Genomic DNA, 72,089 nt, shown 5'->3' with positions numbered 1-72,089 from the left:
TGGGCAGCCCACCTGCAGCAGCCACTAAGGACAGGTAGCTGGGCCTGCTCCCAGGCTTTCCCCAGGAATCACTGCGTGGTTTCTTAGAGGACACTTCCGGATCCCTAACAACCTGACCTGCCTCTCGGGGAGTGAAGGGCAGGCAAGGCCCTGGCGTGGGAAAGAACTTCTCCCTGACAGGGCTTCTCCAGAGACTGCCTGTGTCATTGAGGCTTTTGGGTTTGGCCCAGCCTCCTCCTGTCTGACAAGTGCTCACCCTCCTCAGCTGCCTCTCACTCAACTCATCTGATGATTCGGACTCAGACCAAGGTAAGCTGCCCAGGCCTTCCTCAAAGGCACGCTGGCGATCCACGCTGGCTTTAGACCTATACCTCACCCCTTGCTTAGGGCTTCCCCAGGTACAGCCTCCTTCGGGCCCCCTGAAGAAGAACGAGATGCCGGGGGATATCTGCGATCCCAGGCAGCCATCGGCCCCTGCGCCTCCACCCCTGGGACCCAGCTCTGGGTCCAAGCACACAGGGCACACTTGTCTGTTGCTGCTCTCCGGGGAGGGGCTTCTGCGGAAACCCCTGGCACTTCGCTTGGTCAGCCGCTGCGGCATGGCCATTGCAACCCTACTGCCAAAGGGGGCCGGAGTGGCCCCCTGAAAGGCGGCCACACAGACACTTCCACCTTCACCTCCCTGGGGCACCTGCCCTGCCACTTCCACCACATGCTGGTTGCCCACAAAGCCCTCGGGCTCTGGGAACTGGCCCTGGCCCTCACCCTCGCCTTCTCTCTTCTGCCCTGACCCCAAAGCAGAGCCTATTGTGCCGGCCTTCTGCCCGCTCTCTGGGTCCAACCCCACCCTTGAAACAGAGCCCTCGTCCTCCTCTAGGGAGCTCATGTTGCTAAGTCCCAAAAGTCCAGCTTCTGCCGAGACAGTAACCCTGGGCAAGGTGGCCTTGGCGGGAGAGTCTGCTGGCGGGTGGCAGGAGCACCGAACCTCCTGCACGAGAACTGAGTCTGGCAAGGCAGGCAATTCACTCAGAATGCAAAAGCGCGAGACTTCCAAGTGCCTTGTTACGCCAGGACGCTGCCCGCTCATTGGCCCACACCCCAGCCCCAATCAGCACATCCCTTGTATTCACGCCTGTGGAAGCCCTGGCCAATAATCTGGAGGGTCTCTGGTTGGTGCCAAATCCCACCGACGCGCCGACGCCGCGACCGAGAACGTCTATGTAGTGGACGCTGAAGGCCCGTCTGGCGGATGAGTTCCTTGGTGGTGCGGTTCTCACGCATCAGTTCCGATTCCGCATTGCTTGGCCAGGTGCCTGCTTTCCAGGCAGAGTCATAATGCTGAGACTCAGTTTCCCGTGCGCTGATTGGAGAGATGTGGGGAACTGTCTGGTGATGGGCGGAGGGCGTGTGAGGGTGGAACGTCAGGGTGGAGGAAAAGCACATAGCACACAAAGGGTCTGCCAGCCATGATTCCACAACAAGATTCTCACCCAATGGGGAAAGGGGCCCCAGAAACCTTTTGGACTGTGGTCCATGGTGGGGGTGGGCCTACTTTGTCTTAAAGGGCCAGAGAGGAAAAGTTGTCATAATGACTGGCTGAAGGGTGTCTGCTACAACTCAGTCACCATCATGACGTGTGACCTAATCGGCTCGTGGCTTGGCACTCAGGAAGCGTTACTGGCGGGCGGGTTGAGTGGATGGGCTGGGGTTTGCCCCACTCTCTCAGCATGTCCCCATTCTGAGCCCATTCAGAGAAGAAGGAATCCCGAAGGCCCGTACACTCCCCAAAGGTGGCTCGCCGTCATTGATCTTGGTGATGTGAACTGAAACTATATTTCAATTTTCACATACCAGGTTTGCAACCATTCCAAACAAGGGAGAGATTATGAGCAAATCAGTGGTTCCCCCACTGCTGAGGTGGTGTGGCAGGGTGGCCCCCATAGCGGGGTGACATTTCGGGGCCTGTGCTGCGACACCGAAGACCCATTTGGGAGGGTAACTAGCAGGGTTGAGGAAAAGCCACTTAGGTAACATGTACTGTGTGCCTGGCGCTGTTCTAGATAAGCACTACCACATGCTCACCACAGTCCTTGGAGTGGAGCGCCCTCTGTTGGTGCCCTCTGAAGGGTGAGGAAAGATGCAGTGAGAGGTTAAGGCACTGGCCCAAGGTCATTGATTGGGCTTGTGAGATCAGCAGTAGGATTGAAACCAGACAGTTCTACTCCAGGGCCCTTGCTTTGAATGGGAAACTTTAACACTGAAAAAAGGCCCATTTCCTCTGTGACCCGGCAACTCCTCTGAAGGGGTCATGTTCTGGGACATGCTGGTACAGGTAGTGTAGCAGGACACGTGCACAAGGGTGCTGGTGGTGGGAGACACTGGAAACACTCTAGTAAGTCCCATCAGCAAGGAAATGGGTGAATGCAACGTGGTGTATGCATCCAGTAGATTAAAAGACTTCAGTCAAAACAGAAGCAGTTTTTAAACTTACAAAGGTGTATCCAATTCCATACTTGTGCAACTTGCTGTATGCCTTGAAATCTGGGAACATGGCCTCCTACATTGTTTTGACCGAAGTGTTTTAATCTACTGGATGCATACACCACGTTGCATTCACCCATTTCCTTGCTGATGGGACTTACTAGAGTGTTTCCAGTGTCTCCCACCACCAGCACCCTTGTGTACGTGTCCTGCTACACTACCTGTACCAGCATGTCCCAGAATATAATATCTGAGAATACATATCGGCGTATGTACAGACTTGTTTTAAAGGCATGAAAGGATGCAGAGCCACGGTTTCCAGTGGGCAGGCTGAACAGGTCACTCGCTGTCTGTCAACTTTTCCTGAACCGCCTGGCTCTGAGCTTCCTTGAGCTGATCAGTCCTGGTACTCTCTTGGTTTCTAGAAGGCCTCAAGTGTTAGAACTTCCCCCTCGCCTCTGCCACCCAACACCTACTGCCACAGCATTCCCCCATTCCTTCCATGCTTTCTCCCTCTCTTTCCCATTCATACTCCTCTGTCTTTCCAGTCACCTCTCCCTCCTGCATCCTACTCCACAAGATTTCCGAGAGAGGCCTGGGGTGTGTGAACATCTGTTGCTAGAGGGCAGGCAAAGGCCCCGTTTTTCTGGGTCTGATGGAGAAGGCTATGGAGCAGGGAGACTGGGTGCACTCTGAAGTTTTCATCATACTCCTGATGTGTGACCCCTCTGCCCCCCACCAATCCCTGCCTGGGTGCAGATAAGGTCCTCCCTCACTTGTCCCAGTGAGTTTTAAAGATGTGGTGTGCTGCTTCAGACGTGCGAAAATGGATTGCGAAGGACAGAGGAAAGTCTGTACCCACCACCATCTCAGGAAATGTTAGCCATCCATGCTGGGGAGGCCTCTGACATCCCTCTCACCATTTCCATTTTCTCCCTCCTTCCCTCCCTCTCTCCCCCATGGAGAGAATCATAGAACTTCTTCACTCCTCCTCCACTTTCTTCATCCCTGGGGCTCTACTGCCTCTTCTTCCCCTGCATTTTATATGTCTTCAATAGGGTTGCTAATCTCTCCTAACCACACCCCCCACCTGGGGCTCAGAAGGATGGTAGCATTGGTTTTGACTTTGTATCTTGGCCTGGGGTGAGACCAGTATCAGAGGATTCAGTTGGCCTTCCCCACCTCCATGGCTCTTACCCCACAGACCAATGGCCCTGTGGGTGTTATTGCTCTGACCTCCAAGTGTGTAACTTACAATGATCAGAGTTGGGGCTGGAAAAATGACCACTCTGTTGATCCAGAGCACTGATCAGCTTACTCTGAAGCAGACTGTGTCTCCATCACTTTCATTACCAGTGCTTCATAAACCCCTTTCTAAGAGGCCCTCCATCACCACACTCTGGGCCTCTAGGATCGATGTCAGCTTAGACCCTGTGTTCAGCAGTTCTGTAACTGTCTGGATCTTTTTCTTTCTCAAGTGTAGAGTAACTTGAGAATTGGCAGTCATTCTTTTTAGGAAAGCATAGTGGCATCCTAACGGTATGTAAGTTTTCTAGCATGTTTCCTTTTCTAAAAACATTTATCTATGTATATTTTTAGAGAATGTAAGGGAGTAAGAGGGAGAGGAACATTAATGTGTAGTTTCCTCTCACATGTGTCCTCCTGGGGATCTGGCCCACAACCCAAGCATGTTCCCAGACTCGGAATCCAACTGGTGTCCGTGTGGTTTGCAGGCCAGTGCTTAATCCACGGAGCCACACCAGCCAGGGCTTTTTACACACTCTTGATTGCCCCACTGATCTTGTCATTAGTAACTGAAATGCAGTCTTCTGGCATCTTTGTTAAAAGCTGCTCTCTGTCCTTGGTTATGTTGGCATTTCATTATTCCCATGGAGGTATATGAGGTCAGGTTGGGATCACTTTCCTTCCATCATCTGTATTGGCCTTCAGAGTAGAACAAACACAGAACTTAGTGATGCTGGGAACCCTCTCACTGGAACCTTCCTGATGGTTTTGATGACTGGTGTGTCCTCTTGTCCCACCTGTGGAATATTTCCATCGAGCGATGTGGTGGCTTCACATTTTCTCTCTATTCCAGCATGCCTCATAACTGAATGTTATTGTTCTTTTCTCTACCACCTGCCAGTCCAAGGTAAGCATTTTCTCATTTCTCCATGTGGGCCATCCCTTTCTTAAAGTTTCTAATGGCTACTCTGGGAGTGAGTTTCCTCTATCTCCTGGCATCCTTGCCAGTGTGTTAAATCTCATGACATGAGAAATTGCCTCCATTCAGTAAAGCTTGCTTATACACTCTTATACTCTAATCTCCTTGATCCAGCACCCTCAAACTTCTAGTGCTGTTTTGTAGCACCTTCTAGTTCTAGTGCTATTTTCCAGCTCCTGCCTGAACAGGCTGGCTATTTGTTGCAGTTTCTTTGGTTTATAATTTTTTCCTCCCTTAGACTTGCCATATCCCCAGTCAGCTTATGGAGAAGAGATGGGGGCTTCTCCTGGAAAGGGAACCCGTGGCTTTGTAGGGGAGTAGACTGTATGGCATCTTTCAGCACACGGCACGTGCCAGCTCTTGTTTGGGAAGGAAGGGTCACCTTGCAAACTCTCAGGCCTCAGGGGTTGAGGCCCTAGGACAAAGGAATCAAATGGTATACTAACATACTTATTTAGACTTCCGGCCCAAATGGTGGCATAGGTGGAAACACTGTGCCTCTTCGCACAACTAAGTTTCAAGAGAACAAAATTTTAGTAACAAAAATGCAACCAAAACACAGAAAATTGAACTGTACGGAAGTCCGCCAACAAGGAACAATTCAGCCAGACCAGTAAGAGGGGCGGAGTCAGTGACTGGTGAGCAGGAGCGGGTCTTGCAGGAAAAAGTGGCCAGCCCAACCCAGGCACGCAGGCTGCAGTTGGCAGATCCCAGGCATGGGTTGACAACAGGCAGACCCAGTGAGGGCACAGGGCGGCTGGCTGACCACGGTCAGACATTCATGCGCAGATAAACCAGGTGAAGGAGCAAGCAGTGAGACAGACTGCGCAGGCTAGGGCCCCAGTGATGGGAATTAAAGCCTAGAATCACCAATTGGAAAAATTTGGGGGTCAAGGTGCTGGGAGAAGCTCCCAGACTCAGGGAGAGTTTGTTGGAGATACCCACAGGGTCCTGGAGGGTGCACAGGCTCACACACCTGGGAGTCGGCACCAGGGGGGCCCTGTTTGCTTGTGGGAAGCAGCAGAGGGGACCAAAATCTGAGAGAGAGTGGAGCAAACACCATTACCCTCTCTGACCCCTCCCCCAAATGCAGCATCACAACAGAGCAACTGGGTCTCCCCACCCTGGTGAACACCTAAGGCTACTCCCCTCATACTTAACAGGCATGAATAGACCAAAACATTATGGCCCAAGAAGTACAGCTGAAAGCCCCAGAGCCAATTAATTCTAAGCGAGCAAGAGATAGCCAACCTATCAGATGCACCGTTCAAAATACTGGTGATCAGGATGCTCACAGAATTGGTTAATTTTAGTTACAAATTAGAGAAGCAAATGAAGGCTAAACTAATTGAAATGAATAGAAATGCACAGAAAACCAATAGTGGTGGAAAGGAAACTGAGACTCAAATCAAGGGAGTGGACCAGAAGGAAGAAAAAAATGATCAAACAGAAAAGAATGAAGAAACAAGAATTCAAAAAACTGAGGAGAGCCTTAGGAACCTCCAGGACATCTTTTAACGTTCCAACATCCGAATTTAGGGTGCCAGAAGGGAAAGAGGAAGAGCAACAAGTGGAAAACTTATTTGAACAAATAATAAAGGAGAACTTCCCCAGTCTGGCAAAGGCAATAGACTTCCAGGAAATCCTGGACGCTCAGAGAGTCCCAAAGAATTTGGACCCAAGAAGGAATACACCAAGGCACATCATAATTACATTAACCAAGATTAAAATGAAGGAGAGAATCCTAGAAGCAGCAAGAGATCAGGGGACAGTCACCTACAAAGGAGTTCCCATCAGACTGTCAGCTGATTTCTCAAAAGTTACCTTCTGGGCAAGAAGGAGCTGTAAAGTATTCCAAGTCATGAAAGGGAAGGACCTACATTCAAGATTGCTCTATCTGTGAAAGCTTTCATTTAGAATGCAAGGGCAGATAAAGCACTTCTCAGAGAAGGTCAAGTTCAAGGAGTTCATCATCACCACGCCCTTATTACAGAAAATGTGAAAGGGACTTATCTAAGAAAAAGAAGATAAAAAATAGGAACAGTGAAAGGACAGCAAAGTCACAGTTATTAACAACCACACCTAAAACAGTAGCAAACTAAGAGGACGGCTAGAGCATGAGCGGAACCATAGAAATGGAGATCACATGGAGGGTTAGCAACAGGGGAGTGGGAGGAGGAGAAGGGGGGAGAAGGTACAGAGAAAAAGTAGCATAGACAGCAGGTAGAAAATAGACAGGGGGGAGGGCAGGAATACTATGGGAAATACAGAATCTAAAGAACTTGTGACACATGGACATGAACGAAAGGGGGGAATGATGGGGGACGGGGTGTGCAGGTTGGAGGGGAACGAAAGGGGGGAATGGGACAACTGTAATGGCATAATCAATAAAATATATTTTTTAAAAGAAAATGTTAAAAGAACATACTTTTTTAATACAAAAAAGTCAGGAACAAAATAATGTGAGAAATGTATAAAACCTATAGCAAAATAATAGATATGCATTAGCCATTGGAATTTCCTTTTCTTTGAATTAGAATACAAAACATAGTAAAGATATCACTTCTCCTCAAACTAATCAATGCAGCACCCTTAGCAACCAATAAGTTTGGAGCACAATCTGAGGAACTGATCTCTAAGAGGAAAGGAATGAACATATTTGAACATGTGGAAAGTACTTCTGATAAGACCGAAATGTAAATTTCTTTAGGGCAGGAACTTCATTTGTCTTGTTCAATGATATAATCACTAGAACAATACCTCGGACATGGTAAGCATTCAATAAAGATTTGTTAAATGAAAAGAAAAGAGGAAGAGTGAATGGGAGAAGAGGAATTTGATATAGTGAGTATACACAACTCTTTTAAAGGTGTTTTTCTGTAAAGCTAAGCGGAGGAATGTGGGTAACTTGAAGAGAAAGTGAGATCAGAAGAGGGGTTTTAAGTTAGGAGAAATGACAGGACTGTATGCTGATATAAATGACCCCAAATAAAGGAAAACATTTATGAAGCAGGAGCCAAATTTTCTTCTGTTGCCCTTTATATTCTCAGGGAAATGTGAAGCAAGGTCGTCAGGTGAGAGTGAAGATGGTTCATGAACAGCAAGTACCCCAATATCCTCAACATCTTTAAATATTTTATTTATTTATTTTTAGAGAGAGGGGAAGAGAAGGAGAAAGAGTGGGAGAGAAACATCAATGTGTGGTTGCCTCTCATGTGTCCCCTATTGGAGACCTGGCCTGCAACCCAGGCATGTGCCCTAACTTGGAATCAAACTGCTTCACAGGCTTGTGCTCAATCCACTGAACTACACCAGCTAAGGCCTCAACATCTTTAGATGTTCCCCTCATCTTCTCACTGAAAGTTGGCTGTTCCATCATTACTTTCTTTGAAAACTTGTTAAGTGATACTGTCATCTCTTACACACAGTGTCACCACAGTGCTTAATCTTTTGTATAATTGAAATTCTTTTAAAGATATTGAAATTAGTTCATGGTGTTCAACATATTCTATCATGGAAAATATGCAGCAGGAAGGAAGAGGAAGTTCCTACCCTTCACGACAGCACGGATGGAAGTGGAGAGCATTATTCTAAGTGAAATAAGCCAGGTAGGGGAAGACAAATAACATATGATCTCAACTATAAGTGGAATGTAATTAACAAAACAAATAAGCAAGTAAAATATAACCAGAGACAGTGAAATTAAGAACAAACTGACAGTAAGCAGATGGGAGGGGGGAGGGAAATAATGTGGGAAAGAAGGGAAAGGGTCATAAATGAACACGTATAAAAGACCCACGGACAAAGCCAAAGAGGAGTAGGATTGAGGGTGGGAGGTAATGGTGGGTAGGGTGAGGGAAACTGGTGGTGGGAAATTGGAGACAATTGTATTTGAACATTAGTAATGCAAAAAACTGAAAAACTTAAGTAAAATAAATTAACTATGACCCAGAGAAATGGAAACAGATTCCATATTCATGGATTAAAAGACTTAATTTTAATGGGAGGGAGGTGGGGAGCACTGGGAGGGTAGGGGTGGGAATATAAGACAGAAAACTGTACTCGAACAAGAATTAAATAAAAATAAAAAGTTTAAAAAAGACTTAATTTTGCCAAGATGCCAATACTATTCAAAGCAATCTATAGATTGAATACAATGTTATCAAAATTCCAATGACCTTTTTTGGGGAAGAAATGGAAAAGTCAACCTTCAAATTCATATGCAATTACAAGGAACTCAAATAGTCAAAACAGTCTTTAAAAAAAGAAGGAGGAATAAAGTTGTAGGATTCATAGTTATGGATTGTTTTTTTTAAATTTCTGTTTCTGATAGCTCATTATTGGTGTATAAAGATACAACCAATTTCTGAGTATTAATTAATCTCATACTTTACTGAATTCATCTATTAGTTCTAATAGTTTTGTGGTGAACTGTTTACAGTTCCCTCCATGTAGTAGTTTACCTTCAGATAATGGCAGTTTTCCTTCTTACTCTCTGATTTGGATGCCTTTTATTTCTTTTTCTTGTCTTATTGTTATGACTAGGTCTTCCAATACTATTTTGAATAGAAGTGGTGAAAGTAGACATTCTTTTCTTGTTCCAGATCTTAAAGGAAACACTATTAGCATTTCCCCATGGTGTATGATGCTAGCTGTGGGTTTGTCACATACAGCCTTTATTATATTGAGGAATGTTCCCTCTATTCCCACTTTGAGGAATTTTGTCAAATGCTTTTTTTGCATCCATTGATACGATCAAACAATTTTTTCATTTTGTTAATGTGCTGTATTGCATTAATTGACTTGCAGATATTGACTCAAACTTGCATTGCAGGAATAAATCCCACTTGATCATGGTGTATGATCTTTTAAATAGATTGCTGAATTTAGTTCACTAATATTTTGTTGAGGATTTTTGCATATATGTTTATAAGGGTTATTGGTCTATGATTTTATTTGGAATCAGGGTGATTCTAGCCTCATAAAATGAACTTGGGATCAATCCTTTCCTCCTATTCAATTTTTGGAGTATTTTGAGCAGGATAGGTGTTAATTCTTTGAATGTTTGGTAAAATTCACCTGTGAAGCCATCTGGTCCCGAACTTTTGTTTGTTTGTTTTATTACTGATGTGATTTTATTAGTACTTATTGGTATGTTTAGATTTTCTGCTTTTTCTTTTTTTTAAATTTTATTTATTTTTAGAGAGAGGGGAAGGGAGGAAGAAAGAGAGAGAAAACATCAATGTGTGGTTGCCTCTTGTACGCTACCTACTGGGGACTTGGTCCGCAACTCAGGCATGTGCCCTGACTGGGAATTGAACCAGCAACACTTTGGTTTACAGGCTAGCACTCAATTCACTGGGCCACAGCAGTCGGGTGATTTTCTGCTTTTTCTTGATTCAATCTTGGAAAATTTTATGTTTCTAGGGATTTATCTATTTATTTCAGGTTGTTCAATTTGTTGGCATATAATTGTTAGTAGTACTTTCCTATAATCATTTGTATTTCTGTGGTGTCATTTGTCACATCTCTTTCATTTCTGATTTTATTTATTTAGGTCCTCTTTCTTGTTTTCTTAATGAGTTTGTTTAAAGTTTTATCAGTCTTGTCTATCTTTTCAAAGAGTAAACTCTTGGTTTAATTGATTTTTTGTATTGATTTTTAGAGTTTATTTTATTTATTTTTGCTTTGATCTTTATTATTTCCTTCATTCTACTTACTTTGGGCTTTGTTTGTTATTCTTTTTCTAGGTCGTTTAGGCATAAGGTTAGATTGTTTATTTGAGATTTTTCTTGGTTTTGGAGGTTATCCTGCAGTGCAATGAATTTCCCTCTTGAAAATGCTTTGGTTTTGTTTCATAATTTTGGGTTGTGATGTATTCATTATCATTTGTCTCCAGGTATATTTTTATTTTTTCTCTTGATCTCATTGTTAACCCATTTATTGTTTAGTTGCATGTAATTTAGCCTCCATGTAGTTGTGTGTTTTTCAGTTTTCTTCTTGTAATTGATTTTTAGTTTTATACTACTGTAGTCTGACAAGATGCTTAATATAATTACAATTTTCTTAGATTTATAGAGGCTTGTCTTGTGGCCTAGCACATGGTCTGTCCTGGAAAATATTTCAAGTGTGCTTGAAAAGAATGTATTTCTGCAGCTTTGGGATGAAATGCTGTAGAAATATCAATTAAATTCATCTGGTCTAACGTGTCATTTAAGGCCACTGTTTCCTTGTTTATTTTCTGCCTGGATGATCTGTTCCAGGAGTGTCAAACTGATTTTCACCAGGGGCCACATCAACCTCACGGTTGTCTTCAAAGGGCCGAAATAATTTTAGGACTGTATAAATGTAACTACTCCTTAACTGTTAAGGAGTTGAAATTACATTTGGCCCTTTCAAGGCAACTGCAAGGCTATGTGGCCCCTGGTGAAAATGAGTTTGACCCCTCTGATTTATTCATTGTTGTCAGTAGCATATTAAATTGCCCTGTTATGACTATATTACTGTTGATCTTTCTCTTTGTGTCTGCCAATATTTATATATTTATATTGGCTTTATATATTTATGTTCTACAATGATGAGTGTGTAAATGTTTTACGAGGGTTGTATCCTCTCGTTGGATTGATCATTTTATCATTATGAAATGTCCTTCTTTCTCTCTTGTTACAGCTTTTGTTTTAAAGTCTGTTTTGTAAGATGTAAGTATTGCTACCCCAGATTTTTTGTTGTTTCCATTTGCATGAAGTAATTTTTTCTATTCCTTCACTTTCAGTCTGAGCACGTCTTTCAACCTGAAGTGGGTGCTTTGTAGGCACTATATGTATGGGTCTTGTTCTATTTTATTTTTTTTAAGATTTTATTTTTTTATTTTTAGAGTCAGGGGAAGGGAGGGAGAAGAAGAGGGAGAGATACATTTCTGTAAGAGAGAAACATCAATTGGTCACCTCTTGAACACACCCCAACTGGGGACTGAACTCACAACTCAGGCCTGTGCCCTGAATGGGAATCAAACCAGCAACCTTTTGTTTTGTGGGATGCCATCCAACTAACTGAACCACAGGGGTGAGGGAAGGTCTTGCTTTTTTATCTGTTCATCCACCTATGTCTTTTTATTGGAGCATTTATTTCATTTCCACTTAAATTAATTATTGATAGGTATATAGTCATTGTCACTTTATTATTCATATTTTCTAGTTCTTCTCCTTTTCCTCTTTCTCATTCTTCTTCTTTTTCTTTTTCAAGTCCCTTTGACATTTCTTGTAATACTGGTTTTGTGGTCATGAACTCCTTTAACTTTTTCTTCTCTGGGAAGCTCTTTACCTCTTTCTCAATTCTATTGATAAATGATAGCCTTGTTGGGTAATCTTGGTTGTAGGTCCTTGCTTTCTATCACTTTGAATATCTTATGTCAACCTCCTCTAGCCTGCACAGTTTCTGTTGAGAAATAGATTGACATGGGAGCTCCCTTGTAGGCAACTAACCACTTTTCCCTTGCTGCTTTGAAGACTTTCTCTTTATCTTTAAACTTCAGCATTTTAATTATGATGTATCTTGATGTGTGTCTCTTTGGGTTCATCTTGTTTGGGACACTCTGTACTTCCTATACTTTATTGTGTATTTTCTTTCTCAAAGTAGGGAATTTTTCAGACTTCATGTTCTCAAATAGGATTTCAATCCCTAGCTCTTTCTTTTTCTTTTTTTTTTTAAGATTTTACTTATTTATCTTTAGAGGGGAAGGAAAGGAGAGAGGGAGAGAAATATCAATGTATGGTTGCCTCTCGTGAGTCCCCTGCTGGGAACCGGGAACTGGAAACTGGCCTGCAACCCAGGCATATGCCCTGACTGGGAATCAAACCGCAATCATGTGGTTCGCAGGCCTGCACTCAACCCACTGAGCTACACCAGCCAGGGCCTTTTCTTTTTCTTATATGATGAAAATGTTGTTATGCTTGATGCTGTCCCAGATGTCCCTTAAACTATCCTTATTATTTAAATTATTCTGTTCTGCTGTTCCAGTTGGGTGTCTCCCACTACTTTGTGTTCCAAATCACTGACTTGATCCTCTGCTTCATTTATTCTGCTTGTGATTCCATCTAATCTATTCTTCATTTCAGTTATTGTATTCTTTATTTCTGACTGGTTCTTTTTATGGTTTGTATCTCTTTGTTGAAGCTGTAAGTTTATTTATTTTTCCTCTAAGTTCATTGGGCATCCTTATAACTAGTGTTTTGAACTCTGTATTTGGTAGAATGTTTGCCTCCATTTCAAAGAACTAAAGAACTCCATTAGTTCTTTTTCTGGAGTTTTATCCTGTTCTTTCATTTGGGAAGTTTTTCTTTGTCCCCTCATTTTGGCTGCCTCCCTGTGTTTTTTTCTATGGATTAGGTAGATCTGCTACATTTTCCAGTCTTGGAAGTATGGATGGCTTTCCCTTTGATTGTGTTATTTGTGGATCTAATTGGGTGGTACTCTGGTGTGCTCTGAAGCCAGATACTGAGTGTGTTGGTCTTGGGAGGGACTCTGGTGCAAGTCTTGTTAGCTGTTGCCTGTGTCTGTCCTGGGGCTACCTGGTAAGAGCTACAAAGTTATCTTGGGTTGGAGCTGCCTCTGCTGGGTTTGGAGGCACCTGGGAGAGGCTATGCTGCAAACTGAAACTGTCTGTCACTGGTGCCAGACTTGGGACTGCTTAGCAAGTTGTACATGGCATGCCAATGTCAACTGTTGCCTGTTTGGAGTCTGCGGATCTTTCAGAGATTTTTATTTGTAGTTTTTTTTTAAGATTTTTTATTTATTTATCTTTAGAGAGGAAGGGAAGGACAGAAGGAGAGAAACATCAATGTATGGTTGCCTCTTGTGAATCGCCTGCTGGGAACTGGCCTGCAACCCAGGCATGTGGCCTGACTGGGAATCGAACTGCAATCATGTGGTTCACAGGCCCGTGCTCAATCTACTGAGCTACACCAGCCAGGGCTCAGAGATTTTAATGAAGTTCACAAATGGTGTAGGTCCACTTGTGGGGAACATCCATTGAAAGAGGCTTGGACCTATGCACAACAAGTTGGTTATCAGGAAATCACCAGTGTGGGGTGTGTGGTGTTAGCTCATTTGATAGAGACTCAGATTTGATGTCCACCTTCACCTACAGGCTGGGTAAGGCAGAACGGCTCAACAAAGGGACAATGGCACTGCCTGCACTTCTGTCTTGGCCAGAACTGCCCCTCCAGGTTTCACTCTGAAGCCAGACAACTGTTCCTCTCATTATGTCACTGGAACTTTTCAAGTTGCTGCCCCAGCACTGGAGTTCACAGGGAGTGAGTCCATTAGTAAGTCAGTCTGTGTGCATACCCTTTAAGAGGAATGCCTGGGACTCTAGTAACCCTCTGTCTCACCAGGACAGAATCCCCACTAATTTTAATCCCCACTAATTTTCAATCCAGACAGATGTTGTGGTAACTCCTCTTTACAGCATGGTAGTTCTTGTGAGGCCTGGACCCCTTGCTACCCAAGGGGGACTCTGCAACCAAGCTATATGCCTCCTAATTCTTAATTGCCACATGTGGGTGTGGGAGCAGCTTATTTTGCATCTCTGCCCTTCCTATCAGTTTTGACATAGATTCTTTATATCCTTAGTTATAGGATTTCTGTTTAGTCTTCAGGTGGTTGTCAAGAGTGGTAGTGCTATAATTTAGTCATAATTTTGATGTGGTTTTGGGAAGAGGTGAGCCCAGCGTTTACCTACTCCATCATCTTGACTGGGTGAGCCTGTAAATACGTTTTTGAAAAAATCCTCAACCAAGGATATGTTTATTGATGAGAGAGAGAGAGAGAGAGGGAAAGAAAGAAACATTGATCAGTTGCCTCCCATATGCACCCTGACCAGGATTGAAGCTGAAGTTTAGGTATGTGCCCTGGCTGGGGATCAAACCTACAACCTTTTGGTGTATGGGACAACACTCCAGCCAACTGAGCCACCTGGCCAGAGTGTAAGTACATTTTTATTCTACCTACTTCATATCACCTTTGCTCTCAGCAAGCACCTCATCTGGTTGTGGTTCTTTTCCTGGTAGGGTAACTCAAATCTTCATTCCTGAAAAGTCTAGGCCATTACCAGTCCTGGCAGAATTGGGTTTTGTACTTTTTCAATGACTTTAAACAAAGGACATGGTAGTATTAAGTATTTAAAATTGAGAAAAGAAAAGGAATAGCAGTTTTTAGCAATGGTATGGCCATGTAGGTTAGTGATAAAGTAGGGTGGAGAGCCTAATAAAACTCCTGTGTTCCAGAAAAATCTGTCTTATCTCTGCTGTGCAGTGACAACCCATTATCCATTTGATAATTATGATCAATAACCCAAGTCAGTACAGTAACCTCCCTCTTTTTTCACTGATTTAGAGGTAGAAGGAGCCCAAAGTGTTCTTGTTAACTTTTAGTTCAATTAAATCATTGTGATGTCTACTGGTGGAAACATTCCTCCTTTTGGAACTGAGACCTCTGTATTAGCAGAGTCTAAGGTTGTTGGGATGGGAAGTAAAAATCTTGCTTGTGGTTCAATAGAGATAATAGTGAGTAGAGCCACTACTATTTCCACACCTTATTCTGGACCCATGAATCCTGGTCATGGTAGAAATGGCACCATATATTGGAAGCTGATTCAGAGCATACACAGCATTCTAGAGAACTTTTCTCCAGTCCTGCAAAGTATTGCTGCCTAGCTAGCACTGTAACTGAGTTGTCAAATTGCTATTCCACCATTCTATCAAGTCACCTGTTTTAAAATTATGGGGAACTGATAAGGCCAATGAATTCTATGAGCATGGGCCCACTGCCATACTTCAGTTCTGTGAAGTGAGTTCCTTGATTAGAAGCAATGTTGTGTGGAATACCATGATTGTGGATGGGTAAAGCATTCTGTAAGTCTATCTATGGTAACTTTGGCAGAAGCACTGCATGAAAAAAAGGCAAATCCATATCCAAATTATGTGTCTATATCATTAAGAACAAAAAACTGCCCCTTCCATGACAGAGGCAACATATTATAATCAACCTGTCACCTGGTAGCTGGCTTATCACCCTAAGGGGTGGTGCCATGAGGGACTTGATGTTCATCTCTGTTGCTGGCAGTTGGACACCCAGAAGTCCATGTTGTTGAACCCATGCATTATCTTCATCCCTGCCATCATGGCCACTTTGTTCATGAGCCCATTGAATAATGCCAAGAGTAGATGGAGAAAGAGTCTAACTTGTATCCATAGAATAGGTCATCATAGCCACTTGATTATTAAATCCTCTTCTGCTAAGGTCACCCTTTAATGAGCATTCACATGGGACATAGATATTTTAGCATTGTTTGTTCATTCAGTGAGTCCACATATCCCTTCCTCAGACCTCCTTGTCAACAACTTCTAATCATGTTCCTTCATCCAGACAAACCAGTGGCCACAACCTGTGAATCTCTATAGACTCTTCCGGCCTTTTCTACTTTCCAGGTAAAATGGAAATCCAGCTTCACTGCTGTTCAAGTTCTGTATACTGTGAGAATGTCTTCTCATCACTGTCCTCAGCGATCTCCCATAAAGCAGTTGTTGTGCTGTACCACTTTCTGGTGGTGCCTGCATAGTGTACAGAACCATCTGAAAATGAGGCACGAGTTTTTTCTTCCTCAGTCAGCTGACTGTAGGTAACTCCCAATGAGACCATAGATGTGGGCTGAGTGGGAATGTAATGTAGAAGAAGTAGGGGTCATGGACATTTGAGCCTGTTCCTCATATGACATACTTAAACCTTCAGGTAGTCATATATATACATACATACATACATACATACAGGTAGTCATATATATATATATGTATGTATATGTATATATATATGTATATATATCACTTCTGATCTCTTGCCCAATCCTATACATATCATTCCTATTTGTTAATGTAGTAATAGCTGTATAAACTTTATGGCTTTGTGAATCAGGCAACATCCAGTCCATGATGCATGGCTCAAGCTACATGATAACATGGTGTCCTGTGTTAAACATAAGGGCCCAGCAGCAAGCCAAAACTCAATATGAGGGAAGTTATCTTCAGAGGATGGTCAGACTTTGCTCCCAAGTCCTAAGGATATGCACTGTGATTCACGTATAGGGGCCTACCAAAAGTTTCAAGGAGCATCTCTTTCTGCCACTGACAGTTGATGCACCATTATAATCTGCAGGAACATATGGCCTGAGTGGCAGAACAGCTTGTATGGCAGCCAGGACCTATTGTAGAGCCTTCTCTTGTTCTAGGTGTCATTAAAAACTGGCATTTTGGGAGGCTACTTGATAAATTAACTGGAGCAGCTCACTCAAAGGAGGTCTGTTGCCTCAAAATCCACTAGGATTTTGTACCTCTTTTAGTAGTAGTAGGAGGCAGATAGAATAACTTATCCTTTGACTTAGAAGGGAAGCCTTGGTGTCCCCCAACCACTAGACCCCTCAAAATTTCACTGAAGTGGAAGGCTTCTGATTGTTATGGGATTTATTTCCCATCCTCTGCTACACATATGTCTTACCAACTTGTTTAGACCTCACCAGGTCTAGTCAACATAATTTCATCAGTGATAGAGACTAACATGATAACTTCCAGAAGGGAAAGGTAAAAAAGTCTCTTGTGGAGGTAGGGCTGGAGAGTTGATTTACCCTTGAGGTAGGACAGTGAAGGTTTATTGCTGGCTTTGTCAGCTAAAAGCAAACTGTTTCAGGTGGTCTTTACCAACAGGCATAGAAGAAAAAAAAGTCACCAGATCAATAGCTGCATACTAGGTACTAGGGGAGGTGTTAATTTGCTTATGCAACAAAACCACATTTGGAAAAGCAACTGCAATTGCAGCCACCACCTGATTTCACTGTCATTCTCTAAGATGTAATTGACCTTTTCACAAGCCTTTTGTAGGTGGAGAAGCTACACTGGATTCCACTTGGTCTGTTCTACCACAATAGCCCTCATTCCAAAGGTTAGGGCACTAATGTAGAGATTCTGCCAGCTGTGGAATATGTCTATCCTAAGTATACACTCTGATAATGGAGTGGGTTTGGGTCCCATTGTGTGATAGACCTGACCTCCACCAGTCCCTAGTCTGATCCCTAGTCCATGATCACAGGTGAACCATTGTGATGCTTTGAGTCACTAGGAATTAGTGTCAGCTCAGGGCTAGTGTCCAGTAATTCCTGAGGAGTCTGGTTATTTTCCTTTCTTTAATGCACAGTCATAGGTTTCTTACTAGGAACTTGAAGAATTCTGGAATCTATTCTTCACTCCTGGTGATAATAATATGACAGCTGGAAGAGGAACCATTTTACTTTCCATCTTTGCCAATAATGATTTGATTAAGTAGAATGCAGTGTCAGATGAGAAAAGAATATATGTCAAGAACTGTGAATGGTCTGAGATTTTACCCTACTGGCATGCTAACAAGTTAGCCTGCCATAGGTTCATAGATACTGGCAGAAGATACAAAATTCCTGGGTCAGAGACAAGGAACTTTACTAAAGTAATAGTAGCCAGAGTATTAGTATTTTCTTATACTGGTTCTCTGAGCTCCAACTCCTGTATAGCAACACAAGGAAGTCTAGGTGTTACCTGCACACACAGTGCATAACATTACAGGAACCTTAAGCTTAAGGAATCTTAGTTTTTTATACTAGATAGTAAGCATGGTTGCTCTTTATTTCAGAGACATTATCTTTATTATACTGAACTATAAACACATTTAATCTGGATACTTTCTGTATTCTCCAAGGCTGTTCACTATACAAATATCCTTAAAAAGGTAGTTAAGTGTCATGGAAAAAAATACAATGAAATAAATAATTAAAAAGACAGTGTCTCTGTTTGTAACATATGCAGAAACACAAGAACCACAGGGAATTTTCTTCCAATAAGAAGGCTAAAACAGAAACTTGAATTGGGAGGTGAAGCTGTTAGAGAGCCAAGGAAGAATCAGAATATTGTAAAACTGAAGTCAGAACAGAGTTTCAAGAAGGTGGGTGTGATCATCATTGTCAAATGCTATTGAGAGTAGATGTTGATAAAAATGGAGAAGAGGTTATTGAACTGTTTGGTGACTGTTCAAGCCTAAGTCCTCTGAGGATCAGATATGTACTGAGACAGGGTTCCACGTGTGAGAAATGTATTAGGGAAAATGCTTGTGAGAGAAAATCTGGAGGGAACCGGAGGCAGCTGGGAGAGCCATCAGTCCATGACTCAAGTCAATTCTCAGGAATTCTCTAGCTGTTGGGGAATCCTCAAACCAAAGTTGGCCATGATAGTAGCCTCATGTCTACCAAGAATAGTATCATTGCTGCACTAAGTCATTGGCCCTTCCTCCTTTCTAACAGAAACTTACTTTTGTATCGGTATCCATCCCATACCTAGCTCCAGGTATGTGCCAATTAGAACATGTTGGTTTGTTCATTCCCCTGATAATGGTTATTGGTTGGGCACCGTCCAATGGAAATGAAGAGAAAGACAAAGTTGAAGTGCTAGCCTGGGGATAAAACCAACATTTTGAGGATAGCAGACACTTGGAGAAAACCTGGCTCTTGGATGATGTCATCAAGCATCTAAATTAACCAAACTTGGTGCCTGCTCTTTATTTGGATTTTTTATAAGATAATAAATGTCTTTATTATTTATGTGATTTTCAGTTAGGTCTTTTATCGCTTGCAGCCAATATAACCTAGAATATAGAAGGCCAAGACCAACTTTGCTAGTGTTTCTTGGGCATGTAACTTAAATTCTCTGTGCCTCAGTTTCCTTATCCACTAATGGGAAGAGACCAATATTCAGTTGGTGGTCTTGAATAGTGACTAAAAGTGGAATTTCTTTCACTTTGGAATAAGAAATTCTTTAGCTGTATTTCAGTGGTGGACAATATTTTGTTTTCTGGAATGAATGATCTTGCAATTTGAATATCTTGATGAGATAGCCACTTGTAATGTAAATATGTAAATTCCTCTGAAATGTTTGGAGACTGTTCTCTAATGTAACTCCAGAAACTAGGCTTATAAGAAATTGAACAAAAGTCCATTTTGATTGCTGAAGGTGATAATTTTGGGCTAGAGATTTGCAATATCAGACTCCTATTTACTTAAGATAGAGGAGAGATGATTGGGAAGTGAAGCAACCCATACAAAAAGAAGCAGATGAAGGCTGACACTGGTTATTGCCACAAGTTTATAATCCAGTTTAATCCCTAATACCTTATTCCTTTATTGGCTAAGAAAAGGCTTGCTAGAGAAGTTAAGACCCTTAAATATCAGGAAGCCTTTGATAAATTAAAAGGTAATTTGGTAAGAGACAAGATTTAGACTATTTCTGATTATAATAATTCTTGATAACTACAGACACTTTGAAGCAAGGACTACAAGCTATGTTGATCCAGAATGGAGGGAAGGAAAAATTGTCCCTTCCTTTTTAAAAAAAATGTGGCAATGCATTGTCTACATTTAAAGCAGCTGGAGAATCCCTCAGTTAATGGACTGTTGATCTCAATTGAGGAGACATATTTAAAAGATAAGATTGGGCCTAGGGAGGATTTTAAGTGACTTGTAAAGCTGTGTCTGAGAGAAACAACATCACAGAGCTACAAGCTTAATAATGCTTCCACTGGGTTATGGGTGAGCTCAGGCACAGAAGGTATACATAGGTAGTAAGAGAGGCAAGTCTATGAAAAATGTAATCATCCCATAAAGTCCTTCAGTAGTAAACCAGAGTAATGTCTGATTGACTCATGGCTTTTCTGTGTTATATTTGGTTTGAAATTTCATGTTTCTGTTTCTGGGTCTTGGAAATATTATTGGAAATTGAATTAACTTAGAAAGTAAGGGCATCATTGTCAGAAACAAAAACTCTGTATGACCCTATGATTTTAGGTTGTCCCTTCCTTTGTGTAATCAGGAAACTGCTGTCTATACTAATAACACTTCTTCAGTGTCTTCTGTTTGCTAGGCACTTTACATGATGTTATGTGATCTTCAGAACAATTCTGCAAGGTAAGTACCAATATTATCCCCATTTTTATATGGTATTCAAAATACTTAATCACTAGTATGGCACAGACCCTGAGCAATCAGAATGGACACCTATAGACAATCATTACAGCTATACTCATGCATGCCAATTGAATATTGTCCTTGTCCTTTTTATGGATGAGGAAACCAAGACACAGGAAGTTTAAGTAGCCTGCCAGAGACACACAACCAGCAATGGAGCTGGTGACTTGAACTCAGATCAGTGGATCACCAAAGCCTGCATTTGGCTGTTACCACTATACTGTGCTGCATACCTTTCTACTATGGAAGGAAAGTTGACCACATGTGTAACCACATTTGGGTGCTTGATAAAGTTGAAACACTGGTTATTCAGGTTCAGTATTTCTCCTAATTAATCCAAAGCCCTGAAATGTATAACAACTCCCCTCTTTAATGTTGTAGAGCTGGTCATGATTGTTATATAAACCCAGCATTAATATCAAACACATGGAAGACATGTCTCCATGTGGTGGGGTATAGCACATCCTGGAGAGATTTAGGACTTTTACTTATTGCTTTAGGATTTTGGGATGAGATGGGAGTTTTCAGGGGAGGGATGGTGGTTGTTAGGTCAAGTAAGATAGCCCAATATGAGCTCTCCTGAGTAAAGCATGCATATTGTAATAAAATTACCCATTGAATGCAACTACATTAGAATGTTCCTAATTATAGACTAATCCTAACAAGACAGGGAGAGAAAACATGATGGTGAGGTGCGGGTGGGGGACCAGTGGTGAGGGGGGGAATCCACATATGATGTGAGGATGAGGGACTGAAAAAGAATCTGTTCACATTCTGTTGAAATCTCCCATAGTTTCTTTCAAAATACCTCGTCTTTTTTTTTTTTTTTTTTTTTTTTTTTTGCAGTTTCAGCCTGGGCTCAGAGTCAGGGCCAAAGTTCAAACAACATCAAAGTTTATTTTTGAAATCAAGGTTTATTTCCTCATGGAATTTTTTAAGGGTTTTCCCTGCATGAAGCATTGAACCTGGGCTGAAAGGAATTTATTTTAGGATCTTGGGTCAACTTGGGCTCACACACCTATTGCCTTAGGATGTGATTGATGGCTGTGTAAGTTTCCAATTCACCCCTGGAGGTCCAGGTCTGGGATGTACCCCCTCACCCTTGCTGGAAGCTTCTGTTGCCTCAGTGGCAGAAATGTGCTTTCTCCTCTCAAATCTTGTACCACTGCTCCACTCCTCACTCCCACTCTTTTCAGAGTAGTCATTGATTAGCTTGGATTTTGTCTCCATCATCTACTGAACCATAGGCTCTGTTCTGGTTGGTTTGCTTTCTTTGGGCCTGTCTGAGAAGAGAGAGTTTGCTAGTGTTCTTAACTGCAGAGCCAAGCCTTAATGCCAAAAAGGGTAAATGACATTTTTAAAAAGAGTCAATCTAGTATTTACCACTTCTTGTTATTTTTTCTTGGTACAGATGCTTAGAACCAGGGAACAGCAACAGAATGGTAGAGTAAAGGTTGAGAAGTAGACTTTTTATCCTCCTACTGGATAGATGGATATATATGTTCACTTATAAGGAAAGCATCTTTTTTGAGTCTCATGGCAAGAAGGTGTGGAGTGAAATATGTATTCTTACAATTTAGTTAATTGATTGATTGCGATGGCCAATGTGGCTCAGTTGATTGGAGTGTCATCCTGTACACCAAAAGGTTGGGGGTTCGATTCCTGGTCAGCGCACACACCTGGGTTGCAGGATAGCTCTCTGGTAGAAGCACATATGGGAGGCAACCAATTGATGTTCTCTCTCTCTCTCTCTCATCAACAAATATATTTTTAAAAATTTTAAACCTTAAAAAAAACAATCGATTGATTATAGAACAATGTCAAGGAGAAAATTGGGATCACTGCTTTGCACCCAAGATTCTTATATTTGAGAGGTAGCAACATGGGAGCAGCTTATTTGGTTAGCTTCTTGGTTTATTTGCTCAAAATAATACACAGCCCCTGGACAAGGAAAGGGCAGGAGGAGCTATGACAGGGTAGGGTGGGAGGGGAGGAGGCACCTACTTCCATGGGGGCAGCTTTTTAAAATAAGACTGAGGATTGTACTGGGAAGTTTGATAGGTTGCATGAGGTTTGGTCAACAATTTTCATTTTGCAGCTATGGAAACTGCCAGCTTGGAGGAAGAGAAATGGCATATCTTATGTTACTTATTTATTATTTCAAATTCGTTTTTCTATTGAAATTCTTGGTTCTTAGCAGCAGTTAGGCAGAACTGGAGGTGGGAAGGAGAGCAAGGGCCTTGTTTGTTGTGAGTGGTCAACTCTCCCATTTTCCTCCCACTTCTCTGGCCCATCTCTTAGTCTCTCCACTTCTAGGTTAGACCCATATCCCATTCCACAGGCAGGCCCCACTTAGGCTCCGATCACAACCCTTAGCACGGTGACAGGTAAACTACTACAGGCCTGTAGTCTGGGAGTTGGTGGGTGGGTAGGAGGCACTCAGCATTTTCAGGTCTGGCTTGGTTGTTAAGGTACTCTTTCTCCTCTTTGTACCTTCCCTCTTCTTCCTTCTGAATGTGTACTGTCAAGGTTTATAGGCAAATCAAAACAAATGTTTTATTTACAGAGCACTTTCTAGCTGCTTGACACTTGGGATATGGGTGCACAGCAACCTTGCCTTTCACATTTGCCTCTTTCCACTGACTCCACAGGAAAATGAGTAAAGGAGAAGAGCTCTCCTTTCCTGCCTCAGGCAGTGTTCTGCTCCAGAATCCTGTGACTCTTTATTTCCCCCTTGGGGCAAGTTAAATACTTTAGTAAGGCTCTTCATATCAGTCTCCACCTATAAGCCAGCTTTATTTAGTCATTCATCTACATACATTTTCTGAGGACCTTTACAGTCCATACTCTGTGCCAGTTGCTGGGCTTGGCACTGGGCATATAGAAGTGAGCAAGACAGGCATGTCTCCTGCCCTCATGGAACTAACAATCTAGTGGGAGAGACAATATTAGAAACAAAAATTATTAGTATTAAACAGATAATTGTGTGGAGGTTGTGCTGGAGGGTGAGGTGGGAGCACAGGACGGGACCCATCACCTTGGCTGCTTGCTTGCCTCCGGGCAGTGTGGCACTCGTAGAACCCCAGCTCTCCCACCACAGACCAGAACCAGGCTCCTGTACTCCATCCACAGAAGCTCTCTCCATCCAGGCCTGCTTGTCTCTCCAAGTCTCACTTTTCTTGTTGGGAAGAGACTAGAGATAAGAAGAAAGGCAACACTTATATCCCCTTGACTTCTACTGTGGTACAAGCTATGCAGTCTTGATCTGGCCCAGGGAAGGGAGGAGGGGCTCTGTTCTGAGATGGCCCCATTGCAAATCCTTGATGTTTCCTTGATGAAAGCCAGGGCCAGGGCACTGAGAAGGTTGGAGTGAGCAGACTTGGCTGGGGGGAAGGGCGTGGGGCCAAAGCTGATTTGCTTGGAGTTGAGCTTGTTATTATAGAGCTCTGAAAGATTCATCAGCTTCAGGAATTAGAGTAGTGAGGGCAGCTCAGACACCAGGCCTGACCCAGGCCTGCCACCCTCAGGCAGGGAAGCTCTGCCCACACAGTCTCCTTCAATCTGTTTATACCTCATTTCTTTTTTTCCGGAACAGAGATCAGTCTAAATAGCCTATAGGTCAAGAAAAAATATCCCTAGAGAGTCCAGCTAAATCCCTATTTCCTGCCAGTTACTCTCTTGGCTCAGGTTTGAGTTCACCAAATAGAGAATTTCGGGTCCTCATTCTGCAACTGAACTTTACAGTCCAGAAAAAAGTTTGACTTTTGTCCATTTGCTTATCCTTACTTTAGTTAGAATCCAAATTTTCCAGTATCCAGGTTCCAATTTACTGAGCAAGGAACATCTATTTACTGCAAAGAGGAATCAGATTACTCTTAACTAGTTGTAGAGCCCTCTTGAACTGTTTAAATGACAATTTTATAAAGAAATAAATGATATCAGGCACACTCAGGCTCATTAGTGCAGACACATGTATCCTCTTCAAGGTGTTATACTAACAAATTATAAGGATTACAAGGATGGGGATATTTTTAGGAGGAAAGATGAGGAGACAATTACCAAAAAGAATAAATGGAACCACACAGAAGTCAACAAAGTGCTTTAGAGGAGAATCAAATGCAAGGTCACTGTGTTGAAAATAAGTGTTCTGATTGTGTTTGGGAGGGGGGCTTTTGATGGGGCAAGGGAGAGCAAGGCAGGGAGATGAGACAACTGTAACTGAACAATAAAAAAATATATGTTCTGAGTGCAAGCTCCCCGAGTGTACAGAGACATACACACAATCGGGTACTCTGCTGTTCTGAGGACACTAGTGTCCCCCTCTCTTCTACCTTCTACCATGGAGAGAAATCAGGATGCCACTACAGGCCTGTCAGCACCCAAAACACACCCTGGCTCCAGTACCAGTACTGCCTCCTCTGCAGGCACCCCAGGAGCCCGGTTTGGCCAGGCTCTAGGCTCTCTTTTTGCCTAAAATATGGGGTGGCATCCCTCCATCCCAACCGAGTGTATTGTTCCTGAGAACGGGTTTGTTTCCCTTCGTTCATTCATTCATTCATTCATTCATTCATTCGTTCCGGAGCCTTTATAGCAAGCAGTACAGACACTTTGGGACTCCTCAGGGACACTGCCCTCCTGAGTAGCGCAGTGAGATTATTTGCTTCTTTCCCTTTCATTTCCAAGTTCCCTGGACGCTAGAAGGCTGCACGCAGCCTAATCTAAGCTCGTACATGACATAGCGTACATGTTTGGGGAAGGAAAGCTAGATGAATGAAGTCAAGCTTTTGGGCTAGTCTTCCCTGGTTACTTGCTGGTGTTAGACCCTGGTGCGCCTGAATTTTTGTTACTTACGAAGAAAAAGTTTAAGTAAAAAAAAACAAACAAGCAGAAAACAACTTTATCAGTCTTGAGACTTGAGCTGTGCAGGAGGACGCGGGCACACATACTGCACCGAACATCACACACACACACACACACACACACACACACACACGCGGACATTCCTTCTTTCACGCTCCAGCTCGCTTTTTTTACTCCTACTTCCCTTTCCCTCCTCTCCTGGATCAAGCGTTAATCTGCGAATCTCTGACCGAAAAAAAAAAAAAAAAAGGTGGGTGGGGGGATCCCGAAGTAGCAGAGTGAGGGAGGAGGAGGTGGAGAAAGGCTGGGAGGAGGAGGAGGAGCCCAGTGAAGCAGAGTCAGAGAGACTGGTGGCTCCAGCGAGTGTACAGCCCTGGGGGGAGCCGGCGCTCTAGGCTGGGAACCCGTCAGCCTGTCCCCCACCCCCACCCCAGCCCCCGCCCCGCTTCTCCCGCGCCCGCCTTATTGCCGGCCCGAGCCCAGGGGCCTGCTACACCCTGAGCTGGGGCCGCCGCTCAGGAACACTAGGGCCAGGGGCGCCACTTGTGGCGAGCCCGACGCACCGCCAGACTGGTCCCCCACGCCCGGGATGCCGTTCTACAGGCGCACAGTGGTGCCCCAGCGCCTATGCCCGCGCAACCCGCCTCAGCCACTGACGGAGCTTCGAGACGTGAGCCACCTGGCCGCGCTCAGCCTTCTCCGGCAGCTCGCCGACCTCTGTGGCCACTCTCTGGCTCTGCTCGAGGACCTCGAGGGGCACCTGCTAGCCCTGGGGCGCCGCACCGACAGCCTGGTCCGGCGCACCGTGCGCCTCCGTCGCCGCCTTCCCTGCCGCCTGCTTGGCCCTGAGGACGACCAGGACCCGCTAGGTAACAGCGCTCGGGCAGCTCGCGGCCCCTCGACTACCCCGCCTTTGGGGGCGCCAGTGAGCGCCTGCTTAGCACCCACCCCTCCCCCCTCCCTCCCCGCTCCACCCCTTCCCTTCTTTTCCCTTCACTCTCCCCTCAGGGAGTGAAGGGATCTTGTTTCTCTGACTCCCCACCCGCCGCTCTCCCGCTGGAACTTTCTGCTCCTGGACCCCAGAGCGTCCTAAGTGGACCTGTGCCCTCCTGGCTCCCCACCTCCTGGGGAACTGGGGGAGGAAGGCGGAGGTGGGAGCTGCCGAGTCCTGGACGGCTTCAGCGCCGCCCCCAGGCCCGAGGCGCCCTCATCTTTGCGGCGTCGGGAACCAAATGGCCGCGCTGCTGGCGTCTTTGCCTCAGTCCAGGAGCCCAGCGGCTTCTGAAAGCGCGCTGCAGCCGCAGGCCACCTACTTGACTGCAGGGGACTAGCGGCGGTGCCTACCGGCTTTAAACCTGTGCAACTTTGCGCTTGAGTGTGATCTCGGCTCGCACTCAGAGGAGTGTCTTGAGCGCCCACCCGCCTGCTTCTCCTCCCAAGTTTGGGCTGCTACGCCAGGAGTGGCCAGAGAAAGGTGGTGGGGGAGAGACTACCCCAGCTTCATTGATCCCCTACCCACAGATTTTCTTAAGAGAGCAGTTGAAGCTACTGTCATCAGTTTGTGATTGTTTTAGGAATCAGCCATGCCTAAGAAACCGAGCGATGTCCTGGCTGGGTATGCAGGAACCCTGAGAGGGGAGGAGGGCAATGCGAACCCTTGTCCTTTACTACTTGGGGCCCTAACACTTTGCATGGGGAATCATTTATCCATGGAAATGCAGTGATCCCTTAGAGTGTGGCCTTTTGCTGAAAGCAAGGGGACTGGATGTGCTGAAAATGCTGACCACAGCTGGGCATGTCAAGTATCAGGGTCAATTGGCACCACCAGAAAGTTAGGGGAGAGGGGCAACGTGGCCAGAAAGTTTCAAATGGGGGTAGAAGATGGCTACTGACTGACTTGAGTGCAAGACTCCAGCTGTCTTGGGAAAGAATCATCTGGGTCAGCCCCTATACATTTCAGACCCCATCTTGCCCCTGCACCTTCCAGTAGGACAGGAGTCAGAGGCCATAGCACTCCTTCAAAAAGGTATCCGACCTCTGTGGTAGATAGAAGAAGGCACTGGTGGAGAAAAATGAACTAGGTTCTGTGGGAAAAGGAAGGTGGAAGATACAGATGACTGCCAGGTAGAATGTAGACACAGGACTAGAAAGCTCTGCATGGCAGGGGACTAGGAAAGCTGGGGCCCTAGTCTGATTAGTTTTCAGTTAACAAAGAGGGTAAAAAGGTCATTGTTGATTTTTTTTTTTTGCTGGGGTCCCACTGACTACCAGGATTATTAGCCTAGGAGAAATCTGATAAGTCAGTTTGGAGAGTAGTTTTCAAAATCCCCACACAGCTTGCAGAGAGCCACCTACTGAGTTTAGCAGGTTAAGTTAAGGACAGGGAGGAAGCTCTGTGCTTCTAATTTGTACCCTTCTGCCTGCTAATTGGAGAGCCTTTTCCACATGAGGGAAAGCCTGGCTTCACCCAGTCACCTTGAGCCATAACCCTTTCCAGTGATCTGCTGGATTAGAAAAGAGACAGCTTTATGCAGTGGATATATTTTAAAGGAAAGGAGGAATTCTTAGGATAAATTGCATTGGTTTGATTTCTTTGAAGTTTGCAAGAGCTGGGAGAGCAGCCACCTCTCATCTCTGGTGTGGACACTTGCCTTTGAGAATGTATGTCTCTGGGCTCAGAGGCACTGAGCAATCTGCTGCGTACATGGAACACAGCTACCTTAATTAGACCAGAAGTTCTGGTTTTCCATTTTCTGGTCTAATGCCCTACCCTAGACTCCCCTTGAGGTTCCCACTGCACACTTTTCTCTTCAGGAGCTTTGAGTGTGTAGCAATGACCTGAGCATAAATGTCAAATGCAAAGAGAGTTGGGAGCATAATCAGTGTACCATCTGGCTATCACCTTGTCACTCTGGCATAAGCTTCAACAAGTTGTTCAGCAGGCTCTATATTTGACCCCAAATAAATACCCTATGTTTTAGCCATTGTCAGGCCTTGCCCTTTTTTCTTCCCTGTCTCTTTTCCTCCTAGCACCCCTACTCCTTTGACGACTATTTTGCTGGTAGTCAGCACCCCCAGCCAGTATTTTACCCTATATATCATTCTCTGTCTAGCTGGATTCCCCCTCAAATTCCTTCTGTACCTAATTCTTTGACTGTGGAGGCAGGAAAGACCTGGCAAGGAGAGAAAAAGGTTTGGAAGTAACATGGCGGGAGTGTATGACACCTGACAGGCCAGCAGCTTGTAGCATTCCTGCAGAGACAGCTTGGTTGCCACCTACACACTGAGTAATGGCAAGTCAGGCTGGCCCATAGCCTTCAGTCTTTTGGAAACCAGACTAAAGGTTGGCCTGGGGCCCTGGGAGGCAGAAGGGGAGGACAAGGAGAGGAGAAGGAGAGAGACAGAGGAAGAGAAAGTTGATGCTAAAGGAGTCCAAAGTGCTCCTCTACACAATCAGGGGTCATGCCCCCACCATCTTCAAGGTTACAAGGCTAAATCGGGCTGGGCTTGTTGCCTGGCAACACTCTCTCCTCCACTGATGGCTGTTCTTTGGTAACTTGAACCCCTTTGAGACTGCTCTAGAAGCTCTTATAACTGGTATGGGGTGGGGGTTGGGAGGAGAAGAGGGTGTGCTACAGGACTGCATTGGACTCCTCTGGTTGTGGATCTGTGGCTGCTGCCAAACCCTTGCCATTGCTCTTCTAATAACTTGATTTTCCTCATATTTTGGTTTCTCATATTTGGTGACTTGTTTTATTGCATTTGTGTCCTGTACCCTGTACTCTTCATCTCAAGAGTGGCATTGTCAAAACCAGTGGGAAATAGCTCCCTGCCTGCTGCCATATGCTGAGTGAATCCAAGCTTTCCAATTTCTCCCTTGGAGATCTATTTAATGTTTGTAGGTGCTTAGATGATAATTACAAATGCAATCAGACCATTGGCCTAGAGGTATAATATCTCCTGTGTGAGCAAGGAAGTCACTGAAGCACTAGACAATCCTAGGTATGTTTAATAACACTGAAGAGTGATCATACTACCCTAACTCATGAAATTGCTGTGGGAAAGATGCACTGTTCCTCTTGCAATTATTTTGGCTTGAATACAACCACTTAGGATCAATGGTGGAAACTTCCTCTTCATCTTTATACCAAATTCCTGTCTCTTGATTTTCCAACTTTGTGGCAACTCTGGCTCCAAACCATAAAAGACAACTGGTTTGTTTATGTTTAAATCATAATTCCAGTGAGAGGGAAAAGTATTGTAAATCTATCTATATGCTGGTGAGAAAATTAAAGCTGCACCTCTAGTCTCCAACCAGTTTACCATTTCAAATGAAGAGTCTTAGACCCTAAATCAGACCATCATTGCTCCCGAGGAGGGGACATGGCCTACTTGAGTCAGATAGAGCAGAGGAAATTTGGAGGACTTGGAACAGGCACTATGCCAGGGCTCACTTTGTCTCTGTCCTACACTTGGGACAGTGGCATGACAGAGTGGGGAGGGGGAGCAGGCCCATTTTCTTTCAAATACCATGAAATTCCTGGTTCGATTCAAGGTATTTCCATGTGTTGGAATGTCTTTCCAGGAAATTTGTACACCAAAATGTCCACTAGAATATCTTCCACTTTAGAAACAAGAAAGTTAATCTTCTTTTTTAGACACATGAACGGCTAACGTGATAAAAGATGTCAGGATGATAGAAGAGTAGAGTAATAGGAGAAGATTCAAGTTATGGTTCTTTGACATTTATGGAGTTGATTAGGTATCAGGAGGAAAATGATGGGTTTAAATCATCTGACCCTGTGTTTCTCTGGCTTGGCCAAAACTCTTGACTGCTGAGTCCCAGAAAAATGGAGGGACTTGTCCAAAGATATCCAGCTGGATAAAGATCTTTAGTAGCCTTAAGTGCTACAAAGATTGTGGTGTCTTTCCATATGTAATTGCAAATGAAAGGAATGCAAAACCTTCAAATAAATGTTATTTTTTGAAATTATGCATAGTTCCACATGTACATTGAAATTAAAGTGCCTCCTTATTAAATTCTTGAATTCTCTCTTTTGTACTCCTATTGTTGGTGGCATAGGTGAGTACTTAATATGTCTATTGGGGAATGTAGCACTGGCTAGGTCACATAGCAGGTCAGTGGCAGGAGGTCATGATATAGAAACCAGACCTTCTGACATCCACGGTGGTGCTCTGCCCTCTGCAGTGATAAGTTCAAAGTCAGTTGTTCATTGAAAGTCAGTGCCTTGGCATTTTTTTCTCTAGTTGGAACTTATCCAGGATGAGAAATGACTCCTGCTACTTTTGTGAACTGTGAGATGCTTTAAAGTATAGGGCTCCAGTGACTTCTGCAGTTGGGGCTTGGGGAGTGAGCTAAAGGTGGAGGGGAGGAAGGAAGGTCAACCATAGAGAATAGATGTGAGGCCATAGGCTCCCTTCTTAAAACAGTCTCCTTTAAGTTTTGAATGGGACATAGTTTTGGGGAAATAATCTTTAGGTGGGAAAGAGTGGCTGGGCCAGTGATTCTGTTCTCTGGAGGTTACCTGGGGTTTTTCACTCATAATCCTTCTGTCATCTTTATATGAGGGCTCTCTGGGAAAAGTCCAGCCATTGTTAATATAACTCGAATGGTTTGTGCAACATCAATGTAACCTGGTAGCCAAGGAGAGTGGACTAGAATGAGCACATGTGAATAATGACAACTTCACTGTTCTAGTCAGTGGGGGTGGTAGATGCCGTGGAGTGAGCATGTGTATGGTGTGGCTGGGGCATGCAAAATAACTGAGCAAATAGACCAATAAATCTGCATCAAATTTTGTGTGAGATTCGAACCTCCCTCTACAGAAACTATTTGGATGATTCATAAGGCCTCAGCAATGGGCAACCAGTGATTGGCAGCTTCATCATGACAACATGCCCACTCAACACACCCTCTCTGTCTCATGCAGAGTTTTTTTGCGAAACACCAAATCACCCAGGTGACTACAGTCCAGATTTGGTGCCCCGTGATTTCTGGCTTTTCCCAAAACTAAAATCACCTTTGAAAGGGAAGAGATTTCATACTGTCAATGAAATCAGGAAAATACAATGGGGCAACTGATGGCGATTGGGAGAACTGTGTGAGGTCCCAAGGTGCCTACTTTGAAGGGGACTGAGGCATCATTGTCCTGTGTACAGTGTTTCTTGTATCTTCTTCAACAAATGTATGGTTTTTAATAGTAATGGATGGATACTTTCCGGGCAGACCTCACATCTGCTAGTCTCCCTTATAGTTTTTAATTCAATTGTGGACACTCCTTGCCACACAACCACATCCTGGCCATTTTTTGTTATTATAGCAGAGCCTGGTTGGGGAACTGTGTGAGGTCCCAAGGTGCCTACTTTGAAGGGGACTGAGGCATCATTGTCCTGTGTACAGTGTTTCTTGTATCTTCTTCAACAAATGTATGGTTTTTAATAGTAATGGATGGATACTTTCCGGGCAGACCTCACATCTGCTAGTCTCCCTTATAGTTTTTAATTCAATTGTGGACACTCCTTGCCACACAACCACATCCTGGCCATTTTTTGTTATTATAGCAGAGCCTGGTTGGCATTTCCAAAGGCACTCTTAATAAAAACCAAGGGGAATGAGAAAGTAAAATTATTACCAAAAATGTACTTAGCATACACATTTTAAAGTATGGATTTATTATTCAAAGCTTAAGTAGCTTAACAGGCTTATAAGCTTTGTTGCTGTTTATTTTCAGATCATTACATTCTAGCCTTTAAGAGAGGGTAAAATTTTGTCTGGACCCTGTCTCTTTCTACCCTGTCATCCTCGTGCTGGGTGCTGGAGACCAGAGGTAAATCAGACCCAGTCTTTTCCCTCAGAGGGCTCCCAGTCTGCAGGGATTGGGGAGAGCTGATAACCAGAACCAGGATGCTGGTCCACACCCCAGAGGATTTTCCATTCAGTCTGGTTTGGGTTCTGTGGATGGAATTTGGCCTTTTAGAATCCCCTATGGTAAAATCAGAAATAAAAACAATGATAGAATGCTACTGTGAATTTAGCGATAGGGTTACATGAATTTGTAGATTTTAAATTGATGACCTTATCTTCACACATAGGCAGGGTAGGGCTTACTCAGTAGATGGACAGTGCTTGGTGGATCTCCAGACTCATGGGCTTCTTGTGATAACTCCAGGGTACTCTGGAATCTTCTACTTTCAGTGAGAACCACTGGCCTGACTATCTTGGTTTCAGTTGTCATCTCTTTCCCGCTTTGAAGAATTCGATGATTTCACTTAGATGAACCCTCACTGAAGTTTTCAAGCTAGAGTACACAGGATGACAATATTTTAGTGGACAAGGCTATGCTAATAATGCCACAAATAGGAGTTGTATTTGACTAAGTGTTTACACTAGCAGGCTTGCTGCAAGGTTCTTCGTGTGTGCGGCACTGGGTCTGATTGTGTGCAATACCACTAGACATCTGTCCTTTAATGTAGAAGGTTTGAGCCATTGGATAGCATTCTGTCCCTTCCTCATCCTCTTCTTCCATTCTGCCCTCTTTCTCTTTCTCAAATGTAAACTCCTCAAAGGAATATAATCTTCTTGAGGGCAGAGAACTTTATCTGTTTTGCTACCATATTTCCAGCCCCCAAAGTAGTGCTTGGCAACTAAGAGGCACTTAGGAAATACTTATTAAGCTCAATTACTCTGTTCTTTCTAGCCATCACACATTTTTGAGCACCTGACTCTGGGCCTGGCCCTGAGCTGGTTTCTGGGGATATAGAGCCAAGCTGGAGTGCAGCTCCACAGTCCAGTGGGGAGAGCATCAAATCATCATACTGCTGTGGAGGGAAGCCTGGGAGTCAAGGGAAGGCAGATGAGATACACCTGACAGCCTGGAGGGTTGGAAAAGCTTCCAGGAGGATGTGTTGTCTGAGTTTTGAAGGATGATCTTGAGCCGGCCAGTTGAAGAAGGACGGGGAGGGGATTCCTGGCTCAGGAAGTAGCCTGTACAAGGCCCCACTAGTGTGGGGGAGGAACTGACTCAAGTGATTCAGGAGAGGGTGCAAGGCACCTCCTGACTCAGAATAAGCCCTCGGGGTAGACGTGAGGTGGGGAGTGGGGAGGCCTTTACATCCTGTTTGCTGGCCAAGGAGATAGATACTGGAGAGTCTCGGGAAGGTTAAAATGAAGTCGTAATAGGAATTGCAGATATTTGTGATCCACATTCAAGTTTTCATTTTCCTTGGTCAGATGAAATTTAGGTGGCCTTGGCCCCTCCCTAATTTGCAGAGCCAGGTTGCAGGTCCTTCCAAGAAGTCCAGGGCAGGAGGGCTTCCAAGTCTCACAGTGAGAAAAAAAGAAGGAGAGAGTCTACCTGTCTATATGTCCCTGGCTGTGTGTATCCAGTTGTACTTCAAAGCTAAGTATATTATTATTCATACCCCGGCTTTTTTTCTATGAGGGGATACTTGCCTGTCTCTTTTATTTTATTTTTCTTTCTACATAGCATAGATTCTTAAGAATTGTGTGTAATTCATCTAAGGGAAAATCAGGAAAATATTTTCCCTTTGGAAAATGGACTCAAAAAAGAGATGGTTTAAAAAATGATTCGGCTGTTTTATTTTAACTGAAATCATTTGCTTCTGAGAACAGTGTAATTAACTGCCTGGCAATTTATAGTCTGACTCCCAAGATCTGCAAAATAGCCAGACTTACATTATCTTTTCCAACTATCAAGCCTTCAGGAGAGTGAGGTGTCCATCAACAGGCCTTGGCTTTCTCTGCTCTGGCAGGAGGCCATGTGTCACAGTTGTCAGCAACAGTGGCATTGTTATATGTTGTACCCCATGACCTAGTAATTCCACTTCCAGGACCTTGTGCTAAAGAAATAATCAGATATTGTGGGAGAAATGCTTGAGGATGTTCACTGCATTTTTTGGTATTTATATTAAGCAAAAAATGAAAATAACTTAAACATTCAATAATAGGGATGTGGGTATATAAATTTTGACAGGTCTATGCAATAGAGTACTATACAGCTAAGAAAATTTATGCTTGAAAGAGATATATAAGGATACATGGAAATGTACAAAATAATGCTAAGTGAAAACCAGGGTATAAAGTTGCATGTAATACAATATTATCCAAAATAAAGCACACATGCATAAAAAAGAGACTGGAGGGGTGTATGCCAAAATGCTAACAATGGTTCTCTAAGAGCAATAACAATGGTAACAATTGATAGCAATGATAACTAGGATAACAATGGCTATGTTTATGGGATTATGGGAGTGGATTTTTTTTCCTTATACCTTTCTGTAGTTTTCAAAATTTCCTAAATGAAAAGGTATTACTTTTAATAAATAAAGAAAAACCAATGAATGGTATGTTAATGAAGAATATCTTGGAAGTTAGAAGCAGCAGCTCTGGGTGAAGACTCACTTGTCAAGCACTTATTAACTGCCTCATGTCTCTGAGCTGTAGTCCCTCATATGTAACAGGGCGTTAGGTTAATGCTATCCAGTTCAGAGGGCTGTTGGGAAGATCCAAAATAATGTATGTAAAACGCCTGCACATACGATCACGCACATGATCACTAAATACTAAGAAGATGAAATTCCAGGAAGCTTTTTGAAATGTCAAGATGGGGGTACTTTCAAGGTGAAGTTATAATGAGAGTGTTTCCTAGACATCTCTGAATTGCAGCCATTTTTCCCTTTTCCAAAACATGTGTAGTGCTTGCTTGCCCCGGGAGGAGCAGCATTTAGGTTTTCAAGGCTGTCAGCTCATCTCTCCCAACCCAAGGATTTTCCTTTCCTTTGACTCCTCCCTTCATTCTCCCCCACCGACATCTATTCACTGCCTTGCCAAGCAAGGGGGGGAAACATTCTTTGGAACTGAAGCTGAGGCACCACCAGGAGTCCTGGAAGCTATGAGATGTTTATTGTCACAGGGAATATGTGGTGCTGGCTGACCACAGCACCCCCCATGCTGGGACTACACAGAGCGGCTTTAATGAAGCTGCACGGGAGAGATGTAGGCCGCACAGCTAGGCAGCATCACCTGCCTATGGGGAGAGCTCTAGTCCAAATGTCCTGCTGGCTCTCTGTTTACCTCTTCCCTCAGGTTGTCTGTATGGCTCCTAGCTTGACTCACCAGTTTTACAGAACCCACTTGGTTTGAGGATGAAGAAACACCTTTATCTCATGAAACTTATGGGGCCTAAGGTTGTTTCAGTGATATATTTGGCAGTTTGCCTGAGGGTCCAATGGGCCTAACCCTCACCAGCAGGGATATGGAGTGAGTAAGCCCTGATCTCAAAACCAAGCAGCCTCAAGGTCATGGGAATACCTTAGTAGTGTCTAACACATGCCTAAACCACCAGTCATCTCCCAGGGTAGAATCCTTCACACTGCTTGTCTGATTGAATTTTTCACTTTTTAATTACATACAGCCAAAAATAGAGACCCTAGCTGCAAATCTGAACTACTCAGAATGCTTGAAAATTACTAATGCTGTGGCCCCACTCCATTACAAGAACTAGAATTTCTGGGGGATGAAGCCCAGAAGTCAGGATTTTTAGAAGATTCCCCAGGTAGTTCTAATGTGCAGCCAAGGTTGAGAACCATTGTTAAGGTAAAGGTTAAAGCTCAAAGAGAGCTGTCTAGGGTTTTCCAAATTTATTTGAACACATAATCCTTGAGAATTTATAATTTATTTGTGGATAATGAGCATGAATTATAATTCAGACATAGATTAAAATAAGTGACAAGAGCCATGTTACCAGGCATCCAAAGTATAGAAAGTGCTTCCTGGAGCACAGACGTGGCTTTCCATGTGACAGTGGCTTTTAGAGGAATCTATCTTTGAAGCTGTCCCTGAAGTGGCAGCAGGCAGCTCTGAATGCTGCTGTCTGGAGAACCAGGCATCCCAGAAAGTGGGGTGTGGATATTGAACCCGAGGGAGGAAGGGATTCATTATAGCTGATGACCTAAAGTGATTCTGGTATAAAAAGTTACCAGTTGTTGAAGGGCTCCATGCTATTGTTCTGTTAGGTAGAGATGGATTGCCTGTTATTAAAGTGGCCACGATAGTGCTCAGAGCATGCTTTCTTGTTTTTAAATTTTTATTTATTTATTTTTAGATAGAGGTGAAGGGAAGGAGAAAGAGAGGGAGAGAAACATTGATCAGCTGCTTTCTGTGCATTTGGTCCTGACCAGGACCAAACCCGCTGGAGCCCAGACATGTGGCCTCACAGGGAATCAAACTAACCACCTTTCCCTTTGCAGTAAGACATCCAACCAACTGAGCCACAATGGTCAGGGCACAGAGCATGCTTCCAGACCTGGTTTCTTACCGACTTTTGCCCTTGCAACAGACCAAGGGATCAAACTTGGACTTTCAAAAATTCAGAGTATCTGTTGCAGAATACCTAACAGCTGGTTCAATTCAATCATTTACCTTTGATGGTGAGTTTCATAGCCAGAAGCAATGCCAATGCAGAGCTAATTGTCAGCCTAGAAAATGAACTTACTCCACTCTGAAGAACTGAGACAAGTTGTGGAAGTTTCTTAACCTGACAGTGGTTTTGATGTCCACCTTATCTTCATTATAACAGACACAATATCAATCCAACAATCTTCAGACCACAACTGTACTTGTATCCATGTACTCAAGAAAGGGCCCTCCTTCCCTTCCATATACTAAAGAAGGGGTTGTATAGACATAATCTATGGATAGATTGGTTGTTGTCTTTTCTTGTATAAGTCTTTTCTTATTTATGGAGATCTGGGCATACTACAGAAATAGTTCAGTCTATCATAGCTTCCTATGGTGTTAGTCCAGTCATCAAATCTGCATGAGATTCTATTCTGTGAGTCAGAATCAAAATGGTACTTTGATCCACTTGAGCCATGAAATGCTCCCTCTTGTACAATATAGCCAGGCCTGAAGAGTGAAGCAGACCCTTGTTATTGTAAATAACAATGAAGACATATTATTTTCATATTGTTTTATTTCTTTGCATTGAGTATGAGGAAGATAAAATGGCTCAGTAAAAGCAATGAAATTACTTTCCTGTGTATATATTATTTTGCAGTATAGATGAATATTAGTAATTTATTTTGTTCTTCTCAGAGGGTGCTGTTCTTTAATGAAAATGATAGGTAATAGTTTTCCCCACCACTCTGATTAACCAATCAGTGTTTAATGTTTGTATGTTATTTATAAAATGTAGATGTGATTTATTATCACACTCTGTTTCCAATATTGGTGTATATATATAAACATGATAGTACAGGTATTTTTAAATACATGAGTATAAACAAAATAATATTTTTAAAACTGTAAGAAAATAAAGTATGTGACAAGAAATGGTTTCACAGATGAATTTATTGTAAGGCACAATAGTACCAAGTTATAACTCTATAAGAGAACAAAGGCAATTATAAAAATAAAGCCATTTTATGAAGAAAAAATAAATGTATGTTAAGGTAAAGAATCTTTTATTTTATAGTTTTTGGTTATAGCATGTCACCAAAAACACTAATATTTTCAATAAGAACAATATTTTAAATGAATATTCAGGTTAGTTGTATTTTCACACACCAATAATGAACTATCAGAAAGGGAAACTAAGAAAACAATCCCATTTACAATTGCACCAAAAAAATAATAAAGTTCCTAGGAATAAATTTAACCAAGGAGGACCTGTACTCAGAAATTTATAAGATATGAGGAAAAAATGGAAGAAGATGCAAATAAATGAAAGCATATACTATATTCATGGATAAGAACAGTTAACATAGTTAAAATATCTATACTACCCAAAACAATCTATTGATTCAGTGCAATTCCTATCAAGATACCAGTGGTGTATTTCACAGAACTAGAACAAATATTCCAAAAATTTATACGGAACCACAAAAGACCCTGAACAGCCATAGTAATCTTGATAAAGAACAAAGTTGGAAGACTCATGCTACCTGATATCAAACTATACTACAAGGCTATAGTAATCAAAACAACATGGTACTGGCATAAAAAAATAGACATATAGATCAGTGGAACAAAATAGAGGGCCCAGAAAAAACCCACATGTTTATGGTCAATTAATATTTGACAAAGGAGGCAAAAACATATAATGAAGTGAAGACAGTCTATTCAATAAATGGCATTGGAAAAACTGGACAGATACATACAAAAAATGAAAGTAGACCACCTTTTTACACCATATAGAAGAATAAACTCACAATAGATTAAAGACTTAAATGTAAGACTCAAAACCATAAAACTCCTAGATAAGCAGTAAACTCTCTGATATTTCTCTTAGCAATATTTTTTTCCTGATACATCTCCTCTGGCAAGGGAAACAAAAGAAAAAATAAGCAAATGAAACTATATCATACTAAAAAGCTTTTGTGCAGCAAAGCAAACCATCAACAAAACTAAAAGACAACCCATTGAATGGAAGACAATATTCACTGCTGATATATTTGATAAGGCATAGGTGGCAAACACAAGGTCCGTGGGTTGAATCTGGCCCTTCACCTTGTTGTATCCCACCCAGCACCTTGTTTCTACCCTGTGGTAGCGCTGAGCTGTCGCTTAACTGTTAAGGAGTAAGTAGTTACATTTATACAGTCCTAAAATTACATTTGGCCCTTTGAAGGCAACTTTGAGGCTGATGTGGCCCCCGGTGAAAATGAGTTTGGCACTCCTGTGATAAGGGGAAAATATCCAAAATTCATAAAGAACTCATGCAACCCAACACACACACACAAAAAAAGAATCAATTTAAAAATGGGCAGAGGACCTGAATAGACACTTCTCCAAAGAGGACATACAGATGGCCAATAGACATATGAAATGATGATCAACATCACTAATCATCAGAGAAATGGAAACTGAAACCACAATGAGATATCACCTCACACCTGTCAGAATGACTAGCATCAATAAATGAACAAACAAGTGTTGGTGAGGATGTGGAGCAAAGGGAACCCTCATGCACTGTTGGTGGGAATGCAGACTGGTGCAGCCACTATGTAAAACAGTATGGGGGGGTCTTCAAAAAAGTAAAAATGGAACTGCTTTATGACTCAGCAATTCCACTTCTGGGTATACGAGTATATTTGAAGAACCTAAAACACTAATTCGAAAATATATATGCACCTCAATGTGCATTGCTGTGTTATTTACAATAGTCAAGACATGTAGGAACCCAAGTTCCTATCAATAGACAAGTGTACGAAGAAGATATAGTACATATATGCAATGAAATACTACTCGACCATAAAAAAGAATGAAATCTTACCATTTGTGACATGGATGGACCTAGAGGGTATTAGGATAAGTGAAATAAGTGAGACAGACAAAGGCAAATACCATATGATTTCACTTAAATGTGGAATCTAAAGAACAAAATAAATGAACAAATAATATTAAAACAGACTCATAGACACAGAACAGACTGATGGTTACCAGATGGGAAGCAGGTTGGTGTACTCAGTGAAGAGTGTGAAGGGATTAAGAAGTAGAAATTGGCAGTTACAGAATAGTCATGGGGATGTAAAGTACAGCATAGGGATATAGTCAGTAATATCGTAATAACTCTGTATGGTGCCAGGTGGGTACTGAAAATATCAAGGGGAACACTTTACAAAGTATATGATTGTCTATCCACCTGAATCCAATACAAAATTATATTGAATGTAAACTCTAATTGAAAAGTAAAATTAAAAAAAACAGTATTTTTGTTTTGTCATGTTGTAGCCACTTAATGTCACATATGGTGTTACTGGGTTGGATCCCTAAATCAGGTCAACCTCAACTTTCTTCTCTTTGCGAGAGAATATAAAGATTCCTTCATACATAGGGCTACTGGAGTGGAGGGAAGAGGAAAGAAACTTCCAGTTGGGTGTATTTATTGTTCCACACTAGACTATGCCAGAAACCACAAAGAGGAATTGAAATGGTTGCCTTTGAATCAACATCTAGATCAGCCTCTATGCTCTTCTGCATTCTCAGATGGGCACACCATTTCTTGCAGGTAGATTATTGCATTAATAACAGTGAGAACAGCTATATAGATGTGTTTAGGATTTTAAAAACCCATATCTTCTTCGGCAAATGCAATTTGGAAGAAAAAGTATTTATCTTTTAGTTTTTTCCTCCTTCATGATCCCAACAGAAGTAGAGTTTTAGAATGTGAGTCTAGGCCAACAGCTGCCCAGAGGCAGGTAGAGAATTGGTTCAAAAGCATTTCTGGAGTCGTGGCCTCCCTGACTTCCACTGCTAAACTTCTCCTGTACTATTTTGGGGTTCTGAGATATCCTATCAGCAGCCCCTGAGAAATGCTGGGACAAGGGGGACAAGGGAGCGAGGAGAACTATGAGGAGCATTTTTAGTATTCTTTTCCCACCGTGTTCAGAGGGGAGGGATGCTAAAGGCAACCCTCGTAGTTTGCCTCAGAGCAGTGACTAATGTCAAAGATGTCAAATAGGCATCAAGAAGAGGCAGCATCACTTCAGAGGTCTCTGTTTAAGAAAGCTGAGAAGTGTGGTTTCAGGAATTTTTCCACCCCAAATTGTGAAAATTAAAGAAAAGATTTAGTACTAAAAATTGGGGTAGAGTCCAGCTCTCGAAGCACTTTGCTAAGAAAGACTCGGGTCTTGAGGATTCTGGATAGCTAAGTCTTACTGCATTCCAGTTTCTAGCCTGTATTACCCCTGGGAATAATGACTTACATAAGTTTACTCCCCATTGTGAAATATTTTTACCATAATTCCGAGTTAATGAAAATGGTATATTTAGGAAACAAATGTTATTGACTTGCACAGACTTGTGCCTGTAATTTCAAAGCTGATACACATGGGGAGGAGATGGTGAGGCAGGGGGAAGAAACAGTGAACATGACAACCCTCTTCATTATAGTAAATGTATATTGGACCCCTGTTAGATGCCACCGGGAGCTGGTAGCATATGCGTATATGGCAAATAGGTGTCCCCTTCAGGAAGAGGGATGACAAAAGGAGGCCTCCTCTGGATGGACCAATGAGGAACCTCTTTTGCTGGATCCTTTAGACAAAAGCACCATCTCTGAGCACAGCAATTAGGAAAAAAATCTATTGTTCTGGTCTTAACTATTAAAAATTAGAGCATCCTCCGGGTGGATCAATTTTTTAAAAGTCACCCTCTGGGCATAATAATTAAATAAAGGTGCCCCTTTCTTCATGTGCACTCAGATAGGGCATTGGGTTTGGCTGAATTTTGTCACCAACCTGAGCCTCTTTGGCAGGGTGCCCTTGTAGGAACACAGCTTACAGAACAGGAGGTCTTATAGTACCCAGCACTGGGCCAGGCAACAGGCGCACAAATATATATGAGCTAGACTTTGTTCCTGAGGAATTTATAGAACTCCTCCTTCTAACCACCACCCTGTAACTCACTCCATGTGCTGACAGCTCCACCCATGCTGCATCCCTCCCAGCAGAGCTGCTCTTTATGGTGGCAAAATGTCTATCCTCCAGATGCATGGCTGCTGTCTGCTGTCTGCTGTCGGAGGGTCTGTGCTGTTCCTATCTGTGGCTCCAGGCTAATTATCTACTTGCTACAATGAGCAACTAGGGCCAGTTGTTCATTGTGAGGGCTCATTGCTTATGGATTCTAGATAGGAAAATATGGGCATCACTTCACACTAAAGTATCTATTGGAAAATTTTGTTGTGTTCTGCTTAAATATGCTTTTCAATGCTGAGTTTCAGCATAGTTGAGGTATTTTTCTTCTTTAATTTTTATGTTCTTTAATAAAGGAAAGCAGTTTATCTCTAATCTGGTGATTTAGAGCCAGCTTAAAGGGCTAATTCCTACCTAGCTCCTTGTACAGAACTAAGAATGCCATGCACTGTGCCAGGTAGTACTGACACTGAATTGATAACTTTCCTTTTGCTCTAGAGTCTTGATATTTGGGAAGAAAGCATGGAGACAGACAAGCTCACTGCATACTGCTGGTTCCTCTGTGGAAAGCATAGAGCACAGAGGCAGGGAAGGCTTCTTTGGGCTTTTTTTCTCTTGTCTTCCTGAAAACTCCCATCCATCTGTCAAGACTTTTGCCTGGACATTACTTCCTCTATACAGCCTCCTCTGACTCCCTCTGCTATGTTCCTGCTTTGCTTTGTTCATTTTTGCAACTTATGGTTCCCCCAGGTGGCCTAGCTTGGGAGGAGATAGTTGAGGCAGAGACTACCGAATGTGTACTGACAACTTCTTGAATTCATTTTTATTTCCTTTCCTTTACTGTCTCTTGAAAGTAACAAGACCTTCTTCTTTGAAACTCAGAAGAATAGCCTGGCCATTCCTGGGCCTAAGATGAGCTGGAAGTCAGAAGTTCGCATTCTCTCTTTAGAAGAGAGAGACTGTATTAAAGGTTGTGGGGATTTGCAAACAGGACAGAACTACTGCAGCGTTCAGATCCTGATTTGTTTAGATGAGTTTGAAGGGTTTCCTCAACCTCAAGGGAAATCAGAGTTACATTAGGTGGCTGTGGAGTAGTCACATCCTTTAGAGGTAGAAAGAAGTCCTGGTAATGAGCTGGGTTCACTTTGCTTATTTTCCCCTAGAGATAAGCGCAATTCCAGTACTTGCTAATGAGGGTAATTTCAGTGCTCAGCCTGTTTTCTATTTTCCACTAGGATCAAATGAAATCCAAAATGGAAAAAGACTTTGTAAACAAAAAAATCACCCCCCAAAATGTAGGTATCATCCTTGAGAACAAGGATAGTGGGTAAATCATCCCTTTACCTCCAGTTTGGAAGTAGGCACACTGCAAATGCTTGTTGAATGACCAAGTTCTAGTAGGAGACAGATGTTTGTATTTCTTTAAACCTTTCCATATTATTTAACAAATATGCCATACTGGTTAATGCTTACCTTCAGCTGTTTTATAATTTCTGCTATTGCCAATGCTCTCAAGCTCTTAACACCCAAGAGATGATTTATCGACTCCTAGGTGTTTTTGCCTGCAATCAGTATATACAACTGCCAAATGAACATGACCTTTTTCTGAAGAGCTAAGTTGTCCTGCCAGACTCCTCAAGGGTGGGGTCTATATCCTATCCATATCTGTGCTCCCTAATGCCCTGCTATGCAGCAAGTGCTCAATACATATTTGCCGATTGACTAATAGGGAGAGGGAGTAGCATGTTTTTGCATATTTGGCCAGCCAAATCAAGTACAGATATTGGAAAGCAACAAATGTCACAACTGCATTACTCCACCTACTTTTGCACTGAAGTGACTCTCCTTTTTTAAAATTAAAGAACCTTTGGACAAAATGCCATGGCTTTTATTATTATTTTTAATAACCTGGCAGTATGGGAATCATTACCTCATTTATTCCTCACAGCAATTCCATGATATAGTTAGCATTATTATCCCCATTTTCTTGATGAGGACACAGGCTCAGAGAAGAATAATTTGATTAAATGTTGTGGAATTGAGGATCCAGAATTTGAACCTGTGATACATTCTCTCAATCACAATGAATAGGGAGGAAGTGATACTGAAAACAAGGAGCAGGAAAGAAAAATGTTTCTACCACCATCAGGGAGGAGCCTAGGTTGGGGTAGAATCAGATGGAGGGCTTTCTAGTGGGACATGGGGGGTTCAGTAGTATTATACCTGGTGGGACTGAAAGGAGAATTGAAATTTCTTGGAGGACCTAGGGAAAGAAAACAGAAAATTGAATTTTTCTGTATGAAATTAATGAGCATTTTTGCATTTTTTCACACTTAAGAAGTACTTTTCCTGTGTTATCTTACATGGTTCTCATGACAGCCCTGTGAGTTATTACTTCTATTTGAGAAATGAAAAAGATAGACTCAGATAGATTCTAACTGACTTGCCCATGGTGGCAAGTTATTTAGCATCTACTATGTACTATATGCTATTTTAAGTGCTAGGGATACAGCAGTGAACAAGACAGACAAAATGTTTTGCTCTCACGAAGCTTACAACGTATATAAACTGTGATTTTTTTCAATTACTCTCTGTCAAGTAATGGATATTGTCTTTGGTTGTCAGCATTGGCTGTATTGTAGAATCATCTGTCACACTTTGCAAAAACACTGTTGTCTGGATCCCACTCCAAAACAGTTAAATGAGACTCTCTGGGGGTTCAGGCACTGGTGTGTGTGTGTGTGTGTGATGTGCACTTTAAACTTACTCCAGAGGGTTTTAGAGGTTTTAGTGTTCAGTGAAACTTGAGAAGCATTGGTATAAAGCAGTGGTTCTCAACCTTGGCTCTAGAATCACCTTGAGAACTTAAATATATATATACACCAATGTCTGGGCTTCACCTTTGAGATGAATTACATTAGAATCTCTACTGGTGTATCTAGACATTTGTAGCTTAAAATGTGCCTCTTCAAACAGTGCTACTGAGTTCATACAGTAGGGTTCACATATACACATGGGACAAAGACAACTTGGTCCTGTGATCTCAGACAGTCCTCCTCACCTCTCAAGCCTATGGGTCATTGGTTTTTCATTCTTGCAAGAAATACTTATTGAACACCTACTATATTGCTGGCAAGTCCCCTGCTTTTCCCAGGTTCTGATTCCTGCTGTGTGACAGACACACTTGATGGTCTCTAAGGCTTATTGCAGCTAAAAGTCTACAATTCTACAAGGGAGATTTGGGCTAGGAATACTAATGGCTCAGAGGACTTACTCTTATAGACCTTGGTTAAATTATATGTTCCCTTGACAGTAGTGTATGTTGCATCTGAGAGACAGAAATTCATGAAAATCTAATAATGCGTGGGTGAGTCTTTTTCTCACATTGAGCAGTCTGCCCATGAAGAGCATATGGACTCTTCTTCTTTCATCTTATTCAACATTTTGCTGGCCACAGGTTTGGCAACACAGATGTACAAACAAAGGCAGGCTCAGAGTGGGGTACTCAACAGGGTCAGGCTGTGACAGTCAGCCAGAGGGAAGAGGAAACAAAAATGTATGCCTTGCAAACCCAAAGCCCCTGGAAGCAGCATAAAGTGAGCTAGAGGAAGGTACCTTACCACTTGGCCTAGTTCTCTTTGCACCTGTAATTGGTCTGCACTGGCAGAAGGGAGATGGTAATTGTAGCTGTTGAGAGGCAGCATAGTTAGCATAATGATTAAGCTCATGGGCGCTTGGGTCACTCATCCTGGTTTTGAATTCTTGTTCTGCCAGTTGCTTTCTTTATGATCCTGGACAAGTAGCCTGATATCTCTTTGCATTAGTTTTCCTATCTCTAAACTGGGGCTCATTGTAATATTGCCTGCTTCATAGATATGTCATAAAGATCATAAGCTTGGCATCCAGTAAATGTTTTTACACAAAAATTATACTGATTCTGAGTAAGTGTCCAGCACTCATATTTGCTCCCTAATCTGTAGTTTCCATGGAGTAAGTACTATTTCCCCCAATTTTATAGATGAAGAAATCAAGTCACAGAGTTGTTGTCACCTGGAAAAAGTGACCTAGTTAGTAAGTTGCAGAGCCAGGACTTGACCCCAGGGGACTGATTCCTTAGCACCCACTGTTGATGTACGAAACATCCAAACCTGTAGAGAATTTTTAAAAATTTTAAAAAGATTGTATTCATTTATTTTTAGAGAGAGGGAGGGGAAAGAGAAAGAGAGGGACAGAAACATGAATGTGTGGTTGCCTCTCACGTGCCCTCTACTGGGGACCTGACCCGCAACCCAGGCATGTACCCTGAACAGGAATCAAACAAGCAACCCTTTGGTTTGCAGACCAGCACTCAATCCACTGAGCCACACGAGCCAAGGCTGTAGAGAATTTTTATACTAGTTTATTTGAGCCCAACTGACAACATGCTGAGGGACAAGATCTCAAAAAGCTTCAGTTTTGCAGTGTCTTTTATACATTTGGAATTAGAGATGGAAAATAAGGAAGATTACATGGAGGTGGGGAAAAGCAAAGTACAGGATAGTTAACAAGATTATGTGCTCTCTTGAGAGTGGTTACCTTTCTGAGGGGTTTGAAAAAGGGGGATTGCTCTGGCATTTCAAAGGTGTGCTTACCTAGATGCATAAGAATAATAGACAAGGCTTGCTGAAAGCAAAGACACCCCTTTTTGTATGCCTGGGCCACTATCAACCATGACCTGCTCAGTTTGTAATTTATGATCAGATTACCCTGTGAGTTTACTTTTGCCCAGATTAATTACAGAGCACCTTGTTCTTCCACATTGCTCAACCACAGGACTATACCGCATAATGATACAACCCATTATCTTTATCTTGAGGCTCACTGATAAAGGAACTGACTTGGGCCCAGAGGATGCTGAAAAGGATGAAACCTGGGTCCTGCCTTTGAGAGTTTACACTGTAGTAAGGGACAGCAGTCATGTGTATAAGGTTACAATCAGAGGTGCATGATGCTTGATGCCAAGGGAGCTCAGAGAGTAGCCAGTGACAACTTTGTTGTAATGTCTGGCTTTGAATGGGGCCCTTGGCAGATACAGGTGTGGTGTTTTGGAAAGAAGGAGCTGTATGCTGAAAGGCAAGGAGATAAGGCTGTGGGTGGCATTTGGGGGGTGCTGGGAAAAGCACCCATCCTCTCTACAAAATTGTAAGGAATCCTTTGGAGGCTCCTCAAACTCAATGCCAAGATGAGGGCGTGCCTCATATTGCTGGGCTTTTTTTCTGGGGATGTCATGGAAGCAGATGGGAAAGAAGCAGAATCTTAGGCTGGTGTAGCTTCACAGACCATAAGAAGACCTTCCAGTCCAAATACTTTATGGCACAGATGGGCAAACTGAAGCCCAGAGAAGTGCAAGGATCAGCCCCAGAAAGCCAGCAGCAAACTGGTAGGCTTTATCAAGCCAATATTTCTGCCATGTAGAGATGTATAAGAGAGCCTGGGCCATTTACTGGAGATACGATTTAGTAACACCCAAGTCTGCTCCTCTAGACCTAGAGCTCATCATCAGAACTTGCTCCAAGTTTTTGGCTTTATTTAATTTCCTGTCCTGTCTTAGATTAAGAGTTGAACATGAGGCTTGGCAGACATACCATGGAGGCCATGCATTGTGAGTTGAGAGGAAGACAGAGCAGGGACAAAATGTGAGAGTCAGCCCCTAGGACATTGACATTCTTAATTTTTTTCAGAATATTATTTCTAAATGCATTAGATAAAGTAGATAGACTTACAAAGGGAAACAATTGTACTGGAATGCAGATATCAAAATATTTTTTAAAATTGTGATATGGTAGTATGTGTGCTTCTTTAACAACATTTTAAATTATAAGATCTAACAGTGGGTCTAATAATTACTGTAATTTTGAATGAATGTAAGTGAAATTTCCAGATATTTGTGACAACTGTCATATATGAAAATCTGTGATTTTTATTACCGATAAAGCCACAGGCACTGTTAACACTTCTGTGGTTTGTTGCCTACACTCACTTCAATTAGAGGTTAGTGAAAACAAAGAGGCATTTTTTTTTCACAGGCCTCCTTAACTCTTTTCGTGTAACTCTTGGGGGTTTGTGGACTCCAAGTTAAGAATCCTTGCCTTAAGGCAGAGCAGGTGCTAGAGAATCGACCGAGTATGGAATCTTAATCTTGCTCTAAGAACTAACTCTGAGGAGAGGTTTGATTGCCTTAAAACTACATTTAAAATCCTAGGTATGTGCACACACACACATGGGCGAATGTCATTAGTGCTCCTCTCCAAATAGTTTGCCTTTCCTTCTTCCAGCTACATGACAAGACTGTACCTCCTCATCCCTTTGTAGTTAGGTGTGGCCATGTGACTTGCCTAAGGCAGTGAAATATGACACTCTCCTGCTCCAAAGCCTCTTGTGGCTTCTCCTCCAGCTCAGGATAGATTCTACTTTCACCCTGGCCCACTTTAGCTGCACCAGTCTCATTTCTGTTCCTCACTAAGGTCATTCATGCCTCAGGGTCCTTGCACAAGCTATTCCTTCTAGCTGGAACACTCATTCCCCCAAACTGAGTCTGACTAGCTCAATCTTGACCTTTAGACCTCACCTTCGATTTTAAGACCTTTAGCTGTAATAGCATAATAAATAAAAATATACTTAAAATAGACCTTTAGCTTTGTTGAAATATAATTCACATACCATACAATCCCCCTATTTAAAATGTACAATTCAGTGGCTTTTAATTTATTCATGGGGTTGTGCAACCACCACCACTTTGGGGGATAATAAAATAAAACATTTTATTATCCCCCAAAGATTCCCTTAGTCATAACTTCCTAATTCCCCATCCCCCAATCAGCCCATGATAACTACTAATCTACTTTCTGTTTCTATAGATTTTTCTATTCTGAGTATTTCATATAAGTGGAATCATACAATATGTGGTCTTTTGTGCCTGTCTTATTTTACTTAGCATGATGTTTTCATTGTTCAGCCATATCGTAACATGTGTCAGTGCTTCATTTCATGGTATGGCTATGCCACAGTTTATCTACCATACATTGGGTTGTTTCTATCTTCGGGCTATTATGAATACTGCTGCTACGAACATTTATTTTCAAAGTTTTGTGTAAACATGCTTTCATTTGTCTGGGAATAAACCTAGGAGTGGAATTGCTGGGTCATATGGGAACTTTAAGTTTTGCTTTTGGAGGAACTGCCAGGCTGTTTTTCTCAGAGGATGTACCATTTTACATTCCCACCAGTAGTGTATGAGAGTTCCAATTTCTTTACATCCTTGATATTTCTCTTTGTCTTGTTTCTCTACATCTTTCCTATTTTTGAATTGGATTCTTATTTTCTTGTGAAGTTGAGTTCTTTATGTATTTTGCATATTAATCCCCTGTCAGACATATGGTTTATAAATATTTTCTCCCATTCTGTGGGTTGCTTTTTCATTTCCTTGATCATGTCTGTTGATACACAAAAGTTTTTAATTTTGTCATGTCTAATTCATGTATTCTTTCTTTGGTTGTTTATCCTTTCAGTGTCATATATGAAAAACTGTTCTGTAATCCAAAGACACTCAGATTTACATCTGTGTTTCCTTTTTAGAGTTTTATAGTTGAGCTTTTACATTTCGGTTTTTGCTCTATTTTGAGTTATCTTTTTTATATGGTGTGAGGTAAAGGCCCAATTTCATTCTTTTGCATGTGGAAATCCAGTTGTCTTAGTATCTTCTGTTGAAGAGATTACTTTCCCCATTGAATGTTATGGCACCCTTGTCAAAACTCAATTAACCATAGGTGTATCAGTTTATTTCTGGACTCTCAATTCTATTCCATTGATCTATATGTGTATCCTTATGCCAAGGACATGATGTTTTGATCAGTATACATTTGTAGTAAGTTTGGGAATTGTGAAGTATTATTCCTCCAACTTTGTTTTTCATTTTCAAGGTTATTTTGGCTATGCTGGGTTCTTTGGATTTCCACATGAATTTTAAGATTAGCTTGTCCATTTCTGCAGCACTGATTTAGTTTTTCACAGCTCTTGACTCTTTATCAAGGATATCTTCATTTATTTATTCACTCAACAAATATTGGTTGAACACTAACTATGTGCCAGGCACTGTGTCAGGTACTTAGAGACACCATGGGGAGCAAAAATCGCCATGGCCCTTACCTTCAGGGAACTAACAATCTAGTAGGAGAGGCAGACATTAATTAAATAATCACAAAAATTAATTTAAAATAAAAATAAAGAAGTATAGCAGCAGCAGCCCCCCTCTTTCCAAATACGAGCACCACAGGGGCCAAGCAGCCCACACAGGCAGTTAGAGAAAATGGCAGATGATACTGCTATCGAAGCAGTGCTTGAGGCTCCTTATAGGAAGATTTGCCTAATGGTGTCTCACTTCTACTTCCATTAATTCACCTTTGATTCCAGTGTGAATTGTCATTCATCAGGGTGACAGGTGTGATAGAGGTGGCATCAAGCTCTTATAGTCTCAATACTGCAATGGAAATGGGTGAAAAAAATCTCAGGAATGGCATCGGTCACAGAAAATTGATAGTGGCCAGCTGCTAGCTTGGCCTCTTGGGGGTTTAGCCCTGGTACTGACCAAAGGGACCATAGCACATGGAATAAAACTCAAAACAGGACTTCATTCATGTTCTAAAGAAATTCTATTTAACCAGTTCAATACTGTAAATCTGAATAACTTAATATCTAACTAACCATATAAGAAAGTAAAATTTACCATGTTAATATACAAAAAATAAATAATAGAATTGACCTAGTGTTGGCAGACTGGAAATCTTTCTGGAGAAATTAACAATCAAGAAGGTGCCTGGAGCTAGAGGGGGCTTGGGATGAGTATTCCAGACAGCAAGAACACTCGGTGCAAAGGCTCTATGGTAGGAGGGAGTATGGTGCATTCTAGGAAATGCGAGTAGGCAAGTGTGAAGCACAAGGGAACAAGAGAAAGTGCAGTACCAGATGAGGGACAGCTGTGTGAGGGTGACCAAACCCCCAGAGTCTTGTGGACTGTGGAAGAAGTCCTAAGATTTTATCCTAAGAATAACAGGAAGCCACCGAAGCAGAGAAGTAACATGATCTGATTTTGATTTCAAAATGCTCAGCTGGCTGCTGTACAGAGAGAATGGAGTGGAGGGGGATGGGCCAGAGCAGAGCCAGTTAGAGAGTATTACTGTAGGCTGAGGGAGAAATAATGGTGTTTTTGAGGAGGGTGGGGATGGCAACTCTGGAGAGGAGGTGCACAAATTCCCAGATGGCAAAGAAATCAAGGAGGTTTTAGAGACAGCTTTCAGTTGTGGGGGACACAGGGTCTCTGTGTCAGTTTTAGGAGGGGTGGTCTTCATCAAGATAAAGAGCACTGGAGCATGGAGAGCTTCAGAGAGGAGGAATCAGTGTTATCGAGTTTGAGGTGCCTTGCAGATATTATAAAGTTATTTGATCCTCACTCTAAATCATCCCTCTTAGGAAGGTGTGGAACTCTTGCCAGATCGGAATCTCATTCTAAGAACAATCCATGCTATTTCTTTTCTATGACACTATAGCTGACTCTCTAGAAAGGTTCATCCCAAGTAGTTTCAAATAATCAGAGAAAATTGATGCTAGGACTTCTCCCCAACACACCAACTGTTTCCTAAACCCCAAAGCCTATGCTTCCAGGAAAACCTTAACTTCCGTTCTGTACACTTGCATTGTCACAAGTTTATAACCAAGCCCCCTCCAGGAGTACTTAGAGCTCCCAAGTACCTGATCCTTGTACCTAGATTTGCTGTCTGTGCTCAGAGAGCAGAACTAATTTTTTCCAGTGAGGATCGCCCTGTCCAAAAACCTTTCTGCTTCTCTGTTGTCATATACTGGTCCCAGAGGTATCTAGTATGCTCCGTGGTTAAAGACAAGAGCCACCTGTCGGTGGTCAATGTATGGAAAGCTAAAACGATGAGACATTGAGCCAGAAGATGGATGACCAAAAAATTCGCAATGGATATCAAGTCAAGGTGTACTCTTATTTTTTTTAAAATTTCAAGTAGAGGAGTGTGGAGAGAAGAAATTGGTCAGGTGGCAGGAAATGGGTGGAATGAGAAACCAAGAGAAAGGAAAACAAATACATAAATTCAAGGAGTAGGAGAAAAAGATAATAAAGTGGTTAAAGGTATGGGTTGGATAGTAGACATCCTGTGTTTCAAATCAGGCCTCTGACATTTACTAGCTGTGTGACTGTACTTATTACTTAATGTCTGTAAGTGGAGATGAAATAGTACTAACTTTATGAAGATTATGGAGAGAATGTGCTTATAATATATTTGCCCCTGTGCCTGGTACATAAAAAACTCTGAATAGCTGTCGGCTGTTATGATCATACACGTTCCTCTTCATTCCTCCTGCCTCTACTTCTCCCAGCTGCTCCCAGGCAGGTTCACTCTGGTCAGCTTGGTTCACCATCCTCTCCACGAGCCAGTCCTGGCAGACTCAGGGAATATCCCATCGGCTTCAGCAGACCCAGGAGAACCTATGACAGTAGTTGGGGTTTTACATTGGTCCTTGTGTGTTCTTGCTGCCAATTTGATATGTGGTCAAGAAGTTTCAAGAGCAACCCTTGGAGATCTGTGATGCCTCTAAGGAATTTTTTCTTCCCTTTCTCTCCGTCCTCCTTCCCTGCCACCCGCCATGTTGATTCTTACTTCTACAATCTATGTAGTCACTCTGCTTTGTACTCTAGTTCCCCTCACCCCTGGACCAAAGTCCCATCCTCTGTCCTGGTCTTGGTGCAGACAGCTTGACTGCTGAGCAGTCTCGCTGCTTGACTTACTTCATCGATATGATACCTGAGGTGTACACAATCAGGCCTGTTCATGGTGACCTCTGACCTCTGAGCATCGTGCCTCATTCAGCCAGCTCTCTTCTCCTAAAACAGTGGTTAAGAGAATCCTTTGGGGTCCCAGATTTCTTTAGGAATCAGCTAAAGCCATAATGCCTACTTCCCAAAAATGTGCATGAAGTCAGTGTATCAATCAGGAAAGGCGAAGTTACACTGCTAAAACAGACATTATCGAATTCTTACTTATGGGGACTGTCCAAGTTGGATCCAGTAGAGAGAGCCCTGTTCATCATACTCACTCTGTGATCCAGGTTGGTGGAGATTCTATTTTGAACATGTGCTTCTGTAAGGTCAGCTGTGAGAGGAAAAGAGGCATATGATCCACATTTTTGAACAATGGCCTTGACTGCTATGTAGAGAAAAGACTGGGGCAACAAGGGCGCAAGCGGGGAGACCATTAAGGAGGCTTGGTGCAAGTCAGAGGAGATAGTGACTGCAACATACTGATGGCAGTGGAGGTGGGGAGAAGTGGAGGGATGTGCAATATATTTTGGAGTAGAGCAGACAAGATTTTCTGATGGATTGGATATGGAGAGTAAGGAGAAAAGAGGATGACTGCTAGGGTTGGGGCTTGAATACGTGGTGGATGGTATCTATTAGTTGGTATTGAAACCACAGAATCCTCGGATGTGTCAGCACATACCTCAGTGACAATTGAAGGAAGCCTCCACTTGGAGTTCTTTAAAGGTGCCCCTCCAGCTGTTTGGTAAAGACTTAGCTGGCAGGATCTCTTTTGTTTTTTTCAGGAGAACTCTTTGATAATGGGTACATATGCCTACACACACATCCACACATTCACCAACACATACACATCACACACTACCTACACCACTGTGCCAGCTCTTCTGGACCACACATAGCAGTAGTCCTGGGGGGTGGGGACTACTGGTCATAGGCTTTCTAACATGTCTTTGTCAATATTTTCATTTCTGATAGGAATGACCATTTTCCTAATGATTTTTAGTTTGAAACAATAACAATAGCTGCTCTCTCTCAGGTCCTTATTCTAGATAGCAGCCCTCTTCTGTTTTGTGACTGCGAGGTCAGCAGCAACAAGTGACCCAGGTGGTCTGAAGGAACTTTTGCCCTGTTAAAATGGTTTCTAGACTTTGAAAATATGCAAACAATAGCTATAGTACATTCATTAAACCAAATGTACACAGTCCAAAGTAGCAGTTTGTGGCTAAGTATAATTACTAACTAAATGCAAAACCTATTGCTTGGGTAGTTCATTAGTGGGGAAGGGAGTTGTACAAAACTGGGAATAAAATGAATGTCTGGCCACTGACTGGTTGGTTCCAGGCAGTCAGTTCTGACTTAGGTGTACTTCACAGCTTAGTGTTTCCAGGGCCTCAGAGCAAGAGTTTTCATCAGTGATGCAAACAGGTACTAATGAGCTAAATTCAGTCGCTTGTTGCCAAACTTTCCCCCCAAAGGCCAACAAGGTGGTCCTCCAGGCTATACGCTTCAAGGAAAGTGGAACAAAAGGGGGGTGTAAAGCAGGAAGGGTTGAGCCTTAGCCCTATGGCCCCACCTGGGAAACAGCCTCCCTGCTAGGAAAAGCCTGGGGCTTTGTGAGAGGCTAGAGACTTCTCATCAGTAGGAACCAGGGTTCTATGGAGGAAGTGAGTCTCCTAGGTAAAGGAAAAGTGCTTAAGGAGCTTCTTTTCCTTCCCAGTTCTGCAATTCTAAAATTTTTCTAGAAATTCTGAAGCCAGGTGTCACTGTGAGTTTTTTACAGAGGTAAAGGCTTTGCAGCTGTGAGGTCAGTTTCATTATCCCGTTTTACAGAGGGAAAAATGGAGAGAGAGGAAGAAAAATACAGAGATAGGAAGTAATTTGTCTTAGGCCACATAGGCACTGTACTAGTTGCCTCAGCTGGGCTTTGAATATGGGTTTTCAAGCTCTTAAAGCTTGATTACATGATGCTCTTTGGGCATGGTGCTCTTTGGGCATGCTCTTTGGGCATGGTGGGAAGTAGGCTGTTCTCCTAAGGGCTACAGATAGGAGGTGGAGGCCTGGCTCGGTCCCTTCTCTGCACTGATGACCTGCCTGTCTGTCAGCCTGGGGCCTAGTGAACTTCAGAGTTCTTCCCAGCCCTGGGAACCAACAGGTCTTTAAATCCCTGGGCTTGTTTCCCATTCAGACAGTTAGGCATATGACCTCTAAGGAGCCTGCCATCCCTGACATTCTATAGACTTGCGAGGGGCAAAGAGCCCAAGAGTTTTTAACATGTAATGCATTGAGCCTTAGGGAATTCCAGAGAGATGTTTTAGGGCCTGCCACGAACAGTTCTGATCTTGTATTGTATAGTGGAGATCTGCAGGTGATTTTGTTTGCAAAAAGGGGCTGCTTTTTAAAAGAAACAAATAAAAATGAACAAAATAAAAATTTAAAGCCCCCGAAATAGACAGTGAGTGAGAGACAACTTTGAAGGAAGGTATCCATTGGTAGTGACAGTGGTGATGATGGCATTTGTGTGTGTGTGGTGGGAGCAGTTTGGACTGAAAAAATAAAAACAAGAGAAAAATGAGATTAGAGGTCTAGTACTTATCAGTTGCCATTTTGAAAAGAGGAAAACCTAGAAAAGTGAAAGGGAAGCAATGGCTATTCAGTACCCACTGTGTCCTGGTGTTTTTCTGTTGGTGGTCTCATTCCTAAAATGCTTATAGCAACCCATTGAGTTTTAAGTATTATTGTTTTTATTTTAAAGATGAAGACACTGAGGCTCAGAGAGACAAAATGGCTCATCTAAGATCATATAGCAAGTAAATTGTGTTGCTGGGATTCAAACCCACATCTGTTTGGCCCCTAAACCCACACCCTGTCCTGTTAAGAGTTCCTCCCTTAGAACAGGGTCAAGGAGTTGCAAATGGCCGGGCACAAGGGATACACGGCACCTTCCATTGGCAGCAGGCAGAGGACCCGGGAGTGCTTGTGGAGAACCAGGAAGCAGGACTCCTGTTCTTAGTGTTTAGGGAACTTGAGAGAGAGGTCTGTAGTCATGATGGAGAAATCAGGACTGCAGGGTTAGAGCTAGGCCAGGAAAGGCCTAGGCTTGGGCTGGACAAAAGGATTTAGAACCTCTTTGGATTTGTGTCCTTCACTGCATCAACTTAGACTGCTGGAGTATACTCTTTATTTTGGAATTGCTAGTTGCATGCCAGGATCATCACACTTGTGGTAAAGTATTTTACATTTATTTATTTATTTATTTATTTATTCATTCATTCATTCATTCACTCACTCATTTTAATAATGCAACAAGCATGCATGAACCATGTACCACTCAAACCATGATCTAGAATATTACAAAAAACTTATATTTATTCAGTGGTGTCCAACCTTTTGGTGTCTCTGCACCACACTGGGAGAAGAGTTGTCTTGGCCACACATTAAATACATTGCAACATGTAATCACAAAAAAATTTCATAATGTGTTAAGTAAATTTACAGTTTTGCATTGGGCTGCATTCTTAGCCATCCTGGACTGTATGTGGTGTGTGGGCTGCAGGTTGGACACCCCTGCTGGCTAAGTAGTTTTGTGGTCATTTTGATAAATAATTGTCTTTTCAGGTTCATGGTTGTGGTTTTCTTTCCCTGATAATGATAAACCCCCCAAAAGAAGATTTAACTTGCATATCAGTCAGGATGAGCTAAGTTGGGCTGTGGTAACAGACAACCCAGAATCTTAGTGGCTCTTCATAGCAAAAGTTTATACCTTGTGCCCTGGCTGGTATAGCTCAGTGGAATGAGCGCAGGCCTGCAAACCACACAATCACGGTTCGATTCCCAGTCAGGGCACATGCCTGGGTTGCAGGCCAGTTCCCGGCAGGGGACACACAAGAGGCAACCATACATTGGTATTTCTCTCCCTCTCTCCTTCCCTTCCCTTCTAAAGATAAATAAATAAAATCTTTATAAAAAAAGGTTATACCTTGCTTTTATTCATGTCTATGTTGAGTTAGCTGGAGGCTCTGCTCCTTACCTCAAAACCTAGGTGGTCAGAGAAGTCACCATTTCAAACTTTGCTGCTAACCATGGCAAAAGGAAGAAAAACTCTGTAAGGCCTCACACCAGCATTGAAATGTTTTAACCTGGAAGTGACATATTTTACTTCTCTGCCATTGAAGAACTCATTATATGGTCCCACCCGACCAATATGGGCCACATGGGCTATCTAATCATGTACCCAAAAAGGCACAGAGTTGGGGATATTGGGAGGACAGTGCCAGTGACCATCACAGCCTACTTACCCACTGTGACATAACATATGCACATGACCTGCCTCTACCTGAGAAAGTTCTGGAAGGAGGAGATTGTAGAAGCAGAGTTGAGGAAGCCCACTTGAATTTAACCCATCCTTATTTCACATTAGATTAGTCTGTTAGGGCAGCCTGCTCCTATTCTGCACCCATTCCCCAACCAGAGCCCCTTTCTCCTTGGAAGTTCTCATTTGACTCTACTAATTTCCATCTGTCTGTGTCTCATGGGCTCAAAATCAACAGGGTACTTGATCACAGAGTCTGACTGGCATCTCACAATGAGATCTCACTTTAGGTTCTTCTTCTATTCATGATTTCTCAGATAATCATGGAATTGTCACTACCTCCTCTGAAATGGCACTTGAGTTGACAATGGTGGGACCGGATTTTGTGCAGAGTGGTGAGGGGAAAAGAGATAGGCTGGGTGAATCATCATTGTTATTTCCATCCATCTCATAAGGCTATTAAGTGTCAATGCCTAGATTCTAATAGGCATTAGAATCTAGCTAGACATAGCTAGATTCTAATTCCAAATGGCAAATGATAACTGAAATTCATAGTGCAGAACAAGTCCAGGAAAAGGAAAAAAGGGAGGGCTCTGGCTTTGGGCCCTATTTCTGAAAAGGAAAGATTGGCCTGATACCCCAGGAAACATGTCCTTGGCCTCTGAGCACAGGACGTGTGTCAGACAGGTCTTGGCCTCCTGAGGGTACTTCTGCAGACCACTGAGTGTAGCCTGGAGAAGGGTGGGGGAAGGGAGAAAGCTTTGGCATCATTTATACATGCATAGCATTCACCAAACTGTACCAGGCTTAAGTGGGGCACTGAGGTGAGCCAATCAGAGCCCAAGAAGTGCTCTGACAAGGGTGAGTACAGGGTAATAAAGAGATGGCACCTGAGCTAGATATGGGGAGTCAAGGTAGGCTTCCTTAAGGAGTAGTCAGTTTCCCATCTAAACAGAGAACTGAAGGATAAGTAGGTGTTAGCCAGGTGAAGGCATGTGGGAAGGAAGAGAGTTGTAGAAAGTGAAGAAGTAGAGGGACATTGGAAAATCTGAGCCTAGAGAGGCAGGCAGAGACTAGATCATGAAGGAGTATGAATGTCATGTGGAGGGGCTTGGACATTAACCTGAAGTTGGTGTGGAACTGTGGACTGGTTTGCCATTGGGATCAGACTTCCCTTTCAACAACATCACTGTAGAAGCAGCATGGAAGATGGGTTGGGAAGGGATGACATTGGAGGCTGGGAATCTATGAGTACTAGTGACCTTATTAAGATAGTTGTAATAGGGCTGGAGAGAAATGGATAGATCTGAAGCACACTCAGACTGATAATCTGAGTACACAGATGCAGGCAATAAAAGAAAGTCAGGAGTCAACAATGATGCCTAGGTGGATAGCAGTGAAAAGAGTATAGTGTGACAGCCAAAAGCAGTGGTTTTGAAACCAGACTGCCTGGGTTTGAATCCCAGGTGTGCCACCAGTTAGCTGGGTGACCTTGGACAAGTTTCTTAACTTCTCTCTATGCTTATTTCAATTCCCTTACCTGTAAAATGAGATTGTTACTACTACTTTCCTCATAACGATTGAGTAAATAATTCATAAAGTGCTTTGAACCATATCTGGAGTATGAGAAGTGCACAATAAATGTAGGTTGTTATTATAGGCAAGAAGAAAGAGGAAAAAGCTTCATAGGAATAATGATGAGTTCTATTCCAGGCATGCCAACTTTAGGTTGTCTGTGGAACACTCAAGTACAAACTGGCTATGAGTCTGTGTCTCAGAAGATATCTAAGCTAATATATATATATGAAGCCCTGGATGGGTAGCTCAGTTGGTTAGAACATCATCCTGATACACCACGGTTGCAGGTCCAATCCTTAGGGCACGTACAAGAAGCAAGCAATGAATGCATAAATAAGTGAAACAACAAATCTCAATCTCTCTCTCGCTCTGTCTGTCTCTCTGTCTCTTCCTCTCTATAAAAATCAATAAAATAAAAAATAGAAATATATATTTGAGAGTTATCAGCTTCTAGATTGTAATTGAAACCTTGGAGATTGTGCAGGGAGAATTTGTAAAGAAGAAAAGAAGGCCTAAGAGCAAGCCCTGAGGATCCTCAGCATTCTTGGGATGAACAGAGGTAGTAGGGCTTAACAAGGAGGCTGAGCAACAGAGAGGCAGGAGAAAAATCAGGGGAGGGCATGACATCACTGAAGCCAAGATGGGAGAATGTTTCAAGATGGAAACAGTGGTGAATGGTGGCAATGTTTCGGACAGGCGAATGTAAGAGAAGATCTGAGAAACTACAGTGGGATCTAGCTATGAGGAGATTCTTGTGACAATAGTTTCAGTGGAGTGGTAGGACTGGCTGTCAGTCTACAGTGGGCTGAAGAGTGGGAGTGAGGAAATGGAGAGAGCAAGTGCAAACAGCTCTTTCTGGAAGTTTATCTGTGAAAGGGAAGTGAGAGCAGATGAGTGAGGGTTATGGGGAAAGGGAGGACATCCTCCACTGCTGGATTGGGAGGAGGCTAGCAGTAGAGAGGGAGAGATGGCAGATACAGGTGAGAGATGAAATAATTGAGGCTTGAAGTCCCTGAGATGGCAGAAAGAGATGGGGTGCAAAGGAAATCAGTCTCAGGCAGGAGGAGTCACAACAGGGAAGAAGGAATGTATGGATGTGGTGAGTGAGCTTGTAGATTCCCTTATGAAATATTACTGCCTGGTGGCTTCCCTTTTTCTGTGAAATCAGACAAAACTAGAAGTTTGTGGATGATAATGGAGGCCAAGGTTGCTCAGAGAGCCTCTGTGGACAATGAAAGAGAGAGACCAGTAGGGACTAAAAGAAGGATTGCCCACCACAGTGAAGCCCAGTGGAAGTTGAGACCATGGATTTATAACACTTCCCATATGCAGGATTGTATGTTTTCTGCAAACAGTGCTTAGCAGTTTTGGAGCAGGAGCAGACAGGGTAGACATTTGGATTGACTTAAGCCTTGGAGATTTGCAAAATGGATATAATGGGTGGACAATGGTATTAGAAAGGTGAGGATATTGGTAAGTGAGTAGTTAAATGGCTGACTTGTAATACCCCTGCTCTTTGATTCAGAAGCTTTGGTTCCTGTTGCCACTTACAATTTCCCTCTATTCTTTACTCCATTTCACACCTTCTGCTTCACCTGAGGCTCTTCTACTGCTTTATGGCTTCTGCCTCATGTTCGTGTGTGTGTGCATGTGTGCTTCTGTGTGTGTGTCTGCTTTTGCCCCCAGTACTGACGGAGGACCCTCTCTATGTCTCATGTTTGGGTTCCACAGGAGAGACTATCTGAGTGATTTCATTAGTCATTATCTTCCATGTTTGGCAGATAGCTCAGGCCACCCCCTAGGCTGCTGGCCAACGGATAGATGGAGTTTCTGCCATGATCAGGAATTTGTTCTGGTTCCTCCAGTTAATGTCAACATTCTTCAGAAGGTGTCCTGAGTAAGACACACAGAATGGTTAAGAATTTAGGTTCTGGAACCAGATGCCTAGGCTTGAATCCAGGCTATCCTACTTGGTGTGTGATCTTGGGCAATTTATTTCACCTCTCTGATTCCAGTGTTCTCATTTTTGAAATAGATTTAACAAGAGAACTTGCCTCATTAGGTCTTTGTGAGAATGGAATAAGTTAATACACGACAAGACTTAGCACACTACCTGGCACACAGTTATGTCCCTGTAAACATTACTTACTACTACTCCTGTTGTAATTATTTTACTCTGAAGGCAGGCACTTAGGGTCCAATAGACTTTTGGACAAGACATTGGTGGGTGGAGGGGTGACAAGATTTGAATCCTACCTCAATGGAATGAAGAAAATCTTCTTCCCTGCATCCAGCTCTTTGACATTTTCTGGTCTCTGACCTTACCTCAAATGTTTGTCACCCTGTGGGCTCTAAAGACAGCTGAATCTGCCTCAGGCTAAAGACTAAGCTGCAGGGTCTGCTCCTTGTCAGTTGGGAATGAATCCTGGCAGCCTGATCTCTCCCATCTCAGCCTTGGTTTTTATGAGTCATGCTCTTCTTATGCTAAAGCTCAGCTCAGATTTGGAAGAGGGCTATGGGAGTAGAGTGGGGTGAGGGGAGGAAAGGGAGGAGGAAGGCAGCGACTTGGCCTCTTTCTGAGTTTGTTGATAAGCTCAAGCTTTAGGAATCTTTCCTTAGGGCTCTAGTGAAGTAATTTGAGGCCCCATTGTGTCCAGACTACCCTGGAGGAAACTATTCACCTGGATCATGAAGCCCAAAATGCCTGGTATGTGAGTGAGCAACACCCATCTCTCTGCGCACAGTGACAATCAAGACATTTCCTTGCCATCTCTCTAACCCCTGCAGCTTGATCCAAATGGGTAAAGTTTTTTCTTTGTTAAATTTTATATTTTAATTACAGTTTACATTCAGTATTATTCTGTATTAGTTTCAGGTGTACAGCATAGTGGTTAGACAATCATTCACTTTACTCAGTAGTCCCCTCAATATTTACAGTATACCCACTTGGCACTATACATAGTTATTACAGTATTATTGACTATATTCACTATGTTGAACTTTATATCCCTGTGACTATTTTGTGACTACCAATTTGTACTTCTCAATACCTTTACCTATTCCACCAAGTCCCTCAATCCCTCTTCCCTCTGACAACCATCCATATGTTCTCTGCAAGTATGAGTTTGTTTCTGTTTTGTTTTTTCATTTATTTTGCTATTTAGGTTCCACATATAAGTGAAATCATATGGTATTTGGTTTTCTCTGTCTCACTTATTTTACTTACCATAATACCTTCTAGATCCATCGATGTTTTGCAAATGGCAGTATTTCATCCTTCCTTTTTTAAAAATCAATTCCAGAGACAGGGGAAGAAAGGGAGAAAGAGAGGGAGAGAAACAATAATGTGAGAGAGAGATATTAATTAGTTGCCTCTTCTACATGCCTCGACTGGGGACGAAACCTGCAACTCAGTCATTTGCCTTGACCAGGAATCAAACCCCCAACCTTTCTCTTTGCAGGACAATGCCCAACCAACTGACCCACACCAGGCCAAGCCCATCTTTCTTATGGCTGAGTAGTATTCCACTGTGTAAATGTACCACAACTTTTTTATCCACTCATCTATCAATGGGCATTTGGATTGCTTTCATATCTTGGCAATTGCAAATAACAATGCAATGAACATAGGGGTGCATATATTCTTTTTTAAAGATTTTATTTATTTATCTTTAGAGGGGAAGGGAAGGAGAGAAATATCAATGTATGGTTGCCTCTCGTGAGTCCCCCGCTGGGAACTGGCCTGCAACACAGGCATGTGTCCTGACTGGGAATCGAACCGTGATCATGTGGTTCGCAGGCCCACACTCAATCCACTGAGCTACACCAGCCAGGGCGCATATATTCTTTTGAATTAGTGTTCTAGATCTCTTTGGATATATACTGAAAAGTGGAATCACTGGGTCATAAGCCAGTTCCATTTTTAATTTTTTGAGGTAACTCCATACTGTCTTTCAGAGTAGCTACACCAGTCTGTATTCCCATCAACAGCACATGAGGGTTCCCTTTCCTGCACATCCTTGACAGCACTTGATAGCCAGTCTGACAGGTATGAGGTAATATCTCACTGTGGTTTTAATTTGCATTTCTCTAAAAAAAATTGGCAGAAAAGAATGTAAATTGCTAACATAGGGGAAGGGAATGGATTCCAGAGGCCCACTGCTCATAGATTTGGCTCCTAGAAGTGCCCCACCCTCATGAAACAGGTCCCCGATGACTTGTGTCTGAGCTATAGTTTTCTCAAGGGTGGTAGGCAGGCCACTGGTGGTACATGACTTAATTTCAGGTGGTATATAGCTAAATATTTTTTAACTTCAATAGTCATATATTTCTTTCAATGTATTTTTAAGAAATACAATTAGCACATAAAAGTTGGTGGTTTCAGGGTGTTATTGCTTAGAACCATCCTGTTTTTGTTAAAAGAAAGTTTCTTTAAAGAAAAAAATAACACATACACTACTCATCTCCTTTTCTTGATTTCTTAGACTGTGTTGAGAGCCCTCATTCTTTCTTTCCTCTGTCTCTCTCTCCCTCCCACCCCTTTCTAAAATTGAATTTGCATCTGGAGAAAAATATTAAGAAGAGGAAATTTCCCAAAGCAAATTGTACAAGGTGCTATTTATTATAGCAACAAATAGAAACAATCCAAGCAACTAATTATAAGGATTTGGCTAAGGAGACTGAAGGTTTTAATACACTTGGCTATAATATGGTCACCAAATTCAACAACTTCACAAACTCTACCAGTATAAGGAAATATTTACATGGAACAATGTTAAGTGAAAAAGACAGAGTAAAATAGTAGGTACATATTGACTTGTAAATGTATATATGACATATAGCAGAAGATAACTCCAGTTTTAAGTCAAAGAAGCATTAGACAACCAATACATATTTATTTAAATTGAATGCCAACTCTGAAGCAGTTGGGGGTCATCAGTTAGAGGTTCCACTTCAACTGACATTTAAAAGTGGGAGGTGGGGCATCCAACACTGTTCCCTTCTTTCACCTTGAAGACAGAAAAGTTAAGATGGAGCTTGAACTAGAACTTGGGCCTTTTCTCTGCTAGACAGAACAGACAGACTACAATCAGAGTTTGGAGAGAAATACTTGGCCTCTGTATGTCCATCTCACTGCAGAAACGATCCCTTTCTTCTCTCACTGCCAACAAAACATTTGGTTGGATGAGTCCACTCCCATTCCAGAACAGTGTGTGTTACTGTGTGGGGACCCAGTGTGAGTTCCTTCCTGAGGTTTCTTGGCATAGGCTGCATACCCCTCCCTATCAGCCAAGGTTTACACTGTAAATATCTGGGGTGAAAAGAAAAGCCAGATCTCCAACTCAGGGCTGATCTGCTGGAGACCGAGCCAAGGGTGTGTTGTTGATACAGAAGATAGTTCTCTCCCAGAGTTTACTGAAGGGGATTATTTTTGCTGGGTCAGGTTTTCCAGCTTTATTCAAGAGACCGAAGACAGGAGGGAAGCAGGATGGGTGTGTATATAGGATAGCAGGGAGGAGAGACTTGTTTTTCTGTCTTTTCCTGACCAGTTGTTACCCAACAATAGCTGCTGTTTATTGAGCGCCTACTCTGTGTTGTTTGCTTTATACATGTTATGTCATTTAATCCTCACAACAGCTTGGCAAATTATCACCCTCCCATTTTACATTTGGGATATGGGCTCAGAGAGAACTTATGCAAGGTCATTTACCTGGGGAATGGTAAAATCAAGATTTACTCAACAAACATTTAATTAAATCATCTAATCTGTGGCAAATTTATGCTGGATGCTGGACCTACAGCTGTGAAAAAGAGCAGCCATGAGGTTGGGGTGTTACAAACAAGTGAACAGGTGAGGATAATATGGGGTGGCACATGCTGAAAAGGAGAAGAAACTGATACCATGGGAGCACGGAGGAGGGGCACCCATCACAGCCAAAGGCAAGAGGTGAGGAATCAGCAAAGGCTTCCCAGAGAAGTGGTGTCTGGGCTGAATCTGGAGGAGGAGCAGCAGTCAGCTGAGTGAAGGCCATCGTAGAAAAAAAGTGGTCCAAATAGATAGCAGAGCATCACAAAGGGCCAGAATGAAGAGAGCACATAGTGCTTTGAAAAAGTCATGAGCAGGGTTGAATATGACTGGGGCAAGCTGATAGGTAAGCAGTGGCTTTGTGGTCAAATGCCCTGGGAGCCATGAGCAAGAGTTTGGAATTCACTTTTGGTGTGATGAGCAGTCAGTCATAGGAGAGCTTTGAGCAAAGGAGAGATGAGATTTGATTGGCAGTCTCCTTGGCGCAATCTGGCCCCTGGGTGGAGAATGGGTTGTAAGAAAACAAGGCTGGAAGTGGAGACAGCACAATGAGTGGTAGAACCAAGGGAGACAGACTTTGGGTTTGTGTTTCAGGTAGGACTAACAGCACTTCTGATGGACTTGAGGTAGGGGGACAAAGGGAGGGAAGAGTCAGTTCAAGTCAGGCTCCAAAGAGCTCAGCTTTCCTTCTCTTCCAAAGGAGGCTGAAGCTGAGGGCTTACTGCACCTAGACTTTAAATCTGGAGCTCTGGAACTGCTGTAAAACAAATGCATTTCATGTTTGCCATTGAGTCCATGGGACAGGAAAATTTGTTTGTTTCGTTTTTTGTTTGTTTGTTTAAGTGAACACTATATATATGTGGCCAGCATTGTTTAAGTGCTTTACAAATATTTATTTATTTAATTATCATAACAACTGCTTTTATGATCTCAGTTTTCCAGAGGCGAAAGTACAGTGGTACCTTGGTACTAGTAGTTCATTCAGTCGGAACTCACGACGAGTGCCAAAAACAGATGAGTACTGAACAATGAAGCATTTTCATATACGTGGCAGCTTTGTGACTCGTTCAAGTTCTAGCAACTGTGATGAGTCCCAAGCAAGTGCCGAGTGCTGAAACATTTTTTCTCATCAAAATGCAACAAGTACAGGGTTGGATGAGTTCTGAAGCCAACGAGTACCAAGGTATGACTATAAAGCACAGAGATTAGTAACCTGGTCAAGGCCACACAGCTAGTAAGTGGCTGAGCTGGAATTCAAACTCAGTTAGTCTCTCACTCTAGAGTTCTATGCTGCTTCATCTATGGAGTCATTCATTCATTTGTTCATTTATTCATACATTCAGTATGTAATTACTGAAGGTATATAATATATGCTAAGAACTAGAGCTAGAGTGATCCACAAAACCAAGCCCAATCTCTGCCATTGTCATATTCACAGTCCAGTGGTAGAGGCAGATATTAGCCAAATAGTCACACAGACAAATGTGTACATGCTGGGGAGCCTGTCATGATTGGAGGGAAGTTTGACTTAGGGAGGTCAGAGGAAGCTTGTCTTAGGAAGTGATAATTGAGATGAAATATGAAAGATAATTGTGAATTAATTAGGCAAAGAATGGAAGGAGCAGCATTTCAGAAGAAATAGCATGTGCAAAGACTCTATAGCAGGAGGGAACACATGGTGTATTCAAGGGAAAGAATGCCAGTGTGGCTGGAGGAGTGAGAGGAACAATTTCAAGAACAGAATGACATGTTCACACTGTATTTTGAACTGACCCCTCTGGTTCCTCTGGCTTTAGTGTGAGATTGACTTGGAGGAGGCCAGGGTAAAAGCCAGGAGACCAGTCAAGGGACCAGTCAGTGGAGAGCTCTGGGGTGGTGGCTTGGACTTGGGTGGTATCTTTAGGGCTATGGAAGGATTCAAGAGCTATTGTGGAAAGAAAATCAACAGAATTTGGTAACTAATTGAGTGTGAGGAGAGAACAAAGAATGATCCTTCAAGAAAGGCTCCTAGGGTTTTCTGCCTTGTACATCCAGGTAGATAGATGGTGGTTATATTCTGAAGAACCCAGAAGAGGACTGAGTTTCGTGGGGAAAGATCATGCATTCAGTTTGGGGCATGTCAATTTTGAGGTACCATTGAAAAATCCAAGAGCAGGGGTCACATATGCAACAGGCTATTCAGATAAACAAACCCAGGATTTATAGGAGGAGGCTAGCCAGATTCAGTGGTGTTCTGGATCTAGCTGGCCCCTGAAAACCTATTGTTTAAATATTGAGGAACAGCATTTCAGAAGAAATAGTATGTGCAAAGATCCTTTGGCAGGAGGGAACACATAGTGTACTTAAGGGATGAAAAGAATGCCAGTGTGGCTGGAGGAGTGAGAGAAGCAAGTATAACGTGGGTTTACAAGCTGTTTATCAAACCATTGGTTACTTTGAATTGCTTATGATGAAAGTGTTTATAACAAGGAAGGAAGTTGGCAAATGCTATGAAATGGTGTCTTCTCTTCAACCTGTCCCAGGTGGTTTACCAGAGTACCAGTGGTTTGATCACATTTGGGGGTGCTCAGTCATGGTTGTGACTGGATATTCTAGGGAAGATGTATGGAGTACAAGGCCTAGGACCAAGCCTCAGTGAATGCTAAGAGCTAGGTAGAAAAAGAGGAGTATGCAAAGGAGAGTGAAAAGAAGCAGTCATCTGGCTCCACATCACATGTGTCTCATCCTTTCCAGCTCTATTACCACTGCCTTGCTTGGAGGCATATTGTTTTATATCTGTACTACTCAAATAATCTTCAAACTTATCTTTGTTCATTCTCTTTTTTTGTGTTTGAAATATGGAACATTTCACAAATTTGTGTGTCATCCTTGTGCAGGGTTCTACACTAATCCTCTCTGTAGTGTTCCAATTTTAATATATGTGCTGTCAAAGCGAGCCCTAACTGTTTCTCAAGTCTTCCTTAAAAGTTACTTATAGCTTTTTGTTAACTGGGGAACTGGGTGAGTAAAATAATCTGCTTGGAACAGAGAACTTATGTAGAAAAGTGTGGATTTTAGAGCATTCACTCCTATCACTCATTAGCTGTGTGAACTTGGGCAAGCTTCCTGGTCTCTAAGAGCCTCAGTTTCTTCATCTGTAAAATGGGGATAATACAGGTTCCTGCTTGAGAATTATGACATGCATGAACACTGCATGTCGTAAAGGGGCCAGCACAGATTCTGACTCATCATCATCTCTTTTCCCCCCTCCATTTGCATTGTCAGTGGAGAAGTTGCCAAGGATCTTCCCATACAATAGCTGGTCTTGACAGGAGATTTGAGGACTTGGCAAACCTTCATCATCTGCCTCAGACCCTTCACCTGGGCACCCAGCCTCCTCTACTTCCCTTGTTTCCTGTTCCTTCCCATTCCTCCCTTCCATTCTGGCAAAATCAAATAATGGGTCCTTCATTTGCTCTCTCCTGCCCCATGTTGCACAGAATTTGTATGTCCATCTCATTGTCATACAATCAGGAGTCAAAAATTCCTGCCCCTCAGCTGGCCCAACAGACCTTTCCCTCTCCTTACTCAAGCTGGTCCTTGGCTCCTCCCTTCCTAACCTGGTCTCTCAGATGCACTTACCCATAGCTCCCAGTAATGGACCAAAAGAACAGGGATGAACCACATCAAATGTTAAGGGGCATAATTCAAGAAGACCCCAGCAGTTTTCATGTGCTCTGCAGCAGACTGCATTGAGGCTGGGAGGCATGGACACTTGTGGGGAGCAGGGTTGTTTTCCACATCACTCACTGATGCTTTGAAGGAGGAAAGGAAGGAAGTTAGGAAACTAATATTTATTGAATGCCTACTGGATGCCTGGCCTTATGCTAGGAACCCTCATAAATTCTATCATTCTTTGTCACAGGAACCTTGCAGGGTGATATTATTTAAGTTATCTGTAGTATTCTTGCTGCTCTGTGAGGATATTTAACTTTGCATCCGGCAGAATACAGGGTCTGCATTCAATGAATGCTCCTTTTTTTTGAGATTTTGTTTATTCATTTTTACAGAGAGGAGAAGGGAGGGAGAAAGAGAGGAAGAGAAACATCATCATGTGATTGATTCATGTACACCCCCTACTGGGGATCTGGCTCACAACCCAGGCATGTGCTCTGTCTGGGAATTGAACCAGCAACCCTTTGATTTGCAGGCCAGCACTCCATCCACTGAGCTACACCAGCCAGGGGAATAAATGCTTCTTTTTTAAAAATATATTTTATTGATTATGCTATTACAATTGTCCCAATTCCCCCCCCCCCTTATCCACCTGCTCCCTGCACCTCCCCCCTCACCATCCAGAATTCCCATTCCCCACAGCTCATGTCCATGCATTGTACATATCAGTTCTTTGGCTTCTCCATTTCCTATACTACTCTTGACCTCTCCCTAACAATTTTGTGCCTACCTATTCTTCTTATTCCCTGTACATGTCCCCCATTGTCCCCCTCTCCCTCCCCACTGATAACCCTCCATGTGATCTCCATTTCTGTGATTCTGTTCCTGTTCTAGTTGTTTGCTTAGTTTTTGTTTTTTAGGTTCAGTTCTTGATAGTTGTGGGTTTGTTGTCATTTTGCTGTTCATAGTTTTTGATCTTCTATTTCTTAGAAAAGTCCTTTTAACATTTCATATAATAAGGGCTTGGTGGTGGTGAACTCCTTTAATTTTACCTTATCTGGAAAGCACTTTATCTGCCCTTCCATTCTAAATGAAAGATTTGCTGGATAGAGAAATCTTGGGTGCAGGTCCTTGGCTCTCATGGCTTCAAATACTTCTTTCCAGCCCCTTCTTGCCTATAAGGTTTCTTTTGAGAAATCAGCTGACAGCCTTATGGAAATTCCTTTTAGGTAACTGTCCCCTTAGCTCTTGATGCTTTTAGGATTCTCTCCTTATCTTTAATCTTGCGTAACTTAATTATGTTGTCCCTTGACATGTTCCTCCTTGGTTCCTCCGTTGGGACTCTCTGGGCTTCATAGACTTCCTGGAAGTCTATTTCCTTTGCCAGATTGGGGAAGTTTTCCTTCATTATTTGTTCAAATAAGTTTTCAATATCTTGCTGTTCCTCTTCTCCTTCTGGCACTCATATGATTTGAATGTTGGAACATTTAAAGTTGTCCCAGAGGTTCCTAAGCCTCTCCTAATTTTTTTTTTGCATTCTTTTTTCTTCATTCTATTCCAGTTGGATGCTTATTTTTTCTTTTTGTTCCAAATCGTTCATCTGAGTCCTGGTTTCCTTTCCTTCATGGTTGATTCCCTGTATATTTTTATTTCACTTTGTGTAGCCTTCATTTCTTCCTTCATTTTGCAACCAAGCTCAATTAATTCTTTGAGCATCCTGATTACCAGTATTTTGAACTCTGCATCAGATAGGTTGCCTATCTCCTTGTCACTTAGTTCTTTTTCTGGAGTTTTGATCTGTTCTTTCATTTGGGCCGTATTTCTTTGTCTCAGCACACCTGCTACATATAAGGGAGGGAGCCTTAGATATTCTCCATGGCAGGGCAACCTTCTTTGCTGCCTAGTGGCACTGTCTTTGAGGGAGTGGTCAGAGAAGGAACAATGCCACTTACTCTGTTCTCGTCCCATTTTCTGTCACTTCCCCCTCTTCCCACAGGTGATTTGTGCCCCTTAGGTGCTGATTTGTGCCTTAAAAAGGTGGAAATAACCCAGGCAGGTGGGTTTGTGTGCATTTTAGGACCATGTAGGCCTCTCCAAGGTAGTCTCCTGGGAGGCTGTGAGTTTCTTCCTGCCGCCACAACCCCCACAGATCCTTTCCACAGCCTCTGGTTTTTAGTCTTTAGTTTCCCACGCTGAAACCCAGATTTTTGCAGGTCTCGCTCCCCTGCTTTCCCCAGGCTTATCTGCATGTGAATGTGGGATTGCTGGTGCGGTCATCCAGCCTGCCTCCTTGTTGGATCCTCTCCACCCCTCCCACCTTCTGTTTGAATGTTTCTTCGACTCCTTGAATGTTTCTTCACCTCCTTGGTTGTTGGACTTCTGTGCAAATGTTTGTCTGGCATTTCTGGTTGTTCTTTGTTTTTAAATTGGTTGTTTTCCTTCTTTTGGTTGTGTGAGGAAGCAAAGCATTTCTGCCTACACCTCCATCTTGGCCCCCCCTCAATAAATGCTTCTTGAATTGAATTGAAGACACCATCATGTTGAGGCAGCATGGCCTAGGAAAACAAGGACTTGGGGTCTTCACTACCTGGTGACTTTGGACAAGCAATTTTATTTCTTCTGAACCTCAGTTTTTTAATGTGTAGAATGGGAATAACCCATGGCAGGGTGTTGTGAGCATGTACGGGTGGCTTGGAAAACTTCAGGATGTAGTCCAAATGTGGGGGAAGTACTCCCATGTGCTTCAACACAGGCTTTTATTTGTCTAACTGTTATTTAGGCCCATAGTTCCCAAATGCAAATGAGTGCTCCTCCTTCACAAAGTTTCACTCTTCTGAGTTAAAAATTAGAGAAATGATGATATAGTTTTTTCATAAAGCCAAATGCATTCAGCTCCTAAAATTGTGAAATTGTTACTCCAACTTTTTGATGTTAAAACATCTTGTTGTTTATAAAATCTTGGTTATATTAAATGACAGGTTTTTAAAAAAATGCCTTTACTTGATCAAATAAAATGTTAGCAGTGCTCTGTCAGAGTCCCTTGTGACAGAGGTAGTACAGGGTGCTGAGAGAGAGGCCCCTGGGGTGGGATTGCCTGCAAAGGGCTTGGAGATATGCTTCCTGGAGGAGAGGAGGTCTGAGAAGAGTTAGGAAGTATGGATAGTGGTGTGTTAGGTGATGAAAGATGGGAAAGACACAGACAGACTGGATATCTGGACCAGTATGGGAACCAGCACAGTATGAGCACCATCCAGCTGGTTAATACCTCTGAGCTGCCCTAGCCAGAGGTGTTGGGGTGGAGGGTGAGTTGCTTTGTCCCAGACTCACTTGGCTCAAAGATGGGGCTGAAAAACTCCAGACCACTAGCTTAGGCAGTAACTGAGCTCCCCACCCCAACCCAAATGTGGCTGCTCCTTGCACTCTGCTCAGTCACTGTCACACTCTGTATCAAATCCCCAACTTGTCTTTTGACATGGCTTACTCTCTACCCCTTCTGCTGCCCCCACAGTTTTAGGAAAGCAATAGTCATTCAGCTCTGTGGCAGGAAGGCCAAGATCTCACAGCTTGAACACACAGACTCATGAGAAACTCAAATTCTCCCCTCCCCCTTCTGCACACTTGGGGAGTGGGAGTGGGGGCAGGGATGGATCTTTTCTTCCACATGGTAGTTCTGGGGGGTGGGGATGGGGCAGAGCACTTCCTCATGGCCTGCTATGTGACCCCTGACCTCTTCACATCACACCACTGCTTGCAGGCCAACAG

General features: G+C 42.7%; 1 non-coding gene and 1 pseudogene across 1 annotated transcript; one reads left to right on the top strand and one right to left on the bottom strand.

Moving 5' to 3' along the window:
* The first annotated feature begins 26,241 nt into the window (after positions 1 to 26,241).
* Positions 26,242 to 37,227, top strand: LOC118995106 (ragulator complex protein LAMTOR3-like; annotated as a pseudogene).
* Positions 37,228 to 67,504: 30,277 nt separating this feature from the next.
* LOC118995163 (U6 spliceosomal RNA) lies at positions 67,505 to 67,612 on the bottom strand. Its single transcript, XR_005068219.1, has one exon. It is a non-coding gene; the product is annotated as a U6 spliceosomal RNA (small nuclear RNA).
* Positions 67,613 to 72,089: the final 4,477 nt, after the last annotated feature.

This window comes from Sturnira hondurensis, unplaced genomic scaffold (genome assembly GCF_014824575.4).
Source record: "Sturnira hondurensis isolate 20B ecotype Veracruz unplaced genomic scaffold, ASM1482457v3 Scaffold0000982, whole genome shotgun sequence".
Taxonomy (NCBI): Eukaryota; Metazoa; Chordata; class Mammalia; order Chiroptera; family Phyllostomidae; genus Sturnira; species Sturnira hondurensis.
Note: the sequence above shows the minus strand (reverse complement) of the source record. Positions and strands in the feature narration are given on the sequence as shown.